Genomic DNA, 64,319 nt, shown 5'->3' on the forward strand with positions numbered 1-64,319 from the left:
TGTGTTGGCCATAATGTTAGAAATTGTTATTACAGAAATTTTGTTGTTCCTAAAGGACTATATGTATGGAGACCAAAGGAATAAGTGAAAAAGACTGACAATCATGGACCCAAAGTTAAATGCGTACCAACAACCAAAACTTGAACTTTTTTTGCAGGATACACAGTAGATGCAATATGATCTCAAGAATGAATAACTTTGGAACAATCAAAGTCTTAAGTATCTACAACTGGTAAAACTGTATCAATCTGTTGCATTATTGCTTAAACTGATTAGTTGTTGTTAATGGATTTCTTGAATGCATTGTCTCATTGTTTGATTGAATGATTGAGTTTGAAACTTTGTTTTTCATTAGTCTTAGTCGACTGCTTTATTAATCCATTTGACTATGTCTTGGTTTTCAATCATCTATATTCACCACATTTTATCAAAATGGGTCATTTTTGAACTCAACTCCTTCGCTCTCCTCTTATACGGATCTTCTTGGGTTATAAATAAAATGTTTAAATCTGTGTCATGTCATTTCTGCGTCACACTCAATCACCTTTGTTTTGCCTTCTTTCACTTTCCCTTATCTGAGAAAGAAATTTTCAAGAATTCTCTCTCTATGGCATCTTCAACTCGCTCTGTGAGTAGGAACAAGGGGAAAACTGTCTCCGAATCAAGAATGTCTGACTCGACAAGTTGGGTTAGTTATGAAGCAACTCGCGAAAGATTCCTTAGTGCAACCATGAAGACTGTTGTTTCTCCTATGAACCTAAATCTGACTTTGTTTGAAAAAGAGGGATTCATGTTTCTGGATTGGATGGAAAGGCAAGGGTTGTCAATATTCGTGCAAATGAGGGATGTTGGTACCCTGATTTGGTGAAATTATTTTATCAAAATCTAAGGGTGGTTAATGGCAATATTTGTTCAAGAGTAAAAGGTGATGACATTCTCATTGACGACTTCATATGGAATATAGCTACAAATCTACCTTCAGAAGGTACTTTGTCACATCTGTCAACAGCTCAAACCAATGTCGTGCTCAACAAGAGAAGGGTATACAAGGACTGGCTGAGGTTTACTGAAATGTATTCCATCGAAAGGTTTTATGCTCATGAGGGTTTAATGAAAGAGGAAAATATTATTGCCTTTCTGATGGCTCATATCATATTACCAAGAAGGATCAAAATTGATAGAATGACTAAAGAAGACATCTTCTTCATGCAATAAAGAACAATACTCCATCAAATTGGTTGGAAGATGTGAAGAATCACATGAAGCTGGTTGCTCTAAACAGATCACTGTATCTTCCATATGCGGTATTTGTGAGTAAAGAATTAGTATTACAAGGAGTGGATGTTAAAAATGAACAGAAATTCTTATGGTGCTCATCAAATACGTTTAACCTTGACTCAATTGTATCTCTAGGAATTGTAAGAAGTGTCAACGGTTGGAATTGCATGGGAGAAGATGCAGAGTATAGTACAGGAAGTACCTCTGCTAATATGGTGATTCAATCAAACTTCTTTCCTGAGAACAAACTTTAAAAGGCTTGCAGCTGAGTAGATAAGAGCATGATAAGTACAACGATCTTGAAAAAGGGCATCAGAATGAAAATTCTTCTGAAGAGGATTCCACATAATCTTTCTAACTCAACTTAAGGGAATGGAAGAAATGTCTTATTTTCTAGAAGTTGTATGTCTTCCATTATATGTCTTAGATTGTCATCTTTTGCCATTTTTTTCTTTTGTTCCTTGTCTGTTCTCATCATTGTAATATTTCTTAAACAAGGAAATGAAAGCAGTGTTTGAATCAATTTCAGCTACTTTATTTTGCTTAATTAAAATCTGATGTGTTGAATGTTGAATGATTCGACTGTGATATGATTGAAGTCGACTATGCTTGATCTGTAGAAGATCTTTGAAAGGTTTTGCAGGAAGAACATTGCTTTGGAAACTACATGTGAAATTCAACATCTTTGGGAAGCAATGTATTCGAATGAGAAAATAATGCAATTGACTGCTCATAACAGGGTTATAAATTCCAATTCTGGAATTTGGTTTTCTTTCATTGATTGATTATTTTATCTTGATTATCTGCAATTATCTCTGATCTGAATTGATTATGCATATCTTGATTGAGATAATGTTGTGAGATTGTTGACGTTTGTATCATTGCATGACTGCATTGTTTGATATCTTGTCTTTGATATAACTTTGTGTTATACTATTTGTATACTCTGATTATGTACTGCATTGTGCATCTAATCTAGTTTTGATATTTATGTATAATGACAGGGGGAGTATTACATCTTACACATTTTTCTTCACATGCCTACATTTCAAGGGAAGTTATCATTTACATGTGATTAAATGTGTTAGGGGGAGCATCGTTGCATTTTGAGAAATTGCATATATTTTTTTCACGCATCTCTGTTTGAATATCAGCATAAATATCTAGAGCATTCCTTTTTTGTTAATGCACAAATGGGGAGAGATTTTATGAAAGCTTTATGAAAGGGGGACAATGTTCATTCTTTCTTATAATGTTCATTCTATCTCATATCGTCTTGATATTTTGTTGTCTGATTATGTTACATGTAGAGTATTTGAACTGTGATATATCTTTTGTTACTCTGTTTTGTATCTGGTTGTGCAAACATGGTTGGTTATTAATCATGGTTGTGCATCATCAAAAAAGGGGGAGATTGTTGAGATTGTTGACAACACAATATCTATATCACTGTAATTTTTGATGATGACAACACATTACTTAATAACACACATATGTTGTTGTTGTGTTATATGTTCTTATGCTGATTGATTGATATACTTGTTGAACATGTTTATATGCTGTATTGATATGTGAATGCATATATATTAAGCTTGTACTTGTTACGTCTTTTCTGGACGCATTGCACATGTTTTAAAGCATGAAAACCATAAGCATTTTTATGAACTTATCACTGTGTGACAAAGATATAGTACACTCGACTCCATTATTAATAGATTCGACTATGCTAAAATCTTTGTATAGATTTTGGAAATCGGTGCTTTGTGAGATTTTGAGAAGTCGACTATGTGCGCCACATATTGGACTGTATTAGTTATCTATTTTGAAGTTTTGATATGCTCTTGCACTATAACGGCTATATTTTCAAATTTTAGTTGAGCATTCATTAGTTGGTCAACTGTATTAAATGAATTTTAATTTTGGTTGACTGTATGCTACCAGTTAGACTGAACTGTTATAAATGTCATAACTCAGTCTACTAAATTAGTAGCATATTCGACTAAGAGACTGTCTGTTAAACAGAAAACTATAAATAGAGTGAACACGAATCTGTTAGAGACTTTTGATGATCTAACAATTTCATTTATGTTTCAGATTGATATCTCTGGTTTCTAGAGATCCAAGAATTCTCCAAGAAGGCGGTGATGATCTTTCTTGAAAGAGATTTAAAGGGAGACTGACTGCGCACACATTGCTTGATCATATTCTGCATAGTGAAGGTGTTTCTGTTTGATCAAGATTCTCGCTTGGCATCCTTGAAGACTGCTGTATTGGACTTGTTGGAATTACAGGGGATATACTCGTGGAGTCTAGTTCACTTTGAGGATTGTTCAAAGTGGTGATTGGAAGATTTCAGGAGAGGGGACATCTTACTGCAAGTCTTGTTGTTTTTGTTGTTAAGTCCCTGGCAAGTGTACCAAATCGTTATCAAGTAATATAAACGGGTAAGTCCGAGTATCGTTTTCCCAAATGACTCTTAGGCCTTAACTTTCATGTAAACAAATCTTGTAAGACTTAAGAGGAGAATAAATTTGGTGGTTATATGCAAAGAACAAAAATAAACATGCAATGCAGTTGATTCAATTGGTTTTGAGAAACTATGGATGAATGGTGTTGTTGGGGTTTACAATTTCATCTTATCCACTCTCATATATCTACTCTTCTTATTTAATTCACTTATTTATCTAATTCCCATGCAAACTTTCTAATTTACCCTTAACCCAATCCCTTGGTGAAAAGAGCCTATTACTGATTACCGGCTTGTTATCCCTAGCCTCCCTTAATAACCCATAATGCAATGCAATCGAAAGCAAATACAATTGACCGTCCTACCCCTATCCCTAGGCGATATTGGCATAATCAAGGAATTTCTCACAGTTCATGAAATTATTGTACGTCCCCATATCGATAAAGACAAACTTCTTTTACTGAATGAGTTAAACAATAAAAGCATTGAGCATAGATGAGAACCCAACAATTGATAAACAGGTATATGAAAAGCATATGAAATAAATAAGAATTTGAATATATGAGAGTTTCAAAAGATTACATTGTTCCCCAACAACAAAGGGTTTAGTTCACCATTGTCATGGTGAAACTAGATGAAAATAATGAAAGAATGGAAGAAATAACCCTAAACTTGGTTGATTGGACCCTAAGCATCCAAGGAACCTCCTCCAAGGTGTGTGGAATAGCTCTGGACGTTTCTCTCTGCCAAAAGAATCCCCTTCTAATTCGCATTGGGGCTATATATAAGCCCAAAAAGATAACAGATAGATTACAAAAAGATTTTCACAATCTAGCTAAAAAAATAGACAACCGCTCAGGCGCCTAAATTCACCACTCAGCGGTTTGCCTTGTGTCGCTTTGACCGCTCAGCGGTCAGTTTTGCCGCTAAGCGGTTTCCCTCTGATCGCTCTGAGTGCTCAGTGGACCATTCTGGCACTCAGGGGCTTGCTTGACCCTTCTTTTCATCATTTTTCTCCTTCTTTCATGGGTCTAAGTTCACCTTACTTCACTTCCATCTTTAATTCATCTAAAAACCCTGCAAAATAAGCATAATATCTCTAAAACCAACTTATGACTCTCACAAGACACAACTGAGTGTTTTACTTTATTTAAAGCTCATTCTAAGCCATAAAGGTTGTGTTTTACTATCAAATTTAAGCATGAAAATAACAGTTTTTCGACCGTTATCAGATATCCAAGAATTCTCCAAGAAGACGGTGGTGATCTTTCTTGAAAGAGATTTAAAGGGAGACTGACTGCGCACACATTGCTTGACCATAATCTGCACAGTGGAGGTGTTTTTGTTTGATCAAGATTCTAGCTTGGCATCCTTGAAGACTGTTGTATTGGACTTGTTGCGATTACAGGGGATAGACTCGTGGAGTCTGGTTCACTTTGAGGATTGTTCAAAGTGGTGATTGGCAGATTGCAGGAGAGGGGACATCTTGTTGCAAGTCTTGTTGTTTTTGTTGCCTATATTTTGGTTAAGATTTAGAGAGGAGATTTATATTTTTGACGTGGAGGTCTTCTATAAATTCTTTGTTGTAAAAACCGCAACCTTTATAGTGCATTTGCTTCCTGGGTTGGAAGGACACTTGATGTAGGCATTGTTGGCCGAACCAATATAAAAACCAGTGTTTGATTTTCCCTATCCCTGCACTTTTACTTTACAGTCGACTTTACTTCTAGCGCAATCAACTACGTTTTCCGCTGCATACAAATTTTCATTACTTGGTGTAAAAAGAAGCCTACATGTTTTCCAACAGTGTCCATATCGACAAAATCAATTATCATGCTATGAATGAGTTAAACAAAGCAAGCATTGAGTATAGAGGAAAAACCCTAACAATTAATGAAGTAAAGCATATATAATATAACCCAATTCAATACATGAGAGTTTCAAAGGATTATATCGCTTCCCCAACAATAATTGAAATTTAGTTCACCATTGACATGGTGAAACTGGATGAAATATGGAAAAGAATGAAAGATAAAACCCTAAAAGTTGAAGAGCTTTTGCATCCAAAATCTACCTCCGAGGGGTGAAAGGGTTTGTTTATGCGCCTCTTCTGTCAAAAGATACAAAACCTAGGGCGGTTGGGTCCTTTAAATAGAGCGAAAACATAATAGAAACAAGGCCCAGGCCCGTGTCGCTGGCGCTCAGTGCCCCACCTAGGGTGCCCAGGTGGTGTGCGGTGCTAAAATGACGCTACTTTTCTGAGTCTGGTTGACTTTTTTGCATTCTGATTGACTTTTCAGCACTCTGGTTGACTTTTCTGCACTCTAGTTGACTTTTCTGCATTCCAATTATTTGGTACTTTAATTCTTCTTTCAAATCATTCCTATAGCCTAAAAAATCAAAGGAATTTAGTAATAAAATAATCAAGTATAACCTCAACTCTCTTATTCACAAAACTAAAGCAAAAACATGAGCTAAAGCAAGTTTCTAAGTCAAAAAGGGTACATTTAGTATCAAAACTACATCACAGATAACGGTATTTTCAACCGTTATCACCTTCACATCATAATGTGTTCTTCTGATTTCATTCAGACTCCATTATGAGAAGTTCTTAATCATAGTTTTGCCATCAACCACTTTAGTAGGCTCATATGGACCATTAATCATTGCATTCCATACACCCTTATCAACTGATTCCATGAAAATTTTCATTCTGATTTTTGAAAAAGGTAATTTTCTCCTACAAACACAGGTGCTCTGTTTGTGGAAGCACCTTCTCCAAAATTTTGAGAAACACTTGCCATCAGGATCAATTAAATCGATTATATTGAAAACCTAATCGATTAATATTCAAGCAAAATTCAAATTCTCAACTCTGATACCAATTGTAGAAAAAGTTAGGCCAAGTGTCTCAGCCAAGAGGGGGGTGAATTGGTTTCCCTTTTGAAAAATATGTTCTTTTAAAAACTTTTTGAAATCTTTTGAGTTTTCTTAGAATGCAATCAATCAAGAATGAAAACAATGTAAAATTGTAGGGAAAGAGAGATTCACACTGTTGTTTATACTGTTTTGGCTAAACTGCCTACATCTAGTCTTCTTTCAATCAACCTTAGGTTGAAAGGATTCCACTAATTGAGTTCTTACAAGCAAGACATACAAATAACAATCCTCTCAATGTACTCTCCTTCCTAACTTCAAAAAAACTATAGCATAATTCCAGAAAGGTCACCCACTTTTTGTCACCTTTAGAGATACCCTACTCTAAGTCAAAGAACTTGACCAAGTCATTTTCTTGGTCACAGCAACAGGGAACACAATCAACCTTGATCCTAGAAAGATCAACCACATTATGACAGTTGTGGTTTTCCATGAAAAAGGTTTTCATATAAAACGCATTTTAACCGATTAGGAAATTAACATAATCGGTTAAGTTCCATACTTAAGCAAATTTTGAAAATTTTTTCAATCAAAACACCTCAATGCACTCAGTAAACATGTGTAGGCATAGCAACGAGTTTTAATCGATTATCGACATAATTTAATCTGTTAAAACTTAGTGTTTTGTCACTGTTAAGCATAAACTGATATCTAATGAATTTAACAGATTATGAAAACCTATTAATCGATTAACTCATGCAGATATGCAATGTGCAAAGAGATTCAATCAATGATTCATTCACAATCAATGAATACACATATCACATAGTTCAAGCACAATCACAAATATAATAACATAACTATTTTGCCATTTTGTTGTGCAAGAAACTATAAAACATTTCTTTTGTCATCATCAAAAACATATATTTGAGATATGGGTTCAGCTATATATAGCTCCCCCTATCAACATTTCTCATGCCCTTAACCCCAAGCACACTCACACTCTCTAAACTAAGAATTTAAATCAAACCTCACAATACTTACTACAAATAGTGTATGAAAAGTCAAATACAAGTTTAAAGTAGCTTTGACTCAAGACAACTATAATCATGAACTTAAAATCAATTATATATATAGCCACTATCACCACCCTAAATAATGTGTAACTTTTCAAAATATATTATTTTTCATTAACTCAACTTAACAAGGTATAAATTCAATTTAAATTTGCTAGACATTTCTAACACCACAAACTAACTTTCTTGTAATGTAATAATGAAATTGGAAAAATTCATAGAGGTACTTTGAAACATAGTAGGCTAATGTGCATTAGAGATTTATGTCACCTGAAAGCTACCCATCTCTCCTCAAACTTTGACATAAGAATAAAATATCTATACAGAAGTCACAACAATCTTATATAAAAAACTGATAAATACAAGTTTTGACATGCATAACAATTTCACAATTGTATGTAGAATCACCATGTAATTTGCATGAACCTTCATTTAAACTATTAAGTCTTATATCATAAACCATCTTATGAACAATATAGAAAAAATACCCCCATCTTTGTAAAATTTTCACTATGATATGCTTTCATTTGTACATCGAGAATTATTCATACATCTTAAACAACATTGTTTTTTCAAAGAGTAGTAATAATAAAATATTAGAAAAGTCAAACGTGACTCACCGAAAAGAATACTTAAATTATTGGTTTTTCTTAGAGATACATAAGATAAGATAGTAATAATTATGGACGATAATGAGTCAGGTCGGATACAGATATGAATAGTACCTATTCGCAATTCCACACGCAAAAAATAAAAAATAAAAAATCATTCGCTACCCACCCACTATCCACACAAATACCCGTTTAAAAAATATTCGTATATATTTTAAAATCCGCTGATATTCGCGAGTACCCACAAATATTTAAAAAATATATTTTTCTAAATTATTAAAATAAAATTTAAATAAAATTACAAAAAATATAGAAAATATAATATAAATTGAATGAATATAAATTTAATTTTAATTAAATTTAACCTTATAAAATATAAATTAATTTTAATTTTAATTAAATTTAACTTAATAAAATATAAATTAAATTTTTCATAATATCTACCACCGACCCGTTTATAAGCAGATATTAAAATAACTACTATCCGTAACTCACATATAATAAATCTGTGAATATCAACTATCCATAGCAAATTTTATCCATTTTTTTTTGTCATTTCCTAATATAATCATTAACCTTGTATATTGATTATAAGTTAAAAGTGCATAAAGAATTTGATTATTGTAATCCTTTTTAAATCTTGTAAACAATAATTGGAAACTAGGATAGTCTTTTTAGCTTATATTATTGCATTTTCATGTTTTTATTGTCCTTTACAAGTTATTTGTTAAAATCATTTTATAAATATTTTTAACTAGTAAACAATCATACCAAACCGCTTATCTTTTATTGTCTTTTGAAAAAAAAAACTTTTAAAACGTTTTTAAACTCCGAGAACTAACATATTATTTTCATCAACATGTGTAGATAGATGTTAAAACCCTTGAAACAAGTTCGTTTTATGAAAACCTATTTTTAGGTTACTTAAAATACAAGTTATGTAACCATTCAAAAACTTTTTTTTTATAAATTTTAGATAGACTTCAAAATATAAAAACATTTATACTATCAATAATAAATTGATTATTATTGTTGGCAGTGAGAATATGTTGGCTTATTATTTTGTACAATAATTTTTTTATGTGAATATTTTATTCATTCATTATTATTACTTTAATTAATTAATCTTACAACATAATCCAAAGTTATTACACGTATTTAATCATGAATAACATTTCAACAACTATCCTTAATAAATTTCCACCTCAAGAAACCTATTATCATTATGATGGGTTACTATTGATAGTTTGGTAGAAAAGAATATCATAATAATAGGATGAAAACAACCCATGGATGGAAGAGAAAGTGAAACCTTTTAACACATCTATCTCTTCTTTTGACTTGTGTCTCTAGAGTTTTATTGCAGTCATTAGGGAGTTTTTAATATGTATTTGTTTGATTCTTCCCTTACAACAAAAGCCAAACATACATTTTAATGTTTTTTTTTCCTTGTAACACAGCTATTTTCTATTTTAAAATAATTGTGTAGTGAACACGAAATGTATTTTACCAAATGCTTCAAATTAATTGTTGAAGATATATGCATTGAGCTTAAAGATTTTTTAAAGATTTTTTATTTTGAAACAAAATACTTATATTTTTAATATATACTCAATACTTTATGTATCTTTTAAATAGTATTATATAAAAATTAGAAATTTTATACTGTGTTCCTAAAAAAAGACGAACATAACCAGACTTGAAATTCTTTATATTTTTTATGAAGAAAATAGCAAGAATAAATTAATAAAATTATAATTTTTTAATATATTAAAATTAGCCTGCGTTGTTACAGAAAAAAATGAAGAATTATATTTTAAATAAATTATGGTTAAGTCATTGTTATAATTTAATTTTTAAATAGATTTTCCTTTTTAGTTTTTTTTAAAATATTTAGGAAAAGACAGTCTGACAATACTATCATTCGATGTTACATTATTACTGAACGGAAAGGGTGTCTAGAATATTTGAATTAGATATTTGGGGTGTATCATATTAATCTTTTACTTGAAAGAAATCCAAAAATATTTAAATTATAATATTACTGGCATATTTAGGAATTGAAATGATAATAATAATTAAATATATTTATCTATATTATTAACAAAGAAATTCATATTTTTACATAATTTAGTTTTAATTTTATCTTTTAACAACTATTTTTAAAATTTAAATAAATAATCAAAATTAAAAAATAACATTTTTCACTTTTACCTTTTTAATAATTATTTTTTTAATTTAAATAATTATTCATAATAAAATATTATTACTTATAAAAATTATTTATGTTTATAAAAATTATTGCGTAATATATTTATATTTTTTATCTCAATAATTAAAAGTCATTTCATAACTTATAAAATTGTCATTATTAATGCAAACAAATGTGCTATGTTTATGCGTGCTTATTTTTTTAAAATAAAAAAAAAAATAAAATTATAACTATAAAAGTAAATATAAATAATTTTAACAATAAAAAATAGCTTTTTATTTATTTTATAAGTAATTTTTATTGTAACTATTTATTTTAGTTTAAAAAATAGTTAGATATAAAAAGATGGTAAAACAGAAGAAAATGCTTAAATTTTAAAATACAATGGCTTAGGTAAAATATGTAATGGTCAAATAAGGGATAAATTTAAAAGTTGATAGCATAAAAGCTAAAATAAAATAAAAAATATGTATATACCAAAAGGATGAACCCTCTTACACAGGATAATACAAAGTAGTTTTTGTCCTTTGGTATCTTGATATGCAATTACACTATTAATAACATAAGTAGTGTTGTTAGGAGGAAAAAGAATGATGATAACATATTCTCTGCAACATGATAAAATAATTATTTTAATTTTTCTTAAATTATTTAAAGAGTAAATTTAGAAAACAAGTGTGAATAAGCGTAGTAGAAATATTTTGTATATATACTAATAACAATGTGAAGACCTAAAATCTAAAAAATAGTATTTTAAAAGTGAATTAAATATAGTGAATCTTCATTATTTTAATATTAAAAATTTTTAATACAAATGAGTTTGTTATAAACGAGTTTAATTGTTTTAAAACACATTAATTCTTTAGAAATCACTTTTTTAGAGTTCTATGATTTCTCTCTAAGAGTTATTATTCTCTGCTTTTCTGTTTGAATAATTGAGACTCTAGGTGTGATTTTGGCGATGAATTCTTCAGTTTAGACCTATCAATTTTGATCTCTTTTCTTTGTTTTTTTTATCTTTAATTATATTTTCTCTTATCACCTTAATTTTGTGAGCTTAGAAAATATCAGAAATAAATAAGTGCTAGTGAATGATGGAGTTAAGGCGTATAATACAAAGTATGAATTTTTCACCATTCTCTTATTTATGTAAAGTCAATTGTTAAGTTTAGTTTTTCTTTAAAAAATTTCGGAATGTTACAACGTTCTTGTTTTCTATAATAATAATAATATTATTATTATTATTATTATAAAGTTAAATATAAATAAATTTTATAATTTTAATGTCAATAGTTTTATTTAATTTTTAGTTAGTTTTAATTGAAAAAATGATCAAGTTTAATAAAACGATCCAATTAAAAAAACGGTTAAATTAAAAAATAGTTACTTAAAGGATAAAATTAATGAAATAATTATTTTACTTTAAAAAAACTTTTATTCAAAGGATAAAATTAATAAACAAGAAAAAAAATGGAATCTCCTTTTTTATAAAAGTATAGATTATTATTTTATTTTAAAAGAACTTTTATTTAAAAGATAAAATGGGATAATGTGAGGACGATGAAAATAGTAATAGATAATAGTTTAAAATTGTGAGATTAGTTATTTTAATATTAAAAAGATTTATACAAATATAAAGTTTTAAAAAGAGTTTTATTATTTTAAAATACATAATTTTTTTAGAAATTATTTTTCTAGAGTTCTCTAACTTCTCTGTAGGAATTTTCACCTTCATTTTAGTTTTTCTATTTAAGTAAGTTGGGTTTTTACATTTTTCTTGAGCTTAATCTATTTTCTCTTGCATATGAGCTTTCTTCCATTTGCATGTGTTGTTTTTGTCTTCTATATGAATCTTTATTGATCAATTATCATAATGGTAGGTTTTGATCGTTCCTATGATGTTTCTATGTGTAGATAGATCATCGTGTGAGTTTGAGGATGTTGAGTTGTCTTAGAGTTGTTTGAATAGTTTGGTCACGTAAGGTAAGCTAGTCTTGACCTGTTTTGTGTGATTTTGTTAATTCTACAAATGCATGTTGTTGTTAGATCAAATTAGGTATAAAATGACTTTTCTAATGAATCTGGTTTGGCATGTATTGCTGAGGATATTTTGTATGATTCAGACGGAAGTTGGATGTTAGAATGGTTGTGCTTGATTTAATTGATATGGTGTTTCAATGAGAGAATTAGAATTTGAGTAATTGAGAAAATTGGTACAAGTCCTAATGTTTTAAAAACTATTTTTAACCAAAGCGATAAGGGGGAAGTACCAAATTAAGCAATTGAACCAAAAAATTATTTCAATCATAGCATGATTTTTCTAATACACTGTTAAACGACATCAGACTTGCATTGAAACTTACTTTCCTTGTGCAAGTCTATGAGCAATTTAGCTTCAGGGTATTGACACTAGTGCAGCGAAGGGAAACGACCGTGGTTGTTTTTTAATATACGTCACGATTTTAGAATCGCGGCATATAAGGGCGAGGTAAAAAGTCTGGTTAGGCCGTGGTTCCAACCGCAATAATAATCTGGGGGATATGACAACGGTTCTTTCTTGAACCATGGCCAAAACCCCATTTTTTTTTAATTTTCGTGTACCCTTTGGCCACTGTTCCAACTGTATAGAAACCTGGGGATATGACAGTGGTTCGTGCTAGAACCACGACCAAAACCCTTTTTTTAAAAAATTTTGTCTAACCTTTGGCCTCGGTTGTGGCTGAACCGAAGCCATAGGTGGGCTTTCTACCTCGGTTTTGGCCATAACCCAACCTATTCTCCTGAATTTTTTTTTAATAGCAGGTCTGTTTTTATGATATCCACTATCACAAAAACAGACCTGCATATCAAACAATCACATAATGTACACAGATTCAACGTAGATTCAACATATTCAACACAATAATCAATATTTACATCACATAATGTACAAAGTCTAATAATTATAAATCAACATGTTCTAATGTATTTTAAGTCTAATAACTATGAACTATTATATAATCTAACTAAATGTTTTGCAATAACTTTCCTCGGGAATGAAAGTGGCTTCTCAGGAATTGGAGTATGAATCTTGAATCTCTACACAAGACAATTGATATTAATTAGTGTATATGAATTCCAAATGTTGGAGAAAATCAAAATTCGTTAAATTTAAATATTACCGTTTATACATATATATTACTTGCCAATTGATTCATACATATATTTTACTTGCCAATTGATTCAATTTGCATTTGCATGTTTATTTTAGATTTTGCATTCAAAACCATAAATTCAATTTTTACTCAAGTCTTATGCAATCAATTTACATGAAAGATAAGGCCTAAGAGTCCCTTGGGAAACGATCTTGGACTTACCGTTTATTTATTACTTGATACAATCTGGTACACTTGCCAGGGGCTTAACAACAATGTAGTATATTACAGAGTATACAAGGTTGTATCAAAGACAAGATATCAAACAGTTTAGTCAAGCAAAGATACAATCATCAACAATCTCACAATATTATCTCAATTAAAATATTTAACATCAATTTAAATCAGAGATAATAACAGATAATCAAAATAAGCAATCAATGAAAGAAAAACAAATTCCAGAATTGGAATTTATAACCTTGTTATGATTAGTCAATTGCATTATCTTCTCAGTTGAATACAATGCTTCCCAAAGTTGTTGAATTCCACTTGTAGTTTCCAAAGCAATGTTCTTCCTGCAAAACCTTTTAAAGAACTTTTCCAGATCAAGTATTTTAGTTATGCAAGAAATATAATCAGAAACAATAGAAGTCAATATGTAAAGATGTGTAACAGATTAAGCATAATCGACTTCAATCATATTACAGTCGAATCAATCAACATTCAGCAAATCAGATTTCAATTAATCAAATTTGAAGCAGCTGAAATAGATTCAAACTAAATTTCATTTCCTTAATAAAAATATTACAATGATAGGAGCAATCAAAGAGCAAAAAGCAAACAAAAGATGGCATTCTAGTATACAAACATAGCCTATGACTCTAAACACTACAGGGTAAACAGAACTTTATTCTGATTCAAAGATTCTAGTAGTTCTCTCTTCACTTATATCATCAACATCTTCCCTTTCAGATTCTCCTAATGATGATGACATCTCAACAAAATGTTTGAATAGGATATCCATCTTCTCATTTAGAGTCGTCAGTGACTTGTTTAAGTCATTTACTCTTTCGGAAGTCCTCTTCAATCTGTCTTCCACACGATTTTCAAATTTGGATTTGGGTGAAGCAAACTCTCGATCACTGTCATGATCCACTGAGGTCTCTTTTCTTTGCCGCAAATGAGTTTGTTTTCTCCAGTGAGATCAACACCGCTTTGTTTCAGTACTTTGCTTATGAACGCACCATATGGAAGCCTATGCCAGTCATTTGTTCCCACTTCTAGGATATGTCTTTTAAAAATACCAACCCAATTTGTTGGAATCTTTTGGACAATGGCATATAGTAAGCATACATCCATAGGAGTTAGCTTAATAAGATTGTATCTTCTTGGCAATAGAATATGTTCAATGAAGAATGCGATAACCTTTTCTTCTTTGTCAATACATTTAAACAAAAACCCTTTATCCTTTTTATATCTTCCGCGATATCTCATAAAATTGTTGAACACCTCAGTTTTCCTTATCAGCTTGTTGTGTGGACAGTCAAATAGATGAGACAAATTTCCAGCGTCTGTTAGTCCAACGATCCTCCACCATGTGTCATTGTTAATAATGATGTCTACGCTTTTTACCTGAGAATGAACATTTGCATCTACTTCCTTAACATTGTGGTAGAAAACTTCTACTAACTCATGATAGCAATCGCCCTTCATTTGAATAAACTTGTCCAGGCCTTGAAACCAAAGTTTCTCAAGAAATGCAAATTTCTCTTGTTTGAATAGTGTTAGTTCAGCCATTTCATGTCTGACAACCTTTTTGAGTATTCTCATTCTCAGAAACCTTTCTCTAGCGTGGTCATCACTGATCCATCTAGAAGGGTCAGCTTCTCTTCTTGCTAACATAGGTCTCTTTCCTGGTCTTGATGAAGAAGCAGTCATTCGCTTAGAATAAGGAAGAGGTCTCTCTTGAATCAGAATAAGGGTTTTGTTTTACACAGTGTTTGAGTACAACTGACTAACACACACAATATATAAAGAGACGCGCCAAAGATTTTGCAATGAACCCTCAGAGTCAAATCCTAACGTTCTAAAAACAAAATATTAAAACAAATGCAGAACATAGTCAAATGAATTACTAAAGTAGTCAACTAAGACTTATGAAAACAGAGTTTTAAACTCAAACAATCAATCAAGCAGACAGACAATATATTCATGTTATCACACAACAACAACCAATCAAATTTAGCAATATGCAGCAAATTGATACAGTTTTACCAGTTGTAGATACTCAAGATTTTGATTTTTCCAAAGTGATTCATCCTTGAGATCATACTGCACCTGTTGTGTATCCTGCAAAACAATTTAAGTTTTGGTTGCGGGTACCCATCTAACTTTGGGTCCATGATTGTCATTCTTTCTCACTTGTTCCTTTGGTCTCCATACATACAATCCTTTAAGAACAACAACATTTCTGTAATAAAAATTTCTAACAGTATGGCCAATACAATTACAATAAAAACATGCATTTCTAGTAGGTTTACTTAAATCAGTAAATATCTTAGCATTGGTTCTGTTAGATTGAGCTTTGTATCCTATTCCTTGCCTGTATATAGCTCTGCCAGATGATTTTAATACAACATTTAAATTGTCTCTACCTTGAGTAAACTTAGCTAACGTGCTAGTCAAGTAATTTATCTTTTCAATATGTGTAGGACAATTTTCAAAAGCTTTTTTTATTGTAACAGTTTCAATTTTAACATCCTTAGCAGATAACAAAGCTTTATTTAATTCTTTCTCTAATTTTTCATTTTCAGCAACAAGGCTGTTAATCCTATACTCATAATCTCTTCTTTCAGAGTTTAGTCGATTAACCTTGTACTGTAGTCGCATTGCTTCAGCATGTAATTCTCTAAAAGCATCTTGCAGTAGATCATACTTGATTTCCACTAGTTCATTTGAGATGTCTGCATCACTGTCGTAATCGTCCCATGTTACTCCAGTCATATAGCACAAGTTGGATTCCTCCTCTTGATCAACATCTTCATCACTTGAGCTTTCGAAATTTGTATTCTCCCAAGCAATGCATGCTCCTTTTCTTTTCAAGTTTCTGCTTTGAGGGAATCTTTTCTTTCATTTTTGCTTAGACTTTGATTCAGGACAATTAGGCTTGATGTGTCCTTCCTTTCCACATTCGTAACACTAGACAACATTTTTACTGGAGCTATTCTTTTTGCCTTGACCTGCATGGTTAGTCAGTTGACTATCATTTTGTATAAGTCGACTAAATTTTCTTACCATCAACGTCATCAATTCTTTCTCGTCCATGTCTGTTTCTGAGTTGTTCTTGCTTGTAGAGTTCAGAGCAATGGACTTCTTTTCTTCAATCTCGTATTCATCCTTTAATCTACCAAATTCTAATTCATGTTCACGTAACTTGCCAAACAAGGTAGCCATGTTCATCGTTGTGAGATCTTTGGATTAAGAGATTATTGTGACTTTTGGTTGCCAATTTCTGTTCAGACTTTTCAGAATCGTGATATTGATTTCTTTTTTGTCAAATACCTTCCCGAGAGCCATGAGATGATTTACAATATGAGTGAATCATTTATGCACATCATAAATGGTTTCTCCAACTTTCATTTTGAACAATTCATACTCTTGTATCAAGGAGTTCTTTCTTGCTCTCTATACTTCATCTGTGCCTTCATGAGTTACCTCTAAGACATCCCACATTTCCTTTGCAGATTTGCATTGAGATATCCTGAAAAATACATCAACAGTCAGTGTAAAGGCAATAATATTTCTAGCCTTAATATCATACTGAGCTTTTTTATTTTCATCAGTAGTCCACTCAGTAAAAGGTTTTAAAATAGTCTTCTCTTCAACAGTTTTGGTAGGCACAAATGGACCATTTAAAGTGGCATCCAAAATTCCTTTATCTTACGATTCAAGAAAGATTTACATTCTAATTTTCCAAAAAGGATAATTTTCACCAACAAAAAGAGGTAGTATGTTTGTTGAAGCACCTTCACCAAAAGTTTGAAAACAGGAAGCCATCCCCAAGTTTATAGTCAAGTCAAAGAAAAGCAGAGTCGACTAGTTTTTCAAATATCTTATGAAAACCAGCTCTGGTTCCAATTGTTGGAAAACAGGTAGGCTTCGTTTTTACACCAAGAGAGGGGGGTTGAATTGGTGTTTTATCAAAATCAAATTCTTTTCGCAATCTTGAAATCAAAGTATGAAACTTTTCATACTTTCTTGAAATTAAGTAAAGAAAATTCCTATGCAGCGGAAAAATGTAGTTGACTACGTTAAATGTAAAGTCGACTGTGAAATAAAAGTGCAGGGATAGAGAAAATAAAACACTGGTTTTTATACTAGTTTGGCCAACAATGCCTACATCTAGTGTCCTTCCAACCCAAGAAGCAAATGCATTATAATGGTTGCAGTTTTTACAACAAGGAATTTATAGAAGACCTCAACGTAAAAAATATAAATCTCCTTTCTAACCCTTAACCAAAATATAGGCAACAATAACAACACGACTTGCAGCAAGATATCCCCTCTTCTGCAATCTGCTAACCACTTTGAACAATCCTCAAAGTGAACTATCCCCTGTAATCACAACAGGTCCAAAACAACAGTATTCACGAATGCCAAGCCAGAATCAATGCAGTAGTCTTCAAGGATGCCAAACCTCAATGTGATCAAACGAGAAGCACCTTTTCTATGCAAAATATGATCAAGCAATGTGTGCACATTCAGTCTCCCTTTTGAATCTCTTTCAAGAAAGATCACTACCGTTTTCTTGGAGAATTCTTGGAGCTCTCAAAATAGAGAATTCAATCTAAAACAGAAATGAAAATGTTAGATCATCAAAAGTCTTTGAACAGATTCGTGTTCAGCCTATTTATAGATTTATGTTTATTAGATAGTCTCACAATCGAACATGCTACTAATTCAGTCAAGTGGATTATGACAGTTATAACAGTTCAGTCAAACTGTTAGCATATAGTCAACCAAAAACAAAACACATTTAACACAGTTGACCAAGTCATCAATGCTCAACTAACTTTTGAAAATATAGCTGTTGGAGTGCAAGAGCATAACAAAATTTCAAACCAGACAAATAATACAGTTGAATGTGTGGCATACATAGTCAACTTCAACATGGAAAACATTTTGAAATTCTTTTCTTCTCAAATTTCCCAGAGCACTGATTCTCAAAATCTGTACAAAGATTTTAGCATAGTCGAATCTATTAATAATGTAGTCGACTACACTATAACTTTGTCACACAGTGATAAGTTCATAAAAGTGCTTGTGATTTTCAGCTTTAAACATGTGCAGTAAAACATATGTAATGATGCATTGCACATAGCACATAAAACACATAAACATGTTCAACAGATATATAAATCAATCAACATAGGAACATGTAACACAATACATAAACATGTTCAACAGATATAACAATCAATTAGCATAAGAACATGTAATTCATCAACAACATATGCATGTTATTAAGCAATGTATTGTCATCATAAAAAACTAGAGTGATATAGAAATTGTGTTGTCAATAATGTTAACACCGCGGTCTATTCCCTGACACATGGACAATAGGTCGCGGTTTCCCTCAGAACCGTGGCCTATAAGGTCGATATAGTTTCAAAAATGCCACCGTGCAATATTATACTTCGGTTTCTGGGTAACCGATGCATAATGTGCGTGGTAATAACTCAATTTTTTAGCGTATGCATTGATGTATGAATTCAAATAAGGAGGCATTCTAACGCTATAATAACCATTTACACTGAAATAGAGTAGAATGTGTTATATGGTGAAGAGTAGTAAGAGGTTCAAGTTTATGAACTTTGTTTGCCCTAAGGTGCGAAGGGGATTAACCTTGTGTGGTAGGATGGAACTCATTGACAATGACTTTGTAAAGCAGTAGAGGTCATCACAAGTGCGTGTCTCTAATGAATCTAATGTCAATGCATGTATCCATGTAATTGAGTCTATAATATTATGCTCGTGTTCATATCCTTATATTATGTCTATTTATTCTTAAATTGCATCTAAAACATGACTTATTTAGTATTAGATAACTCTTTTGTATACTAACTTATCCTTTTGTGTGCTTGTTGTTCTCATTTGCAATAATCACTTATTGATGTTAGTAGATGAGGGGAAGTAGGTGATGATGCACCTATGATGTGTTGTGTAATTTTCTTAGTTAGTAATGATTCTTGTATATACAAGTTTTTTAAAAGCTTTAAACAACATTAGTTTTTTTTATATAATCTCGTGAAAGATTCTACTTATGTTTAGCTTCTTTTATATATATATATATATATATATATATAGATAGATAGATAGATAATTATATATATATTTTACATATTTTGATGTTACATAAAATAAAATGTGGATACAAAAAGTGGAATCCCTTTATATATAGATATAAATTTTAAAAAGTTTTATTTAAAAGGTAAAATTGGAAAATACACCAAAAAATAGGAATCCATTATATAGGTATAAATTTAAAAACTTTTTATTTGAAGGAAAAAATTGAAAAACAAAATATAAATACTATTATGTTCATGTATTTTTTATGATGATAAAAAACTAAAAAAATTATAATTATAAAAATAAATATAAATAATTATTATAATTAAATATAATTTTTATTTATTTTAGATATTTTTTTATTGTAAATAATCATTTTAACTTTAAAACATTATTAAGTTAAAAAAATAGTCAATTAAAAAAATGGTTAAATTTAAAATAAAAGTCACTTAAAAATATAAAATTAATAAGATAATTATTTTAAATTTCAATGACAATATAATTAATAAAATAATTTATACTAATAAAGATAAAATTGATGTATAAAAAATGTTACTCAACAATTACCAAAAAAAAATCCTTATTATGTATAAATATAAATGATTATAAATGATGGCTACATTGATATATGTATTTTTTAATTTCTATTTATTATTAAAATAAAAATTTATTAAATTATAAAAAATATATATTTTTGAAAGATAAAAGAATGAAGGAAGTAGACATTGTTTTTCACTAATTTATTATTGAGATAAAAACTTATTAAATTATAAAAAATATATATAATGGTATGGTATAGATAAAAGAAAAGTAGACATTGTTTTTCTCTAATTTATTATAATAATTTTATTTATTATTTAACTCTCTTAGCTGCAGCATAACATCAACGGCTACTACTGTTGCCACAAATACAAATGTTGCAAAAGAACTGCGAAAGAAGTTGATTTAAAAGAATACAGATGGTGAGCAAGAGTGAAGGAAGATTCAGTTAGCCTTTCGTCTTCCTCCGAAACAAACTCACCAAACCCTAATCTTTCTCTCTTTGTATTCGCGCCAACGCAACCGAAAATGGCGCACTTCAGTTTCAATCTCCTCCACAATTTCGAACACACCAGGTATGCACGCATGGGTCCATGTACAAAATATATAGAAATCGAGTGCTGCACACGATTTTCCACGCGTCCTTGGGCACTAACTTATCGCGACTTGTCCGTTTTGGAATGCTTCTTTGTAGCAGTTACTGTTCACACCAACTGTGAAACAGAAACGACACTGTCAACTCGATCGGTTTTTATCCCGATCGTGAATTCCGAACACGGTTTTCTTTGGTTGATTATTCCTTCTGGAATCGGTTTAATGAACGTAGTTGGATCTTGAGTCTGAAATGTGGTGGTACCGATAGTTAGCACCTTGTGTTTGGTTTTGCGAGCGAAAGCTATGGGCTGTAGAACTGTACCTGTTTTTAAAGTATGTTGTTGTCCTTACTGAGTAAGCGCTCGTTGGAGGTTGATTCCAGGTAGCATACAAATATGGGAGAATTAGTTACATGCATGTCTTACGTATGTAATTTAATTTGTTAGCTGTTTAGAAATTAGAGAAAAATTAGATAAGGGTTAACAACACTCTTTCAAACATGTTAAAACTTCTTGACAAAATCTTTAGTGATTTGTTATTTTCAACAAATTTCTACGGATAATGGAGAGAATGTTAGAGATTGTGATGCTCGGAATTTTTATAGAAATTGTAGTTGACGTGCTGGTGTTACGTGCCATTGTCTATATCTGTTTTTGGAAATGACCGATACTCTGTTTTTTCTTCGAACTTTCTTCCCAACATAACTATAATTAAACGATCTGTTTAGCAGGGATTCTTATGGATTTGCATTAAGGCCTCAATACGCACAACGATACAGGGAGTATTTTCCCATATACAAGGTATTTACTATCATACTTCACTTTTGCTTTCATGTTTCTGATGATCCAGGTTTAAGGATTTAATCCGATATTGAAGTACGCGTGCAAAAACACATTTCTTTGGGATATTAATGTACCATTTGCGTATTTACTATCAGTCTAATTAAATAGAAGCACTTTAAGGTCCATCATTATTAAAGGTACATAGTTCCTTTATTGGGTAAATATTGAAAGGAGATTTCCCCTTTTCCGTGAGTGCTTTTGTTAAATAGTAAAAAATGACAAACCTTGGGCTCTGACTGATGATTTTTGTTCTAATCATCCATTAATTATTGTTCCCTCCACTTAAAATTAATTTCCAAGTAAAGTATGAGGACACATATGTTAACAAAATTATATATTTTATCAATCACCATGACATAATAGCCCTTTTCAACTAAAATACCTTTATCGGAGAAATCTAATTAATGCTTTCTTGATTTTCTAAAGTATAAATATCTTGAAATAAATTAAAACCCCTGAAGTGACAAAATAAGTAGTTACATTAAGAAGATGAAGAATAAAACCCCTACGAAGACTATATGTTTGTTCCAATTGGTATTGTCATGTGTCTTTTTTATGAGAGAAGATATTCCGTTTTTCTGAAGAAGTTTAAATAAGACCAGGTTTTTTGACACTTTCCTATTGGCTCAAAAAGGGTACATGATGTGGGAAGTCATATGGTTAGACTTGAGCAGATCCGTGTGCATAGGACTCTTAGTTAATTGGGGGATGGTAGATGTAGACACACATAGCTTTACATTCACAAGCAGAGAGTCTGTTTCCAGGATTTGAACCATGACCTCTAGGCTACAAGGCAACAATCTCACCCTCTAATAGTTGCAAATAACTGCTAGATGTTTCTTTTGCAGTATGGGATTAACATATGACAAATGAATTTGTAGGCAGCATTTTAAATTTTTTTCCTTATGATTTTAACAAACAATTATACTAAACAGCAGAAGTGTGCATTTTAGCCCTTTGATACTGCAAAAATGGAGCCTAATTAAATGATCTTATCCTTTCAATTCTAAGAACTTGTTTCTTACAATAAGCAGCGCAGATTCAATTTATGATCGTCCCTAGACTGATATATTCATTAAATTAGGAAGAGGAAGATGAGAGATCAGATAAATGGAACGACTTTCTTGAACATGCAGCTGAATCAACTCTACCAACTTCTAATGAACATAAAGAAACATTGAAGGCTGAACCTATAACTGATGAGGTAAACGAAGAGAGAATTCCACATAGGCCAAATAATGGGGATGATTCAAGTAGAAGGAAGTTTTGTGAGTTAGAAGAAGAGACTAATGCTATCAAGGTTAGCATAGGAGGTGACTCAAGTGACAGAAAGACTTCTGAAGGCACTGAGATAAAAGAGGGTACTAATCCAGGGAGGGTTAGTGAAGGCGGTATTTCACGAGACAGGTATTTTATTTCTCACAGTGCAATCGGAAATATCTCTAGAAAGGAACTTCATCATTGTGAAGAAAGAAAGACTCGCAAGGTTGTTCAACACTGGGCTGAGATTAGGCCATCTCTTATTGCCATTGAAGAAATATTCAGTTCTCGTGTCAAGGGAAAGAAAATGGAAGGTGCAGAAATAAATAGAAATAGTAATCATCCTCCATCTATAGAAGAATCTAAACCTGTAGATGATGGTATCAATGGCTCAAAGGAAGAAAATTCTTTAGTAGATCAGAACTTACCTGAACTTTTCTCTCGATGGAAAGAACTGGAGTCCCTTGTTCAAGGAGGAGTCCCGAAGGATCTTAGAGGAGAGGTAATTTTTTTCTAATTCAGTGAAGTTATTTTGTTTGGGGAAAAGTATTGCAACCTTCCCTACACTACAATATTGTTGTTACAGGTCTGGCAAGCCTTTGTAGGTGTGAAGAAGCGACGGGTGGAAGGCTATTATGAGGATCTGTTAGCTCGTAATGAAAGTGAGGAGCAAGATGTCTCATCTGCTGCATTTGGGAAATGGAAAAAGCAGATTGAGAAGGTCATTAGCTGCATGCGCCCTGGACTTTATTTTGATTTGTACGTGCTGCATCTTTTGCTTTATATTGAATGCTGGCTCTCTCCTTAGACTAAACCTCATTTTTCATTTTCAGGACTTACCACGAACTTTCCCAGGTCACCCTGCTTTGGATGAAAATGGCAGAAATTCCCTGAGGCGTTTACTGCTAGCATATGCTCGACATAACCCTAAAGTTGGGTACTGTCAGGTAAATGGAGTTCAAAAGAACCTTTCTTGGTGAATACTGCAACTACTACCTGATATTCAAGCTTCATCAGATTTGATATTCATAAAATTTTCATCCCTTTCCAAATGAGTATTTTTCATGTGAAGGGACTAGGTCACTTTCCCTTGTATTAAAATTTCTTGTTATTGTTGATGTAATGTTGTAACTGAAAAATCTGTATATGAATTTGTTGGTTCATTTCTATGTTTTAACTTACAGTTTATGTAGAGAATATTTTCTTGCATGTATTATTGAAATTAATTTGCTTAGAGATAAATGCTGAGTCTAATTTCTTTAACATTTAGGTAGTTATGCACTTTTACTAATTATTACTTATAACAAATGATGGATTTATTTTCTTCAAGAGCTACAAAATGTGTTTATAGTTGTTGATGTAGTTAAATACTGAAAAGTTCTTCGACTACTTGTGTCTCATAATTTTCAAATCTCCTTCCATTTCTTGTGTAATGCAGAAAACTTATGCTTGACTCTTTTTGTTGTTTTCAAATGTGTGTATAAAAAGTATAATGCTCACCTGATCACAATTATGAACTATTGTCAAGGTGTTATTATGCTTTTCAAAAAGATCATTAAGTTAGTAATTACTTGGTACTAATTGTCTTGCATCCTCAGGATACTTGGTTATAGGAAAAAGTTTCTTAAGATCATTTGTGATCCTAGGGCTAAGCAATTGAATAAAAAGACAAATCCAAAACACAGGTCATACTTGAAAATAAACATTGTTATAGATTTTTCTCCCTAGCATTGTTGTTTGTAACAAAGGACATAACTAAAAACTCATAATGGCCTTCATGAGTTCAAAATGCAGTCTTCTCAACGGCCTCTTCCCTCATAAGAATTTGATAATAACCAAATTTTAAATCTAACCTGGAAAATGTGGCTGCCCCTTCCAACTCATCCAACAATTCCTCTATATCTAGAATAGGAAATTTGTTTGGGATAGTTATCTTGTTGAGAGCTCGATAATCCACACAAAACCGCCACCTACCATCTTTCTTCTTGACCAATATGATTGGGTTGGAATAAGGAGTGATGCCAGGTCTGATAATTCCCGCGTGCAACATTTCTTTGATTAAGAGTTCATTCTCATTCTTTTGATGATGAGAGTATTTATAGGGTCAAATATTTGGCAATCAGATCTGGGGAAATAAAATTGTGGGAGGCTCCACAGTCCAACAAAACTACGACTTGCTCTTGACGAATTGTGCCCCAAAGTTTCCAAGACTTCCTGGTTCTAAGTCTTGCCATAGTACATTGAGATAGTTGTAAAGTTGGACTTAACTCGGCCCCCCCTTCCCCATGAGCATCATTAGGAGTGGGAAGGGTATCTAGGCAAGAGAATTCCTCTTTCTTCATAAGTAGCATATGTAACTGTTTATTTTTACAAACTTGATTAGGACCATACTTCTCATCACACTAGAAACATAGGCACTTCTTAATCTTATCTTGTAATTCCTCCTATGGAAATTTTCTAAAAGGCGCTCAACTTGGCCGATGCATTGTAGGAACACTATGAAAGGTACCTGTAGAAGCGTTGTTTTCCCCTTGATCAGCACTGGAAATAGTAAAGCTAGCCGAATTTCTCCCGTCCTTTGGAAAACTACGAGTCACGAAAATAGGTTTGGATGTAGATGGAATGTGTTTAATAGGGAAAGGGTCATATTTGGAGATGACTCTTCTCTTCCACCATTTTGGCCTTCATCATTAACTCAGGAAGAGTGCTAGGGTCGTAGAACTTAACCTCATCCTTGATTTCCTCCTTCAACCCATTCAAAAAAATGCCAACCAAATAATCCTGACGAATCCCCTTCAGAAACCCAACATACTGTTCAAATTACTCAATATAATCTTCCACTGAACCCGATTGATGCAAGCCAATCAAAATTTGAAAAGGATTTTGAAGCATCTGTTGGTTGAAACGGACAGACAACGACCACCTTGAAGGCTTCCCATGTGGCACTTGGATTACAGGATTCCCACCACTGAAACCAATTTAAGGCCTTCCCTTCAAAAGCAACAATGAAAGCCTGCATTCCCTCCTCTACACTTCCTTCAACTGAAAATAACGTTTAAGACGATTAGTCCATCCATATGCTTTCGCCCTTGTAAATATTGGAAGTTCTAGTTTCCTCTATTTGGAAGAAGTCAAATTGAGACTTGTCTCTTTCTCCCAACATGACCCTTGACCAACATGCGACACTGAAGGAGGTTCACCCTTGGTAGTGCTACAAGTCAGCATTTCGACCACCTCGGTTAAGCCTCGAATCATGTCCTCCCAATGCTGGAAGCGCTAACGAGTTTGATTTGTCCACCCCTTCTTGGAAAGAAAAAAAGAACCCCAAAACCATCCCAACATAAACAAAATATAATAGATAATTACAAAACACAACTGCTGGAAGTTATAACTACCTACCTTGTATATTTCTTCTAACATAAACCTTGCCACTAAACCTATCAACATGTAGGTGATGCCTTAGCCCATCCTAGTTGGTGTCAAACCATGTTTGATGAAATCAATGCTCTTCAGAATACTGGAACTTGAAAGCTCATCCCATATGAGAAATCTGTTGTTGGTTGCAATTGGGTCTTTATTATCAAAGTTTCTACCACATGATACTATATATTCCTTGGAGGGAACCTTCTATCTTGGGAAACTAAGAAGCGAAGTGTTGTTGCTCAATCTAGTGTTGAAGTTGAATATTGATCTATGGCCCTAGCTAGATGTGAACTTGTGTGAATTAAATAGCTTTTGCAAGAGTTGAAATTTTGTAAAAATGAGTGGATGAAGTTTGTTGTGACAACTTGAAAGCTCTTCATCTTGCCTTGAATCCGATGTTTCATGTGGGGAAAAAACACATAGAGATTGATTTTTATTTTATTAGATTGAAGTTGTTGTCCAAGGATCTTATTACTGAGTTTGTAAGCTCTAATGAACATCTCACAAACATTCTGACAAAATGGCTAAAGGGACATTTAGTCAGAAGCTTGGCATATATGATCTATATGCTCCAACTTGAAAGGGAGTTAAAAACATACATTGTATTTTTCCATCTCACTTATTTAAGTGTAAGCACCTATCAAGAAGGAGATCTTGTTTCTGCATTAATGGTTATATATATATAAAACCATATTGTTTTGCTAGCTCTATCAACTAACCATCATTATTAGAAAATTAGTACTCATTAACCTAGTTATTATTTTGCCCTATATTATTAATTTATTTACTTATTAATCTCTTTAATTAACAAGTCACATGTGACTCACATGAGACTTAAAACCTTACATTTCATACAAGAATAGTCTTATATTGATACTACTCTTGGTAACATCTCTTGGTACATCTTGTATGGATGATTTTGAAGTTGTTCCTAACAAGGATAACTTTGTCCCTGAGTTAGGATCTACTCTGAAAATTAGATGTCCGTAGAGTTTCTTTCCTATACAATATTAAGGAGGACAAAAGCAACCTAATATGATGCAAGAACAATTCTATTCCTTTGAGCTAGGGTTAAGTGTTCATTCTTCTGATAGTCTAAAACCTTTGGAAAGTTTTAGGAAGGAGATTGTTGTTCAAGAGGAAAGAAAAAATAAAAATGGAGATGTATACTAATGCAAATTATCCAGGGTCTGTTATAGATCAACCTCGACATTGGGTGGAAATTCGGTGACTTGAAGAAGTAAAAACCAAAAATGTTACAAAATCTAGTGTAGAGATTGAATTTCAAGCTATGGCACAAGAGCCTTTGTGATATAACTGAGAATTATTCCAAATGATATTAAAGTGACATTTGAAAAACCTATGACTCTTTATTGTGATAATAAATCAACTATTAGCATTGCTCACAGTTCAATTTAGCATGATAGGATCAAGCACATAGAGATAGACCTACACTTTATTAAAGAAAAAACCTCGTAGTTGCTGTATAACAACTTCTTATGTTCCATCTATGCTTTAGTTAGCAAATTTGTTTACATAAGGCCTTCTTGTGCTAGTTGAGAATGATTTAGGGGGAGTGTTGAGTCAGAAGAAAGTACTTTGTTAATTGACAAGAAAATTTTGTAATCATTACAAGTGTGTTGTTATAAGATGCTATAGATCTTTTTGTAATCATTGTTTTGATAGAGTTCTTTATATATAGAGGCTTATGTACTATTTCAATTATTTAATTCAATAAGATATTTTTCTCTCATACAACTGAATCCTTTTCAAGTTATAGTATATCTAGATTTCTAGGCTCCTACTTCATGTTCGTATCTTAAAGAAAAAAAATGTATTTTTATGAGAAAAGTATTGAATTTTTGGAGACTTAAGCCTAAGTAAATTGAAAATTTTCTTTGTCATGTGAAGTGTTAAGTATGAGGTGTAATATATTTACAATGCATTCCCATAGTTCTTGCTTTTGTTTTTTCATTTTGGTAGTGGTTATTGTATTTGATGGTATCTAACAATTCTTCAGTGGTGGTAATGATACTCTTTGCTGTTTCCATCCACATAACCTGTCTTCAAATCATGTTATTTTAATACTTGCAGGCAATGAATTTCTTTGCTGGTTTATTGCTACTTCTTATGCCAGAAGAAAATGCCTTTTGGTAAGGTTTGGGAGGCTTTCGTATATTTTTCCCTTGTTGGCCCCTCTTTCCAGCATAGACAATATCTTGGTTAACTTAGTCGAAGATGTACAAGATTGATTTGAGAAATATGTGAGTTTAATGGATTTTGTCTGCGGCCTGCATAGCTATCTAAGTTTAACCAAATCCATTTAACCACACATATATATAGTTCCTTTTTTTCAGTAAAAAATAATCTTTTTGGACTGACCCACTGACCATTTGGATTGGTCTGTTTAATTACGAGCTTGTTAAATCCAAACCTGTTTCGGTGTGGGCCTTTACTAGTTGGTCTCATAACTGTGGGCTTAGTTGTACCTGTGCATATCTGTCCAGACGTATCCACATAGTACTTTGACCAATTTTTTATTTTGTTAACTTATTATTAGGTAAAACTGATCTTCTTAAAATGCTGTCAGTTTACACATATAACATTATTAACAAAACACTTGGTTGTATTATCTAATGTTTTATTGGTATATCTCAGGGCATTTGTTGGCATTATTGATGAATATTTTGCAGGCTATTATACTGAGGATATGATAGAATCTCAAGTAATGATCATTTTCCGGCCCTTTTTTTCTTTTTTTAGAAAAGAAATTTTCTTTATTCTGTTTCCCAAATCACATGCCTTTTTTTGATAATTTTAGTATTGAGGTGTTTGTAATTCTCTTTGCAATCATGGAAGCTTTTCATGTGTCAGGTGGATCAGCTGATTTTTGAGGAATTGATGCGTGAAAGATTTCCCAAACTGGGTTTGTATTTATTATCTTTGCTCTTCAGTAAGCTTCACATAATTGTCTTTCTGAATCTGCTTGGATTTTTTTTTATTCTACTGATGCTTTTGGTGCAGTTAATCATCTGGATTACTTGGGAGTGCAGGTGCCATGGATATCTGGATCTTGGTTTCTATCAATCTTTGTAAATGTAATACCTTGGGAAAGTGGTGAGATTTATGTGGAGTGAATATTTTTTGTGTCCTTTAATATTACAGCATTGGTTTTTAATTTTGGTTATTCTGAAATGTTATCTTGTTTTGTGTTTCTCTATCTTAGTTCTTCGTGTTTGGGATGTGCTACTATTTGAAGGGAACCGTGTTATGCTATTTCGAACAGCACTGGCTCTAATGGAATTATATGGTATTGAACTTTACTTTCCTGTGTTTGAGTTATATGTGCAAACTATCATGTGTAAGTTGTAAACAAAATTAAATTATAGTTTGTTAAATCTTCTTGAAAGTGACATAATTTTTCGTCTCTTAATTCTAGGTCCGGCATTAGTTACCACAAAAGATGCTGGTGATGCAATTACGTTGCTGCAATCACTTGTTGGTTCAACATTTGATAGCAGTCAACTTGTCTTTACGGCTTGTATGGGTTATCCATTAGTGACTGAGGCCAGACTGAAGGAACTAAGAGATAAACATCTGCCATCTGTATTAGTCGTCATTGAAGAAAGATCTATGAAGGGAAGGGCTCTTAAGGATTCCAAAGGGATTGCAACTAAACTGTATAGTTTCAAACATGATCGAGGGTCTCTGGTAGAAGAAAGTAAAACCACTGAAGAAAGTGTTGCAGTAGCTGATGCGAGTGTGCAATTGGCATCTCGTTCCTCTAATTTAAATGAAATGCTCAATAGCCTCAATGTGGATTCAGAACTGGAGGCCCTTCCAGATCCCCAGGATCAGGTTGCTTCCTCTACAGTCTACACCTCAACATTCACTTTCCTGTTCTCATTTCCCTCCTCTCCCCAAAAAGGCCTTTGTTTGTGAAGTATTTTGAAATTTACCTGCCATTAACCACAATTTTGACTTACAAATTCACCTTGGTCTGCTATTGAAATTCCTTTGAGATATGACTTTTTGTCTTTTTCTATATTGATCAGGTTAACATAGTTAACTTAATAGTGGTAAAAGATGCTCGCATGCTTTATGTCAGAAAAACTGTTTCTGATATTATTCATAGAGGAGCAATTTCTTTAGAGAATGCATAGACACAGTAACTGAAAATCCTAATTTATGATGGCTATAATCTATCCCTACAATTTTGGATCAATGGTGTTGTACAATAAATATAAAATATACTTTCAGCTTATTAATCCTCCTAATTATCCAACTAATTGTGAAATGTAATTAAATCTCCTAATTATGTAGTTAAAATTGTAGAAGGAAATATTAACTGCAACATAAATCAAGGGATTCTGACACTTTACATTGTGAAATACGACCCCTGATGTGAAATATATGCATGAGTAATTTTAGTGGTCATGATATGCTTGATTGTTAAGTTCATTTTTCACAGTTTCTGCTGCCATGTTATGATTCTGTCTGTGCTGTAGCATTTGAGTCAGTTTCACTTAAAAGATTTAAAAGGAATCATAATAAGATTATCATGAATAATTTTGACATATTCTGGCTCTTCTATAGTTTGTTTATTTGTTGATTTTATATTCCTGAATTTTTCCCTTTCAAATAGAATAAATCTGATGCATTAGAAAATTTACTATTGAAGATTTGGAAATTTCCCGTGTTTTAGATTTAGGCCCTGATAGTATACTTAGTGTTAGGATTTTCTCTACTAGCATGTTAAGCTGAGTGGCCATCGTGTAATAGTTAGTTATCTGGCTGTCATTCTGTTTGGACAGCTGGAGTCTGTTGTAGAAGTGCTAGATGTTCACTGACTAGCTTGCAGCGAAAGTTATCTGATTGTCTGCATACTATGATAAGTTTAGTGGCAATGTTTATGTGAGAAGAAATAGAGGAGGCAGGTAGTAATAACTTCCTAGTAGGTAGTTATATTCTCCTCCAGTTGTGTTTTGTAATTATCTTTTATATTTTTTTTTTTTATGTTAGATTATGGTAGACAGTTTTTAGTTGGTTGAAAAAGGGAAATTATAGAGTGACCGGTCCTCTCGAAAGACCTGGAGCATTGTATTTTATGTTCTTTTGGTTTTACCACCTTGGAATAATAGTTTGTGGTTTCTAATTATATTAAGTTCTTTTGTGTAATCTATTTTTATATCTATTTAGTGAATTTTGGATACCTATGTATTTGGTATTCAGAGCCTCTTTCTTGGTACTGTGAGGGTATGTGGGGAGTATGGTGAATACAAGAATGGAATCTAGATTAGATGTCATGTCAAGATACTACAGGAATTAATCCAAGATAAGGACAGATAGGAAAATCAGTCTCATGAGCATTACCAGTGTTTGGAGGACATTATTAGAGGCTTAACAGCCGTGGTTGAATCGCTATCTTGTAGTGCTACCAAGGGTGAAACTGCTTTAGTGATGAATGTTGGTCAAGGGTCACGTTGGGAGGAAGAGACGAGTCATCATTTGTCTTCCTCAAAATGGCAGAAACTGGACATTCTAGTTTTTGCAGGGGAGGAGGTGTATGGTTGGACTAATTATCTTGAACGTTATTTTCAATTGAAGGAAGTTAGTGAGGAGGAACGCGTGCAGGCGCCATAGTTGCTTTGGAAGGGAGGGCCTTAAATTTGTTTTAGTGGTGGGAAACTTGCAATCCAAATCCTACGTGGGAAGCATTCAAGGTGGTTGTTGTCCGCTGTTTTCAACCCAAGATGCTTTAGAATCCTTTTGAAATTCTGATTGGCTTGCACCAACCGGGGTTGGTGGAGGATTATATAGAGCAATTTGAACAATATGTTGGGTTTTTGAAGGGGATTCATCAAGATTATTTGGTTGGCATTTTTTTGAATGGGTTGAAATAGAAAATCAAGGCTGAATTTAAGTTGTATGAACCTAGCAATCTTCCTGAGTTAATGATGAAGGCTCAAATGGTGGAGGAAAAGGTTCGAGTCATCTCTAAAGGTGGACCTTTCCATGTTCAACGCAATAACAATGTCTCCAAACCTATTTCAATGACTCGCAATTATTCAAAGGATGGGGTAGTTCACTAAGCTTTAATAATTCCATCAATGGTGGGGGCATAATAGCGCTTCTGCAGGAACGTTTCGTAGTGTAAATCAGTCAAGTCGAGCACCTTTTCGGAAACTGTCTCTTCAGGAAATACAAGGTAAGATTAAGAAGGGCCAATGTTTCAAGTGTGATGAGAAGTTTGGTCCTACTCATATTTGTAGAAATAAACAGTTGCACATGTTGCTTATGTCTGAGGCTGGCGTAGATACCCTTCAAACTCCTACTGATACTCACGAGGAAGGGAAAGAAGAGATAGATAAGATTTTACAACTATCTCAACATACCATGGCGGGACTTACAATTAGGAAGTCTTGGAAACTTTGGGGGACAATTGGTCATGAGAAAGTATTGGTTTTGTTGGATTGTGGATCTTCATACAATTTTTTTATTTCACCAGGTCTGATTGCCAAATGTGGGTTACATCAAGGTGCATTGTCAGGGGAAGTGTCACGGTTTTATTCTAGAAGTACAGGGCTTGAAAATTCAACAAGAATTTTTTGTTTTCACATTGAGGGGTGCTGGGATAGGAATGGTTGGCTTCACTAGGCGAGGTAAGGCCTGATTTTGGCAGTTTAGGATTAACAATTGGTAAGAGGAACGAGGAGCATGTCCTTGTGGGTGATCCCACTCTATCCAAATCAGAATCTTCTTTGAATAAGTTGGTGTGTGATTTTAAGAACAAAGGCTCATGTTATGTGATTAAATGGGACCAAGAGAGGGAAGAGAATGGTGGTATTGTTCCTCTAGAACTTCTCCCGATTTTGGAGTCGCATAATGACCTTTTTCAAGATCCAGACTTATAAATTAAAGACCTTGGCAAGACGACCAAATGAAAAATTAAGTCCAAGGTTCTATGGCCCCTACAGGGTGTTAGAGCCTATAGGGGTAGTTGGTTACAAGTTAGAACTTCCTGCTCACTCCATAATCCATCCAGTCTTCCATGTGTCTCTCCTCAAGCGCGCAATCCAACCAACAACTTCTATCTGCATTAATGGAGGACTTAATCCTTGATGTTTCTCCCCAAGCTCTTTTGGTACCAGATTCAATAAGGATGGTGACTTGGAGGTTTTAATCTAATGGCAACATCTCCCCTCTTTTGAAAATAGTTGGGAAGCAATAGCTACCATCAACAAGGAGTTTCCTGCTTTACACCTTGAGGACAAGGTGAAACTTCATGGAGAGGGTATTGATAGGTTTAGTGGCAAGGTTTATGAGAAGAAATAGAGGAGGCAAGTAGTTATAATTCCTAGTGGGTAGTTATAACCTCCTGTAGTTTTATTGTGTAATTATCTTTTATATTTTGTTTATGTTAAATTATGGTAGGCAGTTTTTAGTTGGTTGAAAAAGGGAAATTATGGAGAGACTGGTTCTCTCGAAAAACCTGGAGCATTGTATGTTGTGTTCTTCTGTTTTTACAACCTTGGTATAACAGTTTGTGGTTTCTAATTAAGTTCTTCTTTCTAATATATTTTTACATCTATTTAGTGAATTCTGGATACCTATCATACTATAAATTTTACGAATTACAAAACTTATCTTTCTTGAATTCTTTAGACACCATAAATTCACTACGAGTTGTCTTCTGCATTCCTATTATTGATCAATTTAAAACGTGGTCATGGAATAAAGGTGATATACTTGTACAAAGAGTATCTTATAGATTTCTATCCTAGTGTACTCAGGCTGTAAGTGATCTGTAAAACTGCTTGTACAATTTTGTTTAGTAAAAATACTTTATAGAGGATTATTGTGCAGGCTATTAATTATATAAGATATGTACACATTAAGGAAATAACCATTAGAAACTTGGTTCGCTGTTTGCTAATATAGGAAAACTTCTGTTTACTTCAAAAGAAAATGGAGGCTAAGTGGATATCATATTCTTCCTGTAAAAGTTTGCGGTTATAGAAGAATGAAGTATGTGATTGTATATCCTTTGATGAGAATTCTAAAACTCACTTGCTAACATACACTTTCGAACTCATTCTCCAACAATGGTTGAAATTTATTGGAAATTACAAATTTTTGTGGGTTCCAATCAGTATTTTATGAATCTCTCTTGATTTTGTGATTTTCATTAAATTTTAATTAATGATAGAGAATGGGTTAGAAAGACTATTACAATAGTGGGGATGGATTGTTATATGGTTATCGTTTGCATGGCTGAGTTGGCATGAGTGGGTGTTGTGAGTATAGATGCAAAACCCTCCGAATATAATCCTTTGTTATTATGCTTGTGTTGGTTTTCTGTGTATGACAGTAGTCTTTCTAGTGCTTCAACCACAACTTCATTGATAATAAATTATATTCATGGCATTTCATAGTCTATTGTCCTGGCTTAATTTTGAATTACAGTTATATTTTCCCTACAAATAATTACTTTATTATAATCAACTCTTGTGCAACTCTTTAAGTTTCAATCATTAACAGCTTCTGTGCAGGTGGTTTGGTTGAAGGTTGAATTATGCAGTTTGCTGGAGGAGAAAAGATCTGCCATACTCAGGTCATTGTTTGTAAATCTAGCTCTTTTGAAACTTATTTTTTTCCCCCGCTTGCTACTTATAAAAGAAAGTCAGTAGAATATAACTGTAAAAACTCTACCTATTAAGTTTATATATTGTAAATTAAATGTATACTATTCTAATTCATTAGATTTTGGGTTTAGGAATTAAGGGAGCGTTCAGTATAAGAGAATTTTTAGTTTCCCTAAAATCTGAAGTTGAGAATCCTAGAATTAAAGGATTCTTTTGAGAAGTCTGCATTGGAAGTTGTTTTGTATGTAGCCTTGTATATGCCTATCCAATATCATTTTTGTGATTTTCCACAGGTATCTATCAGATAAATTGGTTCTGATTCTTTCTAAATTCTCTATTCCTTCATAAATAGAAAAGATGCATTTAAAACTATTAATGCCAAATATTTTAATTCCTAATTTATACAACCTAAATATATATCTGCAAGTTATGGGGATTCCTGATAATTCTAAATAGATTCAAATATACCTTTTTATCAATGTAATATACTGCTCATCATATATATTTTTTTAAAAAGTGGTCCTTGTAATATATCCTAGTTTTCATTTTAGTCCTTATAATTTTTTCTCCATTGAGTTTATCTGTTTGAAAAAAAGCAGTGACTAAAAGTATTATACAAGCACTAAAACAAAACAACAAGGACTAAAAAAGAAAATATAATGTTAAAGGGACTACTTAACAAAAATTCAAGACCAAAACCAAAGTAGTACATTACAAGACTTGAAAAAGGAGTGACTTTATTATTTTCATTCATATCAATTACATTCTCCTTACCTCAATTTGTAGCAATCTAATCTTCTAAAAAAGGGAAATAAGGAAACTGTATACTGAAAAATAATCTAGAAGATCTTACAAATATTTTCTCTAATTAGGAAGGTTCTATAGATATTTACTCTAATTAAGAAGATTTTATAGATATTTCCTATAATTACAACACTCCCCCTCAAGTTGGTAAATGAATATCAATCATTCCCAACTTACCTACAAGATCTTGAAATCTATCTGGAGGGATTCCTTTTGTAAAAATAACTGCTATTTGAAGTTTTGTAAGAACATAAATTGTAATCACAAGGCCTTTGTCTAGATTATCTTTGATGAAATGTCTGTCAATCTCAATGTTTTTGGTCCTGTCAAGTTGTATGGATTATGGGCAATGCTCATTGAATATTTCCCTAGAACATATATATTTATTTACTCTAATTAACCTATACTATATTTATTTACTCTAATTAACTTATACTGAATATCTTATATTGAATATTTCCCTGGAATATATATTTATTTACTCTAATTAACCTATACTATATTTATTTACTCTAATTAACTTATACCGAATATCCTCCCACCTTATACCCTAACATTACACCTTGTTGCAAAACAACCTTGTCCTCAAGGTTGGAATCAGGGAGCTTGATCTCATGGCTCTTCATCAATTCAGGTCTGGAGGCTCGGGTGGTGGCCCTCGTCTTCCGCCAATATGGTGACTCTCAAGCTCTTGTCTGAATAGTGGTGAGTAGGACCGAACTGCTCGCCGCATCTAAAGCACCTTCCTTCTTTCCTCCGTTTTTCATATTCCTCATAGGGCAGATCCCTCACGTTTCTTTCCTTTTCCATTGTTGCTCCGGCTAGCCTTACACTCCTTCCTTCGATCCGGCAGGTCGGATCAATTGTTACGTATCCGAGTAGGAGACGTAATGAAATCAACCTCTCACACACTCAAAACAAGCAAAAGAATAATAAAAGAATGGAATAGATCGAATTGATATCTTTTATTGATGGTAATATCTAGGTAAACAATAACTGGGAGCATAACCTCCTTCATTCATCCAATAATTGGGAGCATAACCTCCGTCAGTTATGCTAGAGCATAACCTCCTTTACAAAACTCACAATTCAAAAGCATACCTTAACCCTAGACTCTAACTTTATTTATACTAATTATTTCCCGTCCATCTCTCACTAAATATTTTCCTAGAATATATTTGCAATAAATATCCCTATATATAAATATCTTCCCATATATTATCCTAGCATATATCCTTAATTATAAATATCTTATATTGAATATTTCCCTATATATATATTTTATTTACTCTAATTAACCTATACTATATTTATTTATTGTAATTAACTTATACCGAATATCCTCCCACCTTATACCCTAACATAAACACAGACAAACTTTATCGTTGGGCTGTCATCTGTGTTTTCCTTGACAACTCAACCACGCATAAAGGTTACTGGTGCCATGCCCCATCATAAAATAAATGTGGTAGCAAGACATGTAGAATCAAAATTCAAATTTATTGCTCAAGGAGTGTGTAAGTTGCTACGATAAAAGAATATCCTAGATGACTTGAAAGTCAAGTTTGAATGTCCAATGAAGCTCTATCGTGACAAGCCGGGGATAATCAATGTTTCACAAAATCCTATAATTTATAAACCTTGATAGAATAAAGCATATTAAAATAGACACTTATCAGGGAAATTAAGAAGATCTAGTGTGTAACGTATTCCATCTGGACAGCAGGCAGCTAATGTGCTGACCAAGGGATGGAAGACAGCAGGCAGCTTTAGGGAGGTGTCAAGTTGTAAATGTAGATGTAAACTAAATGAAAATTGCTTCAGTGTATATGAGGTTTGAAAACGCAAGAATTAAAGAATTTTGTTTAGGATTCTGACTAGGAAGTTTTTCTGATTATTATGTGTGTTTATTTCCTTCTATGTAGCCCTTGTACCATCAATAAATACCTGTGTAATTTCATTTTGAAATAGTACATCGTAATCATTATTCTTGCTTCAAATAGTGACTTTCTACAAAATAAATTTTATGAAGGAAATATCAACCTATTATAGTTAGGCTAATGCTTAGACCTGTTTACACTTCTATACTCTGCCAATACTTTAAAGTCTATCCATTTTATGCCACATTGTTGACCTATTTATGAGAATATTATTCATGTTGCATGTAACTTTATCAGTTAGGTCTTCTTGCTTAAAATATAACCACGTAGCCTAAAAGGGATTTGGAAATAGTTCTCAACCAACAATAAATGCCTATTAACCATGCTCTTTGTAACACAGTGTGGACCCATTTATGAAATATGCTTCATTTTGTATACTGGCTTTATATACCAATTAGGTCTAGCTCATAAACCAACCACTTAATAAATCTTTATGATGCATTTCCTTCAGAACTTTTGATGCCTTATTTTGTAACCTTTCTTCTTCATTGCCCATGCTTCTTCGTTAATAAGATAAACTATATACAGTGATTTTAGATCTTTGTGATATCTTCTAAAGGCAAATTACTCATTTCTGTGTGCGTGTTTCCAACCTTGAACAGAGCTGAGGAGTTAGAAACAGCTTTAATGGAGATGGTGAAGGAAGACAACCGTCTGGAGTTGAATGCAAGGGTATATCTGTTTGGATGATCCATCTTCTTGTGTGACCTTTCACATTTTTGGTATTTTATTGAGTACCTATGCTTATAAATGGGTAAAAATAAAAATTAGAAATTATTATTTGTTCTTGCCCATTTGAAATGTATATCGAGTAAATTATGGTCTTTCAGCTATATATATGCATAGTCAAGATTGATTTTTCTTAAATTAACACAACCACATAAAAAACGTCACTTGACTTGTTTTAAACTAGACAGTTCAAGCATCCTTGAACAAAATGTGGATCAAATGGTAGTATGATTACCAGAGGGAGAAAAAGACTACAAACAACATGAGAAATAATTTAAAAAGACCTTAACTCAATGGATTTTATGAAGTTTTGACTTTTGATAAAGCCAAAAGACACTCAATAATCTTCGTAGCGACTTGCCACCTAGTGGTATTAAGCTTGGTTGCTGAAATATTTGAAGCTGTTGAACTTAAGAGATTAGATAAAGAGAGGGTGATAGGCAATGGTTAGTGTACAAAAGAAGGGAAAAAGCTAAGGAGCCTAACTGTCTTAACAGTTAGGAGAGGGGGCGGGAAAAGGTTGTATAAATAGCCTCTGTTTAACAGAGTGAGGGCTCGTTGACGGTTGATGTATAAAACAGGTTCTTTGAACCTTGTGAGGGAGGTTATGCTCCCAGTCTATTCTTTGTACAGCCCCATTCTTTGAGAAATAACACAGTTCTTTCATTCATCTTTTGGCTATTCTGTGTGTTTGTGAGAGAGTTTGGTTAGGTTTGATACTTAGGAACCTAACAGAGGGAGAAGAGAGATCACATGTTCATAAACTTGGAACATTATATAGTAACTGTTAGTAGGATATTAAATGCATTAGTGGAAGTTGCTAGTAGGATATTAAATGTATTACTAGAAGTTAAGTTGTTAGAAGATTCCAGAGATCTCTTTGTAATTATTACTTCAGGGTTAGAGTTCTCTATATAGAGAAGTTGATGTACTAATTCAAATTAATCAATTGAATAAGAATTTTTCTTTCAGATTAATTCTTTCTCTTAGATAGCGTGAGCCTAGAGAAAAGAGAGAATATGAACAATGAAAGAAACTATTTTATTGATCTCAGAACATTTTAACAGAAGGTTACAGCTGTACATAATAGAAATGAAACTACAGTAAAGCATACACTGCTGTACAAAATACAAGACTCACTTAAAACAAGTCAACTAGTATGCTAACAGCCCCGGTCAAACTCAATGGGAAACTTTTTCTGAAGAAAAAGCTCTTCACATTGAGTTTGCCTCGAAGATCAAAACATACTGAAGAGAGGGACTTAGTTAAAATATCAGCCAATTGATCAAGACCTGATCAAGAACTGGTATATGAGAAATAGACAGCTGCTTGGCCATAATCTTATCACGTACAATGAACACATCAATCTTTATATGCGTGGTGTGATTATGAAAAATAGGATTATCTGCGATAGAAACTGCACTTTGATTATGCAGAACAGAGTAGGTGTAGTAAAAGGGTCATGCAACTCTATAAGAAGTTTGGAACGAGCAATGACATGTTGCTTGCGAGACAAGTGATTAAATTAGGACCAAGAAATATAGCTACACCAGATGTAGGCCCAGTCAGGATCACAAAATGCAGTAAAAGAAACTGGACTAGTCAGCAAAGTTGGCTGAAAATTAAGGCCATAAATCAAGGTGCCTTTTAGATATCGCAAAATTTGTTTGACGACAGCCCAATGAGAGTCTAGGGAATTAGCCATAAACTGACAAACTTTATTAACTGCAAAAGTAATCTCAGGTCCAGTAAAGGTAGCATACTGTAGGGCTCCAACTATAGATATGTAAAGAGTAGGGTCTGAGAAAACATCAACACCATGTTTATAAAGTTCACAATTGGACACCATTGAAGAAGAGATAGCATGAGTCTCTGCCATGTGAGTTTTGAGAAGTAAATCACAAATATACTTGGTTTGAATCATGAGAACTGAACCATCAGATAAAGGAATTAGTCCAATTGACCAAGCTGTTTGAGAGAGAAAGTGGCATGGAGCTTAGTAGTAACATTCAGAATCAGATTAGAAGAGTTGCCAGTGATAATAATATCATCAACATAAATTAGAAGATAAGTGATCTCAGACCCATGTTGATAGGTGAATAAAGATGTTACTACTATTAGATGCATAGTAGTAACAAAGACAATGCATCAAAAGTGACATCCATGGAAGTAAAAAACTTTCAACTTGGAGGATGATAGCAACAACATCACTTTTTATTAGATGCATAGCCAACAAATATACATTTAACAGCTCTAGGGTCTAACTTTCCACGGTATTGACTATGAATATAGACAAACATAACACATCCAAGCACTCGACTTTGAAGACTAGAGAGTAAAGGAACAGATGAAAAGAAAGATGATATGAATTCAATAGGACTCAAATCATCTAGGACTCAAGAGAGTAACCAGTTAATAAGATAGGCCACAGTGAGGAGAGCCTTTCCCCAATAACATTTAGGAACATTCTTTTGGAAAAGAATTGGTCGTGTCACCTCAAGAAGATGTGTATTTTTTTTTTCAGCAATGTCATTTTGTTGGGGTGTATGCGCACTATTAATGTTATATGTTTCTGTTAATGTCTGCTACTGTTATACATCTTGCTGTTGTTTGTATTTTATTATTTTCTATTCGGTTGTATTTCTTTCTGTATTTGGTTTTCTCTTTTATTTTGTAATTTTCAGTGGTTACACTAGTTAGTAACCGTCCATAAGTGTATGTAACTTCTGTCTTCCTCTCTTTCAAGTTCTGTCTAGCAGAATTGAACAGGATGTCATATGATTCTAAACTCTTAATGTTAAGCATCTTTTTACATAGTCACGCAACTGGTTTCTGGTTTATTTGATCTCTATTATGGAATCAAAGCTAGTCGCTGATCCACCATGACCAATCCTCATGAACAACACCGTTTTCAAAAAGGAAGTTATACATGTCATGATTTACCTATTCCCTCTGATTATCAGAACGTAAAATTGACTTCCCAAATTGTGTTTTTACCATATGGAAAAATTTGACAAATAGTTCGAATTGTCCTCCTCGTGCAAGTAGTTAAAACATTACATCCCTCCCTATTCCTTAACAGTTCCAATCAATCCTCCCCGTGGCAAGATCCTTGAAAACACAATGAGTAGGAAGATGGTGACAAACACTTTAGGTCATGGGTAAGCTTTTTAGTAGAAATAAGATTATCAGAAAGGTTTCAAACATCAAGAACATCTTTAAGGTTGAGGGATGGCAAAAGGGAAATATTACCATGTCCAATTATTGGGATATGAGTTCCATTTGCAATAGTAATATGCTAAAAGAGATGAATGAGGGGTCATATGGTATGGTGTTTGACACTAGAGTTGAGAACCAAATAGTCCTTAGATAATGTTTTAGAGACATTAAAAGATGAGTTGAAGTTCTTACCAGTCATAGCTAGGGAGCAAGTAATGAAAGGTGACTTATTGGTAGACTCCATAAGAGATTTCAAATGTTCAATTTCAACACATAGTGCATCTATCTCTGGAGTTAGAACTCAATATTGCTTAGTAGAGCTGTCATGCTTAAGTAAATAATAGGATTCCTTTGCCTCCTCTTAATTAAAAAAGAATAATTAGATAAAAGGACTCTGGATGTGGCAACACTGACAACAATAGTTTTGATGATGGCAATGGGGAAGCTCCAATGAAAAAGCCCGATGACAACTTGGGCACTAGCTTTGACGAGGGTTTGACGAAAGCTCCGACGAAGGTTCATTGAAAGCCCGACAACAACTCCAATGAAGGTCTAGCAACAACTCCACTAAAGGTTTGGCACAGGTTTGACGATAGGTTTAGCAGTAGCTTCGGTGAACAGTAAACAGGGTGCAAGAATAGATAACATCACAAGTTAGATGCACTTCAGATAAGTCTAATATTTCGAGGAAATGGGTGCACTTCATTTAGGCAACGCTAAAAGGAATTGTAACTAAAACAACAAAGAAGAAATGGAGAAGCAAGGCTCCCAAGATTGGGAGCTCTAGTACCAACTTGAAATAGCACATCAGTCTTAATATATAGAGAACTCTAACCCTATTGTTAAAAATGCAAAGAGATCTCTAGAATCTTCTAACAACTTCTATTAGCTTCTAGTAATAGATCTAATATTCTACCCAATTCTAGTAATGCATTTAATATCCTACTTACAACAACTTCCTTAGTAAACTGGAAAAACCCACATCAATAAAGGTTGTTGGATATAGTGTCTCAAATACACTTTTCACCCACTACTAGATTTTAGACTCTGGAGTCACTTATTATATGACACCTCTTCCTAATTTTTTTTCTGCATATTCTCCATGTTCTAGATACAAAAAAATTTCCATAGCAGATGGAGACATGATAATGGTAGTTGGCTAAGGAAATGTCCAAATAAACCCAACCATAATTCTAAAAAATGAGCTACATGTTCCAAAATTGTCCACAAACTTTATATCTATAAAAATACTTACCAAAGATCTTTCATGTAATGTGGTTTTCATAGCAACTTATGTGTATTGCAGGTCAAGAAATCGAGGAGAATGGTTGGACATTCTAGAGAATAGAATGGTCAATCTTTGATGTCTACAACCTCCATTCCCAATACAAAAAATTCAGTCATTAGCTGTCTTGTAGGACATCCTTCACTTCATGTTATAAGGCTTTTTGTTTCCTTCCTCGTTCAAAAGCTTAAATTTTCAAAGTCTTCGTTGGGGATAGTGATAGCCTCATCCTCAACCAAGGATTATCCGAAGCATGAAGATGAGACCATGAAGGTGAGTGTATGGAAGTAATGGAGTTGTATGGTGGGGATGCTTTCGGTTTGGATGTTAGAAGGGTGAGATTGGTGATGTTTGGTTGCTCTAAAGAGAGGTTGGGCCAACTCTTAAGGAGCGATGGCTAGAGGAAACCTAGATGGGGTGCCATGGTGACCTAAGTTGAGTAGTATGGCACAAATTTGGCAGCATAACAGATGAGTACATGGAAAAGACGCCTCTATTTATAAGCTTAGGTAACCCTAAAGGTGTCTCCAAATTGTAGAAACAAAACCCTAATACTCTAACTTGGAGACCAAGGTAAAATTCTCTTCATTAGGTTGATGACAGGTGGCCACTACTAAGGAGAAATCATCTTCATTAAGAGCATGACACATGGTCATTACTAAGGAGAAATCCTCTCCATTAAGAGCATGCCACATGGCAAGAGCGTGTGTCTCACAAAAGAGAACAACTTTGAGACCACTCTAGCCAAGGGCCTACAAACTTCTAGAAGGTTTGCTCTCTAAGCTAGGTTTTTACCTTAGATCCATGTATCTCCTTAGGGCCTAAAACCCTACACTACAACTCGAGGCCAAATACAAGGCCCAATAGAAACCCTAGACTACTTGGCCCATTATACAAGGCCTAAAATGGGCCTAATCTACTAAGAACTCACTGATGGTCCATGATGATAAGAGCTTGGACACACCTTCTGCAGATAACTCCAATTCTTCTTGAGTATGCTTGCCCATGACTACGTGCTTTGCCATCGTATAGGGAATTTATTTGCAACGATCACCTTGTTGAGAGCCCTATAATCCACACAAAATCGCCATCTCCCATCTTTTTTCATCACCAAGATTCTTAGTTGGATGGGGGACTAACTTTAAATGGATTTTTTATTATTGTTTGTTGAAATCTGCGTACAACAGCAATCTTGAAGGTATCCCAAGTAGAATTGGGGTTACAAGTCTCCCACCATTGAAACCAATTCAAAGCTTTACCTTCTAAAGCAATCAAAGACTACTTGCATAGTCTCTTCCTCAATCACATCCTTTAATCTGAAATACCTCTCCAATCGATTCATCCATCCATAAGCCTCCTTGCCTGCAAAAACAGTGTTGTAATTTGGGATAATATCTTTAGAATCTTCCTAATTAGAGGAAATAGATACATAATATTTTATTTTTTCCTAGGTTTCCTAGTTTCACTATTTCCCTCTTTAGGAGAACTAGATTATTACAAATAGAAGCTTTGAGAATGTATTTTTCATGATTGAGAATAATAATAAGTCTCATTTTCAACTTGGTGTCAGAGCCCTGATCTTAGGGGCTAGATTTCGCTGCAACAAGCCGTAGTGCCGCCGCTGTCCGACCACCGCCGGTTGGGGTCATCGATAGGGCAGAACGGTGCGCCCAACACCGGCGATCACAAAGTCGGAAGCCGCTCTATGAACAGAGCCTCCACACGCCGCCACTGTTGCTAGCGCGTGTAGCCCACGCGCCCACCTCCGGCGAGACCCGCTCGCTGCCGCCGCCGCCATAGAAAGGGTCACCGGAGCCCCCTGAGTCCATTCCTAGGGTCAGTGATGACTCGTTTGGGCTGTATTTGAGCAGATCTGACTTCTATGTTTTGCTCCTTTTCTCGGTGAAACCCACTTGCCATTGCCGCCACAAAAGAGTCGTCGGAGCCTCCTGATTTTGTTCCTTGGGTTGGTGACGACCCGTTTGGCCTTTATTTTAGTAGATCTGAGTTTGAAGTTTTTTGCCTCTTTTTTCTTCGGTACGGGATGTCTGAAGAAAAAAGTATTCCTTTGGGGGTACCCAATGACCTACCAAATATAGGAAGTATGATACGCGGGGCCCAAGCCCACCAAATAAAGAATAACCCAAGAACATGGAGAGGGGTAAAATGGTCATTGCTACAATAGGAGAGGTGAGCTTAGTAATGAAAGGAGTGCATCATGGAAGCACATGAAGACTTAATTTTTAAGCACATGTAAAAACTTCCAGTACTTGTAGCTTCTAGATGATAGCATTTTCCTTGCCTTGCCACGTGGATGATGATCCACCATTCTCGGCAATCATCAACATCACACCTAGCTAAATGGATTTCATATAAATCCATTAAGTAGCACATGTAAATTCACTTTTGAATATTGAGAGAATTGAAATGCTGTTGAAGCTTCTTCTCCCATCGAAAGTCACTCCTTGGCTTGTCTTCTCCAATGCAACTTCCTTCCTTGAGTGGAAGGCCGTCTGAGTTGTAACCACACCACTACAAGCTTCCTCCGAATCTCCCTCACCATTTACTACATCTCTTCCGCTGCAACCATTTCCAAACACCTCCATCCAGCCAGTTCTGGTTTGTCACGATTCTGCACATCCGTGAGCTACTGTTTCATTGCCTTCCAACCGCTGGATCTATTCATCTAAGCTTTAATATCACGGATCTGAAGCTGCACATCTGAATGGACCTGTATCAAGTGGTATTCAGAGCCTAGGTTGCTCACGGTGCTCTCTGGTTGTTCCAGCTAAGTGTTTTCTTCATTCATTCTACACTGTCAATATATTTTCCTTCGTGTTTTTGCTTCTCTGTTTCACTATTCCATTGGTTTCTCTTCATTCCAGTAGTTTCCACTGATTGATTGTTTGATCCAGCTTTCTTTACTTTGTTTTAGTTTTCATTTTTTTAATCGGTTCCATCTTTTGTTTGAGTCGTTTTATTTTTGAAATCTGATCTGTTTATGTCTAAGTCATGTTTTGTATTCCATATTGTCAATTTCCTGAGTAATTCTGCTTGGATAAATCTGTGATAATTGAATTGGAAATTCAAACGTTGCACGCTCAAGTGTAAGCTGAATTCCATCAAACACAGTGCCAATATTACGTGAGTCAAATCTGTTCTACACTCTGCTGATTTAAGTTTGTGGTTCTGCACATCCGTGAGGTACTGTTTCATTGCCTTCCAACCGCTGGATCCATTCATCTAAGCTTTAATATCACGGATCTGAAGCTGCACATCTGAATGGACCTGTATCAAAGTACCTCGTGGTTGGATGGTCAGAATTACTTACAATGGAGCCAATTTATTTCAAGGATTCTGAAGGGTCGTTCAAAACTTGATCACATACATGGAGGAGGACCAGCACCAGACGACAAGCATTTTTCAATTTGGGACAAGGACGATTCATTAATTATGACTTGTGGCAATCCATGACTCTTAAGATAAGGAAAAATTACATGTTTCATTCTTCTACAAAAGAAATATGGGATGATTTACAGAGTACTTTTTCTTTAAAAAAGGATCTTGCTGCTACCTATGACATCAAGAACAGGATATTTAATACTAAACAGGGCTCCCTTTCCATATCAGAATATCATGAGATCCTGAATGGTCTTTGGATGGAACTCGATCAGATCCAAACAATAAAGATGTGTAAAATAGATGTTGTCGTTCTATCTGAATTCATTGAAGGGGAAAAAATCTTTAAATTTCTCTAGGGCCTTAATCATAAGTACAACCCAATCCGGGTTCAAATTTTTGGAAGAGAAAGATTACCACCCCTGTGAGAAGTTTTTTTTATGGTAAGAGGAGAAGAAACTCGGAGATCTGTCATGCTTCATGGAGGGATCTCTAACACAGGCTCTGCCATGACAATTGGAAAGGGAGTCCACAAGGAAACAAATGCTGGGGGAAAAACGTTTGAAAGAGGTACTAATGGGGACTATTGTTCATATTGTAAAAGATTTGGACATACCAAGGAAATATGCTTCAAACTCCATGGAAGAAAGAATGTTCTCGAGTGCATGGGAAACAACAAAGGGCCTACTCAAAAATGGGTAAATCATACTACCTCAGAACAGGAAGCCACCAATCAATCTATTCCATCTCAATCTAATCCACCACCACCACCAGATCTTGATATGAGCGCTTAGAAGCAATGATTAAATCAATGAGTAAGCCCTCTGGATCATGTACTTTGTCCATAAAAGGTAAGATTTGTCTCAATACTGTTGGTCATGTGTTCCAAGGTATTTGGATCCTTGATTCGGGTGCAACTGATAATATGACACCTTTTAGTGGGTATTTCGACTCATATGGCAAGAGCAATAAAGAACAACTTATTACAGTTGCAAATGGTCAGGGTATACCTTTATGCGGCTTTGGGAATATATTTTTGGACTCGTCTATTATATTGAAGGATTGTTTACATGTTCCTAATTAGCTAATAGTCTTATCTATGTGCAAAAACTCACAAAGGATTTAAATTTTCAGTAATATTTTTTCCAACTTATTATGTTTTTCAGGATCTTGCCACGGGGAAGAAGATTTTAACTGCTAAGGAGCAAAGTGGGTTGTATTTTTTAGAGTTTGAGGACCAAAGCAACACATAAATCATGAGTCAACAAGCTACATCTAAGACATGGGAAAAATCTAAAATATGGTTACATCATCAAAGGCTTGGGCATCCATCATTTAGTCTTATCAAGTCCCTGTTTCCCCATTTGTTTACCAAGGAGTCTGTTAAGTCTTTTAATTGTGATATTTGTCAATTGTCAAAACACCGTCGTGCATCTTATCCTATTAGTAATAAAAAGAGTATTTCTCCATTTGATTTAATTCACTTTGATGTTTGGGGTCCTGTCATAGATTCTATTTCTAGAGCCAAATAGTTCGTTATCGTTATTGACGATTGTACTTGTGTCACATGGACATACCTTATGAAAAATAAATCTGAAGTTTTTCAAATTTTTGTTAAGTTTTTCCGTCTTGTCCAAACTCAATTTGGAAAAAATATCAAAAGAATTAGGTTTGATAATGGTACTGAATATGTGAATCATGAATTTCTCAATTTTTTGTCTCATAATGGCATTGTTCACGAACTAACTTTTGTTAACACCCCTCAACAAAATGGGGTTGCTGAAAGAAAGAATCGTCATCTTCTTGAGGTAATTAGAGCTCTTCTTTTTCAAATGTCTGTTTCCAAAAATTACTGGGGAGAAGCTGTGTTAACTGTCACATATCTCATCAACAGGTTACCCACTCGTATCTCAAATGGCATTAGTCTTATAGAATCTCTATTGTCTTTTGTTCCTTCTTCCCTGATAACGATTCTACCTAGTTGGGTCTTTGGATGTGTTGTTTTTGTTCCTTCTTAGATTCCAGAGCTCTTAAATGTGTCTTTATTAGTTATCCTTCTAATAAAAAAGGGTACAAATGTTATCATCCTCAAAGTCGTCGCGTCTTTATCACCATGGATGTCACCTTTCATGAAACAAAATCCTTTTATGTCAGTCCACCACTTCAGGGGGAGAAAGCACTTGAAGTGGATGAACTCTCCTTCTTGTCATCACCATATTTGTCTTTGCAGCATGTCCAAGACCTGAGCAATGAAGCTACCATAGTCGACAGCGAGGAAGAAGAGGAAGACAGATTTTTTGCAAAAAATATGAAAGAAGAGAACAACCCACTTCGACTCTAGAGTAAGAAAAATTGTCTAATCCGGAGGTGAGAATCCCTGAAGATATCAATGAAGAAGAGGTAAGTATTATAGAGGATTTACCCATTGCATTGAGAAAGGCAAGAAGATTATGCGCGAAATATCGTATTTCTCAGTATGTTTGCACTAACAATCTCTCTGATAAGCACAAAAGTTTTATTGCTGCCATTGATGCCACAAATTCCTACCTCAATCCAGGAGGCCGTGAAACTTGAACATTGGAATCAAGCCATGAAAGAAGATATGAATGCATTAGAAAGAAATTCAACTTGGGAGATTGTTGATAAGCCAAGAGACAAGAGGGCAGTAGGGTGTAGATGGATATTCACAGTGAAACATAAGGCACATGGGACAATAGAAAGATATAAAGCTAGTTTGGTGGCAAAAGGATATACCCAAACATATGGGATTGATTATGAGGAGACATTTGCCCCAGTGGCAAAGATGAATACAGTCCAAGTTATTCTCGCTTTGGCTGCCCATTTTGGATGAGACTTACACCAGCTGGATGTGAAGAATGCCTTTATTCATGGAGATCTAGATGAGGAAATGTACATGGAGATTCCCCTAGGTTTTGAAGTGAAAAATGAAAGAAACAAGGTATGTCTCCTAAAGAAAGCATTGTATGGTCTTAAGCAATCCCCTAGAGCATGGTTTGGAAGATTTACAAAAGCAATGGTTTCCTAGGGATACAGACAAAGCCAAGGAGATCATACTCTATTCATAAAGCACTCTTCTACAGGTAAACTCACCCTATTGCTTGTCTATGTGGATGATATGATTATTGCAGGAGATGATGAAATAGAAAAATTGGCATTAAAAGAAAAATTGGCAGCTCAATTTGAAATGAAAGACCTAGGAAAACTCAAATATTTTCTTGGAATAGAGGTTGNCTACTCCAAGAATGGAATTTTTATCTCCCAAAGGAAATATGTACTTGATCTCCTCAAAGAAACAAGAAAGTTAGGATGTAGAACCTCGACTGTTCCTATAGAACAGAATCACAGAATTGGAAGTGAAGAAAGTGCTCCTGTAGAGAAGGCCCAATATCAGAGATTGGTGGGAAAATTGATTTATCTATCACACACAAGACCAGACATTGCTTATGCAGTTACTGTAGTTAGCCGATTTATGCATGATCCAAGAGAGAGACACATGCAAGCAGTTGACAAAACTCTCCAATACTTGAAGTCAAGTCCAGGAAAGGGGCTATTATTCAAAAGGGAAGACACATTGAATATGAAGATATATACTGATGTTGACTATGCAGGTTCTATTACTAACAGAAAATCTACTTCTGGGTATTGTGTATTTCTTGGAGATAGTTTGGTAACATGGAGAAGCAAAAAGCAAGATAGAGTATCCCGTTCTAGTGCAGAAATTGAATTTCGAGCCCTTGCTCAAGGAATGTGTGAAGGACTCTGGATGAAAATCATCTTGGATGGTCTTAAAGTCAAAGTGGAGCACCAGGTGCAACTACACTGTGACAATAAGTCTGCTATGAGCATAGTCCATAATCTAGTACAGCATGACATTACCAAACATATTGAAATTGACAGACATCAAAGATAATCTTGACAGAGGCTTTGTGATTACAACTCATGTTCCTACAGAACTTCAAATAGCAGATATTTTCACAAAAAGGGCTTCCTCCGGGTAGATTTCAAGATCTTGTAGGCAAGTTGAGATGATTGATATTCATTTACCAACTTGAGGGGGAGTGTTGTAATTTGGGATAATATCTTTAGAATCTTCCTAATTAGAGGAAATAGATACATAATATTTTATTATTTTATTTTTTCCTAGGTTTCCTAGTTTCCCTATTTCCCTTTTTAGGAGAACTAGATTATTACAAATAGAAGGTTTGAGAATGTATTTTTCATGATTGAGAATAATAATAAGTCTCATTTTCAACTAACACGAATGTCTAATTTTTCTCCATCTTGAGGAGGACGTCATGTGCTCCTGAACCAGCTCTTTGCTCCCTCCATTGCTTTCATTAATGCCAGAATTATTGTCAAACGTAATCTTTGCTACTGACATTTGCTCCACCACCATAGTTATCCCATGAATCATGTCTTCCAAGCGTTGAAACCTCCTATGATATTCAATTTCCTGGGGGTTACGATCTTGAACCCATTCTTGCATCATCTTTTTGACAGAATCCATGTGTGGTTCCATTTGGGTATGCACCATATCTTAATGCACGTCTCCCACAATACCAAGATTGTGCTCTAGATACCAATTGATAGATTCAACCAATATTTATTAGACTGCCAATGTGGTAGAAGACAGTAAAACATCAAACACAGGTCTTTCAAGTGGTCCTCAACTCCCTCAACCCCTTACTTCCTAGGAAAACAGCAACCTTTTTTTCCTCTTCCTACACTGACTATTTAAAAATAGACAGTTTACATGAAAAAAACAGTTTACAAGAATAAAAACACAACATTTACAGGAGGTTTTAACTGTCGTATTCAGATATACCTCTTATCCCTCCTATAAACAATTCCAAACCTATCATCCCAAGAGATTGAAGATATAATAAGACTTCAATTAGAACATGAGGAAACTTTGGATTGGATATGCGGGCTTAGATCACTTATAGGTGGTTCTAATTAGACAAGATGAAATTAAGTTTAATTAAGTTTCCTATAAATTAGGAGATATTATATGAAAAAATAGAGATACCCATATCTTTAAAGTCTATATCTTTTATCATATTCTTAGCATTTTATATCTTTTCTGAGTGATAAGTATAAGATTAGGCTCAGTATACAACCCTAGTGGCTATAAATAGGAAGTTAGTCCTAAGGTCTAGGTACTTGAATTGTCTGGCTTGAAGTCATCATAGCTTCACAGTAACTTCTAACCAGAACATTTGTAAACTCTTACTCTGATTCTTTTGTTGTTCAGTTTAGTTTAGCCCTAGACCAGAGATGAATACACAAAACTTAATAAAGGAAAATCCTAATTTATGATAGACACAATCTATTCCTATAATTTAGGATCCATGATCCTATATAATAGATATAAAATATACTATCAGTCTATTAATACTCCTAACATTATAATCTAATTAAATCTCCTGCTTATCTAATTAAAGTTGTACAAGGAAATATTATCTACAACGTAAATAAAGGGATTCTAACAATATAAATAAATTGATTTGGGGCATGTTTTCATATAAGTAGTATAAATAACTTTGATATAAGTATTGAATCATGCAATTAGCATACAGTACTTTTTACCTAACCCCATGAAAAATCATAAATACTAGGAAAACTTGCTCAGTTTCCATGTTCAATGGTGTTTACAATTTCTTTTCTCTACAAAATATTTTTCTTCTGGTCTTTCGGATTGTGAGGCTTACAAAAATGTAATTCATACAGATAGAGCAATTGGAGCAGGAGGTAGCCGAGTTACAACAAGATCTTGCTGATAAGAAAGAACAAGAAGTTGCCATGCTGCAGGTTCTAGTGTGCACCTGTTTTCTCCAGTGTCTATTTCTGTAAGCTTATATGCAAAAATGAATAAATAAATAGAGATTAAGAAGAATGTCTTTATATGTCATGGAGAGAACTTTGAAATCTTCTCCGTGCTACAGGTTCTAGTGCGGCTAGAGCAGGACCAAAAAATTACTGAAGATGCTCGCAGAAGAGCAGAGCAAGGACTTGCAGCTCAGAAATTAGAAGTTCATGAGCTTCAGGTATCCTTTCCCCCTTCTAATGATTGTTGTGATGCAGGTCAGTGGAGTAAAATTTGCAATCAAAAATCATAACTGGGATATCATTAATCATTTTTCATAGTAAAATTTAAATAAAAACCTGTTTATGAATCATCTGATAAGGTATCCTCATCTAAATCTGAATTTCATTGAGATGCATTATGGTTTTAATATTTTTTCACTAGTGCTCTTAGTAGAGGTTTGAGTACTTTTCTGTATGTCTCACATGCCAGATAAGAATAGAAATGCATGAGCAATTTAGAAGTAAAATAACGGATACACTCCAAATTATATTTACTTATTTCTTTTCTCTTGGTAATGTTCTTGGAAAGAAATTATTCTTTGCTGAGTGGTTGTATTTAGCTCACAATGTGCTGCAGATGGTTTTCTATTTTTTGGCTAAATGGATATAGTTAATTATGATTGAGAGATACTATTTTCTCCATCTTTGTTTTGAAGGTATAATGTAATTTAGAATCCCTCAATTTTCAGTTAAATTCCCTAGTTCCCACATTTTGAAACACAAATTTTGGTCGTAGTTATCCTTTTTTATAATTGGTGAAGTTTGTCCCTACTTTATGGACAAGGGACCAAGTTCACAAATTATCAAATTAAGGAACCAAAAACACATTTTATCCAAGTGTTTAATCTTTATACCCTCTGTACGTCCATGGAATTGAAGAGCTTTCTAATACGACTTGCTATGTATTTCCCAGAGAGAAATAAGTAACCACCCTGCTATTAAGGATCTTACAAGACATGATTACATCTATTTCCAGTATAATAAATATGCAGGAAAAGTACGACAAGGCCATGCAATCAATTGCTGAGATGCAAAAGCGAGTTGTTATGGCAGAAAGTATGTTGGAGGCTACCCTTCAATATGAATCTGGCCAATCCAAAGCACTTTCTTCTCCAAGGTACATTATATCAGTCATTGCCTGTTATGAGTTATAATTTCCCTTTGCACAAGGTCTTTGAACTCAATATCTCGATACCACTGTAATTTCATTTGTGAACCTCTAATTAAGCATTCGTAATTTGGTAAACCTGTTTGAGAATACTGTTCTCGTAGTGTCTCGCATTATGATTACTAGCCTGGGTTTATTTTATATTTTTTCCTTGTTAAATACCAGATAGCAAAGTAAAGAAACTTTAGATAACTCTCCTGGTTTAAAACAGATGAAAATTGCCTCTTTGAGAAGTCCCCATATGGTATTGCAAAAGAAAGTTGATTATTTTTCATGCTGTACTGGGTAAACTATGCAGGAAAAATTTAAGAACTAGCCCGTATTACATTGCAAAACCAAGTTAATAAAACTTATTCTGTGATATACGTAATAAACTATGAAATGCAGAATTTTTTTTTTTAAAATGGCCCTAGATGGCTTTAAGGTTTCCTTGACGAAACTGAATAGCAATGATGTATATGGGGCTTTAATGAAAGGCTTGGAGTCTCTGGGTAAATATCATTGTTTGCATTAATGGGATGCTGAACTGGAAGTAGCTTCTAAATTAAAATTATATTGAAAGGATTATTCACTCTTAGTTTTATATAGTATTCAGGGAAACCTTCAAAATTTCAAATATGATTTTCTATATAAGTTGTAAGCTTTTACCTTAAGTTTTAAAGAAGTTGTGGCTGGCTTCTAATGCTTGTTCACTTCATCATAAATAATGTCTGTTCTGTCATTTGAGTCCTGTGGACGTAACCCAGTTGCCATGGATTTATGGGGAAGGAATTCCAATACAAAGAGCTTGATGCATATATGATATATGATATATGATATATACTAAATCAATTTATTTTTGAAGACCAAATTCTATTAGCTCAACTTCATTGGAGCTATTTTTGTAGGGCTGGTCGTGTACAAAGCCCAAAGTCTGAAAACCCCTCCCGGAAAATTAGTTTGCTAAGGTTTGGACTTGGCTGGCGTGACAAAAACAAGGTAAAATATTTTCTGAACTCTCTGTCTCCCAATTACCTGTATTCTTGCAGGAGACAGTTAATTTGGTTATATACAATTATGAGTTCGCTATTCGTTGGTTGGTATGCCAGTCCAACTAAGTTTATTATTGAAATTCAATTTTACTGCAAAAGTCACGTTGGTGTTCATAGTTATTTGAACTCACATCTCTCATGTTTCAAGGAAAAAGGATGTGTACTTTTAGTTCAGGGTATTAATCTTTGAAGGTGTTACCAAATCGTATAATACTAGTAGTCCACATGGTTGTGTATACTGGTCTGTTTCGGCTGATAGGAGCTTATTTTTTGTAAAGATTTTCTCTTACACATCCTATGAAACAGGGCAAACCGAATGCTGAGACCGAGGAAGCTGGCGAAAGTTGGCATAGTAATGGCTCTCCGAAAAAAGAATCCGATACCCAAGAAACTGATAGATAGAATTCACATAGCAGTGCCAACAGAACCGCACCCGTTGCTTTCCTGTCTACTTAGGAGTTATTAATTGTTTCTGATTATAACTGCCCAATTTTCTATGTTACTTGTCTCATAAAGTTAGGGGAGGAATCCACTGGGAGGAATGTTTAATATGTTTATAGGCCAATTAGATGTAGAAAGCACATTGTGTCTTTCACTGGCACTACCCAGTCTTTCAAAAACGTTGTGTCTTGATCTGTTTTTATATAAATTTAGGCGGAACAACTGTGCCATTAGCATAGTTCAACGCCTACAAATATGCACTTCCTCCGTCGTCCACTTGTATGAACAGTTCAGACAAAAATATAAAATATTAAAGGACTTGTTTCTCAACAATTCTTACTTTAGTATTTCTCGAGCGAAGAACTGCTCTTTAGAGGATAAATTGTTTTGATAATATCTGATTGCAAAGGCAATTACTAGATTGTAACAAAATACATTCATATGGATAACTATCCATCATATTGATAACCATCTTTTAATAAACTTGATTTAGACCTCATTTATTTACTCGGTAGGTAAACCAAACTTTCCATTGTTTTTTAAATTACGTTTGAACTTGTATTTTAATATTATCAAAAACATAAAATTTTTAAGAGGTCTAGGATTCTTACATTTTTTTTTTAAATGTCTCATTTTATAAATTGATTTGTATGTACTCGTTACAATGTAACACTTTTGCCTCTTTATAATTTTATGAACGTGATTTACATCTCTAAGAGACAGGGTCGTCATGCATCAGGGCTTCGGTTTACTTACAAAATTATGTACTACGAAAATTCTCGTCAACATCTCTTAAAGAAAACAAGTATCAGTTAGTCGATATATAAAACAGTAACTGAGCCAGGTTCCACGCCAAATAGGTTTATTTTAGGTCCCCACGCCCTTCGTTTCCCAATCCAGCGTCTCGTGGTTTTATTGGGATTATAGTGTGACATTTAATCATCATAAGCACGTGTAATTGCAAGGAAACTCGGGTCAAGTATGTGCTATATGGAAGTGAATTCAAGAGCTACTGCACCGCGTGAAACAGTATAAAATGTTACATTTAAAATCTGTACACGACAATATAAACATCTAAACAAGACAAGAGTAGGAGATAACACATGATATTATGTTATACTTCCTTGGGGGTGAAAAAGCCAAATTTTACAGAGTTTTCGTTACTGTACAAACGACCAGGATAAAGAAAAATTACAACTATATGCCAAGAAAGAAGGAACATGAATCATGAATCCAGTAATTTGCTTTAAAAATAGAAACTAAGGGAAAAAAAGGAAGTGGATATTCCATCTTGGCTCCAATTGGAAAATAGGAGCACTTATGTGCACCAGAAGTAGAACAAAATTTTACAACAATTTTAGCAACTATGCTCTGAACAAAGAACACCACCATAAGACAACCAGTATTAACATCTACAAATCTATATATCTTTCAATATACTGTAAGATGTTTGAAATTTGCACCAGACTACCTTTAACAAACATTGAGCTCTATACCACTATCCCCTCTTGGTTCTAGGAGGAGTTCCAGGAGCAAGGCGAGAGCTTTGTACAGTCTGTGTATTGGGATCATATTTTTGTGACGCAAGGTAACTCAAAGCAGTGACAACATCAGCTATAACTGGACGCATATTGGCCTGCTCCTGAACACACATAGCTGCAACAGCAAGGGCCTGGTATAGCCCTCTTGAAGGGTATTGACCTTGGAGCATCGGATCAGCCATTTGTGAGAATTTTCTTCGATCTTTGAACAAGGGTCTGGCCTGCAATTTAATCAAATTACTTAAATAAGGAGAAAACACAAGGTATCAAATTTCAAAATCACAATTGAATACGCTAAAGCCAGTCAGAAAATTTATGGGATATGCATAACTTTGAGCACCAATTTCAACAACACAGTAGGAATTTCATTTTAAGACAAGATTTTGTTGAGAAGGGAACAAAATAAAGAGGATGAAATCAGAAAGCCTACCAAAAGAAAGGAAAAGACAAGAAGAACACGGAAGAAAATATCAAGTTGAAAGAACTTTTGAATTACCATGACAGTAATTTCTTCTTGAAAGCAATGTACATCGCTAATGATCTACACCGTGTATTGTTGTTAAGGCATAACTGAGAACTATTAACTATTTGACTGAAAATGATTTCACCTGGAAGGTAATATTTTGAACTGTTTGAGAAAATACAAAACACCTCTTATAAAAAGGAGCAAAACCATAGGTCGCCATATTAGCAAATCCCTGTGAAAAATGAAATAACGAACTTGCAAGTCCTATATTTAGGAAAGAGATCAAATAGTTTCCTAATTAAAAAAATAATCCATTTCTACCTGGTTACTTACAATATAATAGAATATTTACAATAAATGGAGAGATAAAAGATAATTGTGGTAGACTTTCTGTACTTTCCACAAATTATCACAAGTCCACTTGTGAAATTAAAATTTACCAGGTATGCCCAATTCGTATTGAAATACTTGCCTCCCCTTATTTAAACCACACCACACTACCTTTTGGCTATTAGTATTAAAATGAAGCGATCCAGTGTTATATTGGATGATTTATAATGCAGCGTTCCTGCTTATAAATTACGAGTCACGCCTAACAGTAGGACTTTCTTACCCATGCAACAAGATTCTGTTCTCCTGCAGATCTTGAATTGTCAATTGCTTTCCTTCCAGTAATCATTTCCAGAAGAACAACACCAAAGCTATAGACATCTGATTTCAGAGTCAGTTGACCTGTCATTGCATACTCTGGTGCACAATATCCATAGGTTCCCATAACCCTTGTTGATACATGGGTGTTTTCCCCCACAGGGCCAAGTTTAGCCAGACCAAAATCAGATAACTTTGGATGATACCCTTCACCAAGCAAAATGTTGGAGCATTTTAAATCACGGTATATGACAGGAGGATTAGCTTTGTCATGTAAATATTCCAATCCCCTTGCAGCCCCAGCAGCTATTTTCATCCTCGTGTTCCAGTCAAGTTGTTTCTTCCCAGGAGAAATATCTGAGTATCAAATATTTATTAACAATATATACTTGAAGCCAATACATAAAGAATTGAAAGAGATGACATACAAATTTGTAATAAAAATACCATGTAAGTGGTCTTCCAATGATCCTAATGACATAAATTCATAAACTAGAAGCCTTTGATCTCCATCAGCACAATAACCAATCAGGTTGACAAGGTTAGGGTGGTGAAGAAGACTTAACATCAAAACTTCAACAAGGAATTCTCTGTTCCCTTGTAGTCCATTTCGGTCAAGTTGTTTAATTGCAACAATCTACATTCAACGTTAGAAAGCATGAAACATGTTGCCATATCAAACTACACAAATTTAAACCTCATTCCATTGCTGGCAAAACTCATAAGGTGCTACTATGGCTGTCAGAAAGCAATGTGGATGAGAGAGAAATGATGAATACCAAGAAAAAAAATGAAGCATTTCTTCATTTCCCTAAGAATTTCACATATTCTTCATAAACGAAGAAATCATGAGAAACACACTCACTTGATTAATATTTTCCAAACGCCCCTTGTAGACTCTGCCAAAGCCTCCCTCACCCAAAAGACATTCAGCTCTGAAGTTTCTAGTAGCAGTTGCCAACTCACGGAATGAGAATGTCTGTGCAGCAATGTGATCCGGGTTTCCATTTTTAGTGGAATCTTTGGAATTCATGGATGAATTCCTCTTCAACTTCCCTGCGTTCCACTCCAAAAACTAATGATTTAAGTGTGAAGAAATATAAACAACAGCCGGTTTAGATTTAACATCCAAGACCAATTTGTGTTTCTTCAGTGTCTACAACCCAAAAGTACCACATACTGACTTGGTCTCATAGGATGCATAATTTCAAAATTACCATCATCAGTACAATTTTTAGTTGATATGTATACTTTGTGAAAACCAATAAGCTAAAAGAAACAAATCAAATGCACAAATTTTTAGATTCAACACTGCAGAGGAGCATAAAAATGTTAAATAAAAGCATTCTGTCATTTTTATATGAAATTCAATCTATCTTTACCTGAGAAGATGGCTCATCCAGGACTCAATCTGGTCTACCAAATGCATAAATTCACAAAATTTCATTCATTACAAATAAGAGAAGACATGTTATCATTACTATCATTATTCAACCCCAATTAATCTTCATAAGAAAGGAACAAAAGAAATCGAGGTGAAACACAAGTCTCACAAGAGGGGTCTCGCTATCCCAAATCATTGATGACTTGATTTTACATCCAACTCCAACAAAATCAACAACATCGCTACCTGGGGTGGTTTTGATCGGATCAACAAGACTGTTCTGCACTTCCATCTTCTCTAACCTCTTCTTTAGCTTCTTCTTAGTGTTTGAACTTCCAGAACAGGGAATCCAACCCATGTTTCAATTTGTTTTTCCCTCTTCCCTTTTCAAGCAGATATGCAGACGGTTGTCGAAGAATCAATGGATCAGTCAAAATTCACATGAAAATTAGTCACCTCTGCATTCTCTCTCTTACACTTGGTGTTGCTTTAATGTAATCATAATCACCAGTGTCTCTTGTGATTGTGAGGTTGTCTAGGATTGGTTTTCAATTTTCGTAGTATTTTGAAGCAGAAATTTCGTCATTGGTTTCTTTTTGGTCGGAAAAACACCATCATTGGCTGAGATGCGCCACACTGGATCAAGGCTGAGACAAACTTCTTGCTCACATCCCCTTTGACGATGTCGTTTAAGTGCCCGTGTCAAAATATATAAATTAGGTTTAATTGTGTTTTTGGCTTTTATTGTTTACTTTGATTTCAATATTTGGTAGTTATACTTAAATATATTTTTTATGTGCTTATTACAGAAGCTTATTTTTTTTAATCTTAAGTTGTGTTTTACACTGATATTTTTTAATCCTCTATTATATCATTACACAAAAAGAAGGTTGGTATATTTCATTGTATTTGAAAGGTTAAATGTTTTTTTAGAATATTAAATATTGATATATTTTCTTTCAATACGATAAATAAATAATTTTAACATAAAAAATTTAATTTTATTAATTTTATTTAAAATTGATTAGTAATTGAGATAATTAACCATATTTGTATCTATTACAATTATTATCTGTGTTTCTTTTTTCAAATAAATAATAATAATAATAATGATAATATATAATTAATTTAGTGATTATCTTAAATCTAATATATTATAATTCCACATTTTTTAAACTCAATTGCATATTAATATTATGTTTTTATTTTAATAAAAACATGTAATAATTATTATATATTAAATATGTGCTTAACCATATTAATTAAAATCAGTACATGAATAATTTATATTAGAAATGCTTTTTATTATACTAAAAATGAAATATATTATTTTTATATTGAATTAATTATTTATTTTACTTCAAAAAATTAAAAATAGAAGATTGAAGGGCATAATCAGTTATCCCAGTATTTCCTATCCACCAAAGCAAAAGTAATGTTTTTTCTTAAATTTCTTTTACTTTCCATTTCCTCAACGTGTATTCTTTAAATTCATTATGATTTTGATTGGAAAAATCTGAATTAATGTTAAACAGGTGTAATATATCATTATATTAATTTGAAAATAATAACAAATATTTTAATTTAATTTTAACATTTATATAATTATAGTTTTTATAAAAATATATACATTTTATTATATTTATATGATTATTATAATATTTATATTATTTGATATTAAATTTTTTATAAGATTATATTTAAATTTAATATTTTAAATTTTTTTATATTTATAATTTTATTAATTCAGAAAAATATATGATTTTTAGTATTAAACTTTTAATAATATCATATTTTCTCTTATAAAATTTAATATCTTTATAAGAAATATTTAATTAATATTCAAATAGTTATTGTGAGAATCGATAAAATAGTTAAGAGTGAAGAGAGTTTTATAAATAATACTCAAATATTTTATTAATAAAAAGTCAACCATAAATAGAATTATATTAAAAGGAGTTTTATTTTTATAAAAACTTTCATTCTCTAACACTTTTTTTCTAAATTTTGTAGGAGATTTAGACTCTATCTTTCATTTTTTAAAGATCTAAGCTTACCTCAGTGTCTGTGGCATTGATGAAAATGCAATCAACCAAACAATTTGCATATAGAATAAGTTCATTTTTTATTATTTTCCTCCTGAATCAATTTTGATTTGGTTGCACATAGTCTATAAGGGTTTGTATGTAATTTTAGGTAAATATCTTTTTTTTGTCTTACATGTCTTTAAATTAATCCATTTTACAGATACGTGACTTGAAAGTTAATTCGTTAATTCAATTTAATGATACTGAATTAATTGTTTCAATTTTTCACTTTTAAAAAATCAAATGAAAAAAAAATAACTTATTTCAAAAAATTTAACATAAATAAAAATTATAAAAATAATTAAACCATTATTTAAACTACAGTAATAAAAAAACTAAATTAAATAAAATTAACAAAAATTAAGATCAAATTAAAAAAAAAAACTGAATTAAACAATTTCAACAAAAATATTATTTAAATATAGCTTTTAAAGTTTGATTTTTATTAACAAATACATTGTTTAACAAATTTTTTTATGTGCTAAATAAGTTATGCGACAACACTTTTAAAAATTTCAAATATAAGATATTTACACTTTTTTTTTGTTCTTTCTTGTTTTCTTTTTTATGTTTTCTTCTTTCCTTTCTACATTCATCGTCTTCAACCAGCAACACCTCCCATAACTAACCCAAAATTAGCACGAGAAGCTTTCACTCTCAATTTCTTCTCTACCTTCATTTAACACACGTAAAAATAAACTGCCACACCCACTACATATTCGCGTCCAACAATTGGATTTGATTCCATGGCTATTATTTATATTTGGTAAGAATGAGATATTCGAGAACTAGAAAATGATACAAAGGTTAACGTCTCAAACACAAGGATTCATAATTTGCCTTCAATTAAAAAAATTGAGAATACATACCTTAAAAAGGTCATACTGATAAATTTCATTTTTTGATTGTGACTACTTGGAAAGTGATTTACTTTCATTTTTTAATAAAATTCCATATAATAAAAGAAAAGTAGACATAATAGCAAATAGAATCCTTTCACGATGTATATTTCTCATGTTTTATATCATCCAAAATAAATTTTCATTTCTCATAACGTCATTACCAATTACAAAATTTAACTTTGCATTCCTAAGCATGCATTAATTTTATTATCATTACACATTTTATTATCCGCAAGTTTATTTATAGTTAGATATTATGAATTCATAACTTTAATATAGCTTACAATTAACTTCATTAATTAAACTTTTTTTTTTTTCACATTATCAAACTCTTCCTTTAAATACTATATCCACAAATTGTACATAACCATACCTCCTCTTACTATAATTATATGAATAAATCGTCTCGAACTAGTAGTCCTAGAAGGCTTTAAGTGAATGTATCAAATTGGAAGTATAACTTTATCACTTTTTTCAAATCAATTATATCTCAAAATAATTTACTAAAGTAAATAATACTAGTAGTCTTTGTTTCACATTTTATTCCTTGTGAACATTTCTCATTGTTAAAAAAAAAAAAAACAAAGCTATTGTAATCATAAGTAATTTTTTTCCATTTTTGACAAAAACAAGTTGAAAGCTAAAAGTTAGCTTGTAACTAAAAATTCTCAATCAACTTTATTAAATCATAAATATTTGGTAAAATTACTTGAAGTAGTTGAAAAAGTAAAATAATGCTCGTATTATATAATACTTTTTATATAAATTTTATTTTTATTTTATGGTTAAAAGTGTTTTATAATAGTTTTTAGGTTTAAATAATCAGATGGTCTTTTATATTTGTTGAGGAATCTTAAATGATTCCTCTTATTTAAAACGATATCTTAAATTTTGTAAAATCATAATAATTAAGCCCTCTTAGTTAAGTGGTGATAAACCACGTCAAGAGATGTTTACGTGTTGTACAATAAATATGTTGATGTAAATGTTTTTATTACGTGGAATTAATATTTAAATTAAGATTGTGTATTAGTTTTTGACATGGCCTTATGTAATTGGTCAACTTAGTTAAAATAAATAAATTAGAGATTTTGTGCAGTTGAGAGCACCACAGTAATAAAGGGCATTACCGAAGGCCAAAATCCCTCGGAAAACACCAAAAGTCGTCGGTAAAGATCTATTACCGACGGTCAAAAGGCCGTCGGTAAAACCTTTGTCGCTAATGTTTATGCTGTGTTCACTTCCGCTGATTCTACTGTTCACGATAACTGGCGAGCGATGAATTGCGCGTAATAACGTGTTCACTTGAATTGAATTGCGAGGATTGAATTGAAGTGAAAAGCGAGATTGGTGCACTGTTCAGTCACCCGCATATATGAAGAGATTTGAGGGATGAAACTGGCTTTGTCTAAAATGCCCCTGTTGTTAAAAATAATTCCCACCTGAGAATTTACGTAAATAAAATATTGGAAGACCTGCACTGCATATCTAAAACACACAATGTTCACATCACTGTGAGGAGCTACGACCTTTGTGATAAAGCAGATATTCCTGTGATGTTTGCAGAATTAGTGGTAGATGAAGAAGTTAGGTTGCTGGAAGATGAAGAAAGGAGGTGTGATGAAGAGAAGCAGTGTTTGAGCTAGAGAAGAAGATGAACAGCCAAGCGTATTCGGTTACAACAGTGGTTGTATCCGGTTACAACGCCATGAAGAAGAACAAGGCAACTGTGTATTCGGTTACACTGAAGATGTATCCGATTCCAGGCGTAGGAGAATACTTGATGTATTCAGTTCCAGTTTTGGTGATTATTTGATACGCGTATGTGTAGGTGTGAGAGCACAGGTTGCTACTCTGAAGGAAAGGGGAACCGGAGCAACTCAGAAAGTGGAAGCACCTGTTGCAGTGGTGACCAGAGCTTCTAGAGGCATTTTATGATTAGTTTTTAAAAATTAATTTTAATTTCCTTGTACAAAACACAAAATATAAGCGCTATGACATGTATTCATACCTTTAAAAAAATGTAAAATAATTCCAATTGCTTTAAGTATTATAAAATAAATTTTTAAAATATATTTC

At 33.4% G+C, this 64,319-nt stretch overlaps 2 protein-coding genes across 6 annotated transcripts; one reads left to right on the forward strand and one right to left on the reverse strand.

The window, feature by feature from the left end:
• The first annotated feature begins 20,910 nt into the window (after positions 1-20,910).
• LOC106754393 (TBC1 domain family member 2B) lies at positions 20,911-55,562 on the forward strand. Of its 5 annotated transcripts, XM_014636404.2 has the most exons (18): positions 20,911-21,118; positions 21,868-21,937; positions 23,064-23,741; positions 23,826-23,960; positions 24,073-24,186; positions 28,757-28,815; positions 29,321-29,387; positions 29,537-29,588; positions 29,687-29,779; positions 29,889-29,972; positions 30,102-30,520; positions 35,215-35,276; positions 38,654-38,723; positions 52,435-52,515; positions 52,650-52,751; positions 53,565-53,689; positions 54,628-54,718; positions 55,078-55,562. In XM_014636404.2, exons 1-18 carry the CDS (start codon positions 21,072-21,074, stop codon positions 55,171-55,173), a joined length of 2,445 nt encoding a protein of 814 aa, XP_014491890.1. In that variant the 5' UTR covers positions 20,911-21,071; the 3' UTR covers positions 55,174-55,562. The 5 variants fall into 5 exon arrangements, 3 of the variants coding, with proteins under 3 accessions (XP_014491890.1, XP_022633665.1, XP_022633666.1); XR_002666914.1 differs by lacking the exon at positions 55,078-55,562 and having other exon boundaries at positions 53,549-53,689; XR_002666915.1 differs by lacking the exons at positions 54,628-54,718; positions 55,078-55,562 and having other exon boundaries at positions 52,435-52,553; positions 53,565-53,577.
• A 740-nt stretch (positions 55,563-56,302) lies between these two features.
• On the reverse strand, positions 56,303-59,610 carry LOC106754420 (probable serine/threonine-protein kinase PBL7; the record flags this gene model as incomplete). Its single annotated transcript, XM_014636433.2, is given in 5 exon segments — positions 56,303-56,974; positions 57,833-58,224; positions 58,315-58,504; positions 58,733-58,923; positions 59,498-59,610. Coding segments are annotated over 5 exon segments (1,149 nt in total). The 3' UTR covers positions 56,303-56,710.
• Between the last annotated feature and the right edge of the window lie 4,709 nt (positions 59,611-64,319).

This window comes from Vigna radiata, unplaced genomic scaffold, assembly GCF_000741045.1.
Source record: "Vigna radiata var. radiata cultivar VC1973A unplaced genomic scaffold, Vradiata_ver6 scaffold_108, whole genome shotgun sequence".
In the NCBI taxonomy this organism is placed as follows: domain Eukaryota; kingdom Viridiplantae; phylum Streptophyta; class Magnoliopsida; order Fabales; family Fabaceae; genus Vigna; species Vigna radiata.

What these genes read in the sequence shown, in the direction of transcription:
- LOC106754393 (XM_014636404.2), top strand. Translation starts at nt 21,072, where the DNA reads ATGGCGCACTTCAGTTTCAATCTCCTCCACAATTTCGAACACACCAG. An exon ending in GGAAAAAGCAGATTGAGAAG is followed by an intron (nt 23,961 to 24,072) that starts GTCATTAGCTGC and finishes TTTCATTTTCAG; the next exon opens with GACTTACCACGAACTTTCCC. An exon ending in CCAGAAGAAAATGCCTTTTG is followed by an intron (nt 28,816 to 29,320) that starts GTAAGGTTTGGG and finishes GGTATATCTCAG; the next exon opens with GGCATTTGTTGGCATTATTG.